General features: G+C 39.6%; 2 protein-coding genes across 3 annotated transcripts; one reads left to right on the forward strand and one right to left on the reverse strand.

Annotated features, from left to right (window-relative positions):
- Positions 1 to 8,850: 8,850 nt before the first annotated feature.
- PLK2 (polo like kinase 2) lies at positions 8,851 to 14,926 on the reverse strand. The gene is made up of 14 exons (XM_045493823.1): positions 14,502 to 14,926; positions 13,801 to 13,908; positions 13,540 to 13,656; positions 13,216 to 13,345; positions 12,890 to 12,977; positions 12,322 to 12,417; positions 12,012 to 12,210; positions 11,775 to 11,922; positions 11,329 to 11,426; positions 10,887 to 11,016; positions 10,404 to 10,644; positions 10,152 to 10,281; positions 9,773 to 9,883; positions 8,851 to 9,637 (listed from the first exon to the last, which is right to left on the reverse strand). The coding sequence occupies exons 1-14, from the start codon at positions 14,769 to 14,771 to the stop codon at positions 9,446 to 9,448; spliced, it is 2,058 nt and encodes a 685-aa protein (XP_045349779.1). The 5' UTR covers positions 14,772 to 14,926; the 3' UTR covers positions 8,851 to 9,445.
- Positions 14,927 to 25,216: 10,290 nt separating this feature from the next.
- On the forward strand, positions 25,217 to 58,082 carry GAPT (GRB2 binding adaptor protein, transmembrane). 2 transcript variants are annotated; one of them, XM_045493846.1, is made up of 3 exons: positions 25,217 to 25,360; positions 33,993 to 34,228; positions 57,152 to 58,082. In XM_045493846.1, the coding sequence occupies exon 3, from the start codon at positions 57,160 to 57,162 to the stop codon at positions 58,015 to 58,017; it is 858 nt and encodes a 285-aa protein (XP_045349802.1). In that variant the 5' UTR covers positions 25,217 to 25,360; positions 33,993 to 34,228; positions 57,152 to 57,159; the 3' UTR covers positions 58,018 to 58,082. The 2 variants fall into 2 exon arrangements, with proteins under 2 accessions (XP_045349802.1, XP_045349792.1); XM_045493836.1 differs by lacking the exons at positions 25,217 to 25,360; positions 33,993 to 34,228 and adding an exon at positions 52,814 to 53,572.
- Positions 58,083 to 72,089: the final 14,007 nt, after the last annotated feature.

Here is a 72,089-nt window from a genome sequence, read left to right on the forward strand (position 1 = left end):
TTGTATATTTTAAACAAAAAAAATAACTTGCAGAAAAAAATATATATGTAACTTGCCTATTTTCTTTACAATTAACTAATTTTTCACACATGAGGACTTTGAAAATATATTAATTTATGTATTTAGGTTCAGATCACTTGGGTTTTCATTGCTATTTAGGAATGTGTGAGTTTTTGAATTACTGTATTGAAGTAAAAAAGATTACTGCTGACTACATTGTTTTAACTTGAGCAATTGTAAGGTGATTGTGTGTGTGTGTGTGTCTGTCTGTCTGTTTGTCTGTCTGTCTGTCTGTCTAATCCTGGGGAAGGGAAGGCCTGAGAGTAACATACAAGATTCCACCAAATACAAAAGTTATTCTGTTTTCTTTAATAGTCTAAGTAGAAAAGTAGAATTGGTGGAAAATGTAACTGTTTCAATGCAAAGTATATTAAATCTAGATAAAACCAAAAAGCTTGGTGTTTTTCTTAGGCCTATTTCGTCATATGCCCTTCGATGTGACTAATCTGTGTTGAGAACATTCTTTGAAGTTTAATCCTTTAGTTTTTCTGCAACAAAACTGCTAGGCATACCCATAGGGTAATGAATGGAAACATGGACGTAGTTCATTAGAGAATATAGGAGATCAAGGTCATGTGCTGCAGCTTCACCATCCATAGATTTTGTTTCACCTCTGATGATTATGTTTCACTAACAATATGCTATAAGGAATGGAAAGACCCCTACTCACCCACATAGTTCAGATATTTCAGAATCAGAAAGTCTGTCCATCTGCCTGAAGAAGGAAATGGGACTAGATTATTGTGACTGCTACTAAAATATGTATTTGAGAGGTGCCTGGGTGGCGCAGTCGGTTAAGCGTCCGACTTCAGCCAGGTCACGATCTCACCGTCTGTGAGTTCGAGCCCCGCGTCGGGCTCTGGGCTGATGGCTCAGAGCCTGGAGCCTGTTTCCGATTCTGTGTCTCCCTCTCTCTGCCCCTCCCCCATTTATGCTCTGTCTCTCTCTGTCCCAAAAATAAATAAACGTTGAAAAAAAATTTGTATTTGAACCAACAGTGTGATTAAGTGAGGGATGACCTCTTATTCCCAGTCTATTAAACTTCCAAATTCCCCTTAATCCCAATTTTCATCATGAATTAAGAAAGTGGTATGTGGGGCGCCTGGTTGGCGCAGTCGGTTAAGCGTCCGACTTCAGCCAGGTCACGATCTCGCGGTCCGTGAGTTCGAGCCCCGCGTCGGGCTCTGGGCTGATGGCTCAGAGCCTGGAGCCTGTTTCCGATTCTGTGTCTCCCTCTCTCTCTGCCCCTCCCCCGTTCATGCTCTGTCTCTCTCTGTCCCAAAAATAAAAAAATAAAAAAAACGTTGAAAAAAAAAAAAAAAAAAAAAAAAAAAAAAAGAAAGTGGTATGAGATGAGTTTAATCTCCTTATGTTGATCAGGTAGGAATCCATGAAGAAAAGAAGTCCCATATTCTGGTGGAAGCCTTACATTATGAAAACTTTGGTAGGTCTTCCTTTGCCTGTGTCAGAATTTACTCCTTCGCTTCTCTTCAGTTCTCTTGAACCCTTAACAAACACTGAAACCAGTAACACTTAAATATCTCAGAAGGGAGCTTTTGGTGAAGAACATACTTTCCCCCACATCATCCAAAATATATTTTATAGAAATGAAACCAGCTTTTGTAATCAGAATTTGAAAACAGATAAATCCCCTAAAAGGCTCACCTGACTGTGAGTAGGGCTTATATTCAAATGTCTACAGGAACCAAAGAAGTGATGTAGTCCTGTGAGGACCATGGAGGAAGCTTGCCTCCACCAGTTGCCTCCAGTCAGCTCCAGCTAATTGTTGATATGCAGAAATGCAAATCCAATATTGCCTGGTCTTGAAATTTTTCAAAAGCAGTTGGAAATTTTTGTTTTTATATGAAAGCTCCAACAATTATATGATGATAACTAGTTGAGAATGTTTTGAAAACCTTTTACTCCAACCAAACATCTATTCTCTGTCAATTTCCAATCTGGGCTCTTAAGATTTTCCTTATATATAGATTTTCTTATATATAGATTGTACCTTCTCCGTTCATTCCTACTAGCTCTTGGCCCAAGACATATCCTCAAAAGCATATTACTGGAGTGGAATTATATGTTTGTATTAGAACATATCGGTACTCATCCTGAAACATAAATTCCCAGGAAAACAGTTTGCCAATGAGATTTTTTTATTGAGGTTGACTTTTATATTCAGAACTACATTTGGTTTTAAAAATACTGAAATCCAATGTATTTAAACTTCTAGTTCTTTGCATTTTTAAGTTTAGATTAAAAATTGTTATACTTCAACAAAAGACTTTAAAGAGACATTAACATATCCAATTTTAAAAATTAATTAAATTCCTTTAAGTCTTTTATATTTCATTTATAATGTATTTGACTTCCTTTTAAAATATCTTATTGCAGTTGTCTGTTGTATAAGGTATTCCCATTTATGTAAACATTCTAATAAATTGAACAAAGTAAACTTAGAGATATGAGAAATTTAAGTTCTCATACATTATACTACTAAATATAAATGTCATAAGATTTCATCTTAAAATTCTAAATCCATATGTTACTAAAATTTCACTTTTCAATTTGGATTATAGTACTTACAATATATTTCTAGTACTAGCATACAGTTCTTTTTTTAAGTTTTTTTAAAATTTGGTTTATATTATTTAAGAGAGAGAGCATGTATGTGCATGAGCAGGGAATGGCCAGACAGAGAGGGAGAGAGAAAATCCCGAACAGGCTCCGCACTGTCAGTGTAGAGCCCGATGTGGAGTTTGATCCCACAAACCATGAGATCATGGCCTGTGTTGAAACCGACTGAACCACCCAGGTGCCCCTCATATATTAATTTCATGATTTTGATTGTCTTAAATATTTTTGTGGTTAATAGTTAACGTTATTGGAATTAAGAGAGACTTCACTACTAAAACTATTGTGTCATCTAAACAATTTTTGTTTGTAAGCTAAGCTGGCTGAGGTCTCATATACAACCAGAGCTATGAAGCAAGATACTGCACTACTGTTGGAGATGTCAAGGGAACGTATTAAGTCCTGTTAATTACCCAGAACATAGGAGTGATCCTCTCACTCTCAGAGCCCATATAGTCTACATCCCTACATTTGAATCATTACCATTGCTGTGCCACAGCTAGCCTATACACACAGACTCATGAGAACTGACAGTTAAAATTTCAGGAATTGTGCAGGCCAACTAGTTATTAAACACCGCCATTATTAAAATTAAATTATATAACCTTAGTATTATATAAAAATAAAGGCAATGACTACTCAAAATGCATCACTAATTATTTTACTACATCACTTAAATATTATCAGTTTCTTGAAGTTATTTACACTATTCTATCTGTATGGTGGAAATACTTTATAATGGGGTGTTACTGTGCACCTCTTCCCAACTCCACATTCAGTGACATCACACTGGTAGCTTGAAATCAGCCAAGGTGGAAATACCTATACCGCAGAAATTGGCAAACGTGATAAATCTGGGTTCTCCCAGACTCACAAAAAGTTGGTTATTAACCATTTCTCGGTACATTTCTAATGAAGTCATTATCTAATTCTCTGTCTGCACTCTCTCCAAGATGGCTGTATCACATGTTATGATTTTGCATTTCCTTAACTCTTGAGATATTTAAACATCTTCCATGTAGTTCTGAAGTTCTTTGAGATTCCCATAATCCTGAATGTTTGGTACTCTTTGTGTTTAGCAGGACTACACAAATCAGATAATAAATTGGTATCCCAGTTCTCTTCTTTTGGCATGTTTGATATGATCCTAGCTTTAAGTGTTATTCTGTTGCCATTGATTCCAGAGCAGTACAAAAGACAGGTATTGTGGATTTTGTTTCAGTTAGGCCTGTTGCCTGTTTTCTTCTAGTAATAATTTGCTATAGGCCTCAAAGAGATAATTTGTTGTAACCTGCATGGTTAGGTTAAAATATCTAATAATTCAGTATTTCATAGCAGAGATATCTCAGCAAATTTGTTATTTTTATTTTAATTTGGAAGTGAAGCTACTGTACGTCAATCATTAATATCAATTTCATTTCAGATATACCTGTATTATAAAGCTAATCCCAGGGGCAAAATCCATATATCCTATTCAGTTGAATTCCAAACATTGATGAACCATGATACTAGATTCCAACACTGCATATGGGAGTGTGACTTTTTAACTTGAATTTTTTAATATAACTAAATTGTGGTAATTCAAACAAATAGATGCTTTCATTACTAAAGTTAATAAGGCATAAAGAAGTGCTAGAACAAAGCACGAATCTAAGCATATATAGACTAGAATGTCTTGCAAGTCAAGGAGAAAGAAAATGGAATCTACAGGTTTCTGTTTATAGAAGAGCTTATTCCAAGCCTTAGACATATACCAACTCTGTCACGCATGGAATTACTATAAAACAGCAACATTGATTTCTTTGTGTACTTTATGAAAAAATTTATTTTATTCATTTTCAGTCACCTTCATGTTCATCAGCCTAAAATCTCTGTAATGCAAAAAAGGCCTGATGATGTTTCAAATCCCAGAGACCCAAAGCAAGAATGATTCTGGCCTTAATGCCCCTTACCCTGTTCTTTTTCCTCCTCTAAGCTTCTACTGCCTGTCATCCTTCTGCGTAGGGGCCTACAGATCTTAGCATTTTTGTCACTTTGGGATTAAAGAGGAAGGGAAGGTAGAGATGGGCATGGAATGAATGGAAGATAAAAGAAGGAAGGTGGGTCATTGTTTTCCTGTTAAGGCTAAGATTCATCCCTGCCCTTTCCTCGCTTTGTTACACACTGTTAAGAATCATCTCTGCAACCACACTTCTTGGGTTCCTTTACGACTGGCTCCCAGTTCATTTGGCCATTGGAAGACTGGAGGGCAAAAGGAAGGAAGGATCCAGAATATTTTGTCCCATTCTTTCTCAGCCACATAGGTACAGGAATCATCTCAAGCAGTGGCTACATCTGCTTCATGATTTCGAACTGGTAGGAGTGACTGTGATTCTGCTTTCTGCCAGAGACTCCCAGTTCTGAAGTCGAGTATTCCTGCTTTCTCTCTGGGTCTCTCCAGCCATAGGTACAGTAGTGGCTTACTGCTGCTGTTAATATCTTGACTGCCTCACCACCTCCTGTTTGGCTCTTCCATCGTCTTCATAACCAGTGACTTCAATTAAATTCCTTCTCTTTGAAAGTGCTAAAATGATTTTTGTATTCCTGACAGGACATGACTGACACAGAGCGATCGGAAGGGGGAGAATGAGTCAGATATTTTCTTTTCTAGGTATCCATGGTTACTGTTATTATGGGTGTGGAAGGAGGCAGAGGTTGAGCACCTTGGGTATGCAACTGCTTTATTGTCATCTTATCTTCACAGATGAGGAAACTGAAGCTGATAGACATTAGGTGTTTACTGTGATCATATTGTTAATACATGGTTGAACAGGAATTTGAATGCAGAACTGATTCCAAAGCTTTTCCACTGGAGTATACTTTTCCCTAGCAAACATAGGGCTACTTTCGGAAATAGTTCTTGAAGGGCTGAGGGGACTAAGATATAAAGCAGTAAATGTCAGATAACCCATGATCTGGGTTCCTGTCATGGCCACACCAAAGTTAGCTGAAGGTAGCTATTACTATGCTTCAAAACTAGTATATCTTTAAACACTGCCTTTTATCTCAGCCTGTACTCTGCCAGGATTTGGGGTGGCTGAGAAACATTCTTGAGGTTCGAAGGTGTTCATTAAGAGCATCTGCTATTTTGGAGTTGTTTTTATGGAATTCAGGGCCTTTTGTTTAGGAGACTATAATTTATTTGGGAATTTCTTATCTTCCTTCCCTCACTGCAAAGGTTTATCTACACCATTAGGTTTTATATACCTGGCCTCAGTACCAAAAACAAACAAAACAAAACAAAACAAAACAAAACAATCCTGGGTAGAAGGGATGAAAGAGATTTATCCTTATGTGCTCAAATCTACTCCTATTATGTTGCTTCAAGCCTGGCTACTTCCAAATATTGTTTTGGAATATTTGGAATGTTTGCTTTCTCCTGAGATGTAGACATGTATGTCTACCTGTTTTCTGGGCCTCTTTTGGTATCCTCACACAAGTATGATTGAGCGTGTCCTGCACTCACCGTATTTTCCTATGTGGTTCTTCCTTTTATATTCCTGATTGATTTCAGTTGATGGCCCCACAGTAAAACACATTTCCCCCATTGACTGCTTGGCCAATCATCCCAACCCTCACCCTCTCCCTCAGACTCCACATTCAGTCAGGTGCCAAATCCTATTGTGATCAGCTTTCTAAGTCATTCCCAAATCTATCTTCATTTATTCATTCATTCAGTATTTCACTGCTATATGGCTGGCCTGGTGTCCAGTGCTGGGAATACTGAAGTAAACCAGAAAGGCCAAAAGATATATTCCTGTCTAATTCTATGTATGCTTTTTTTCAGTTAGTCCTTTCTCAGTCTGAATCCCACCATCAATCTCTTTACTGTTTGGGTTGTCTTTCTTCATATTCTCCCCTACCCATTTTGGCTATGCCCCTAGAATGAATTTTATAAAACTAAAATAGTAGGTCACTTTCTTCCTTAAAATCTTTCAGTAACTACACATAGCCTTCAATGCAGCCTATATGACTTGGGATGGCATATTGGTCAGGACACATCATGTCTATTTCTTTCAGCTTTTACCTATGATGCTTCAGACCTACACACTCACTTTTCCTGCAAACTCTTTGACCCTCTAGCATCTGCACATGTTATTTCCACTGCTTATAACACCTTTTCCTATCTTAAATTTCTGTTTACCCCCCCCCCCCTTTTCCAAACCCAATAAAAAAGAATTTTATTCTCTGAATCAGTTCTCTAAGTCCACCCCACACCTGGGGCTCCTTCCTTATGATTCCCGTTCTTGGTTCCCACAACACCCAGTGCATACCTTTATCATAATATCACAGCACACTTATCAGATTAATAGGTAAATGAACTGTCTCCTCCACTCTGCTGTGACTTCCTTGAGGGAAAGGACAGGCTCAGGTTCATTCTGCATCTCCAACGCTGGGCCCTGATCTATACACAGTAGATCCTCAAGAGTGGATAAGTGCATATTTTAAAAATGTGAAGCAATGTACACTGTGAAACTCAAAATGAAAGACCACTTCTTACTATTTGCAAACTCCCATTATTTTCTCTGCTCATAAAGATAAAAATAGGTTCTGCTTTTGCACACCCAGCTATTAGTGTAATTACCTAGTTTTCTTCAGCTATTACTATAAGACATTTAACCAAGACTAAAGTTGTGTTTGTGGCCAAAGAATTCCAACCAGCCCAAGTTGTTCTAGAACCTATGAAACATCCCTAACAAATTCCCCAGCTCTGACTTTTATTACTAAAGTCTAACTGGTACCGTGTAATAATTTTAGAAAAATGTAAAAGTACCACCACCGTTTCTACACTACACTGTTCAGGATTGCATCGTAGAGATGGCCTGATACAGGAGAGTGCTCTTTTCTCCGGACAGTGTTTTCCTCAATGGGATTACAAATGAACAAATACGTATGTGCATCTTATACAGGTCACTGTAAGTTCAGAGTAACAGAACAAGCAGTTTTTTACACCCGCCAAAGAGCAAATCCCACGGAAAGACAAAACATTCTCAGATTTGCCTCTTGGATCATTTGATGGTATAAAAAAGATGGGCTTAAAACCACAGGTTGGTTCCCATACCATCCCTCATCCACCATGCACCAAAAGGAAAATATAATGACTTATTGACCAAGTACTTCCCCACTACTGGAATTGTGTACTAGTAGTGCCAGCGGCACTGGGAGTGTTTAGGCAGGTTTAAGCTGAGTAATACATTCAGGCGGTGCACATACTTTACAAAGCATAGCGTTTTGCCCATATTAAGATAAACTTCCTGTACCTATTGACACATAACAGAGGTCTGTTTACACAGGACTACTCTGGCTTTCAGCTCCAAGCTAAATGAGTGGGTTTTTTTTTTAATTAAAAAAAAATTTTTTTAATGTTTATTTGAGAGACGGGGGCGGGGGGAGGGGAGGGAGAGTGCATGCACGCAAGTGGGGGAGGAGCAGAGAGAAAGGAGAGAGAGAATCCCAGGCAGGCTCCACCCTGTCAGCACAGAGCCCGATGCAGGGCTTGAACTCACCAAACTGTGAGATCATGGCCTGAGCCGAGACCAGGAGTGGTAGCTTAACTGACTGAGCCACCCAGGCGCCACCCCTTTTTTAATTAAATGTTTTTAGTTTTGAGCAATAGAGTGTGAACAAGGTAGGGGCAGAGAGAGAGAGGGAGGGAAGGAAGGAGACATAAAATCTGAAGGAGTCTCCAGGCTCTGAGCGGTCAGCACAGAGCCCAATGGGGGGCTCGAACCCATGGATTGCAGGATGATGACCTGAGCCAAAGTCGGACGCCTAATCTACTAAGTTGCCTAGGCACCCCCAAGCTGAAAATGAGTTTTAAGGTAATACTCCTGAGAGAAACTGGTTGTGGATTTAGTAGGAGGACCTATTTTGGTTGTAACAAGAATAGTATTTTTGTTATAATCTTCTCTTCTCAAGCGAGATCTACCCAGAAAATGTGATTGCACTTTACCTGTTAAGGATTTACTTTCTACAAAGTACTATCAACGAAGCCAAAGAGCTAACTTTCTGGCATGCTTCTATACTCCATGTCACACCCAAGCGTGCCAAAGAATCCGCGATCAAAGCATGTGTCATGCGGTGATGTACCATACAAAAGACAGTGGACCACAATTTCTGCTTTTTCATACTCTTTATTGCCAACAGTTTAAAATGGTCAACATAAAAAAAAAGAAACATTTTGATAATAAATACTGCTCTTTGGGCTGTAATAAATAAAAAGTTTATTAACAAGGAATGCACTTTTCCAGCCACAAGTGTCTTCAAAAATAACAAAAAAAAATTATATATGGCCATAGTTCACAGTTGAGCAGCCAAAAGCTGCTCTGATTACAGCCTTTAAACAACATGGGAGCTTCCTCCCTTCTCCCTCCCCTTCGGGAAGTATATTCACAGTTCCAAGTCCTTTGTCTGAAATGCTCTCAACAGAGAGAAGAGTCAATGCACCTTCCTGCGAAATTTTCTGAAAAACCTTTTAATACAGGTACATCAAGGAAAACTGCATTCTGGTTCACTTTCAGACTGTCCAAAGTTAAGAAGTGTATGCATCAGCCTGGTCTGGTTCCGCCCAGTCCAGCAGGCCCCAGAGGAATTGTTTTCGTACCACCACCTGTCCGTCTTTTTCAACATGCTATAGATCATCTGACTGCTTCCCTGTAGATCTCACAGTGGAAAAGAGGAGTCCCATAGGGTCCATTAAAGAAGTCGTTTAATTACATCTCTGTAAGAGCATGTTCAGAGCATATTCCATTCGATTTTTTAATTCTGATGAACAGCCAGACATCAGCAGAGTTGTTAGTCTGAATGTTGTAGATATCCTGTCCTCGTTGATGTAAGTCAGCAGGTATTCTTCATTTTGGCTACAGATGATTATTTTCGTATGATCATGGTAGAAATTCACCTTTCAAAAGGAAACATAAATATTAGATCTCTACAGATATTCAAGAATTAGTAAAGTGTGTCCAATCATTAAATGGCTACCTGAAAATCACTTTTTGTGACCTAAACACACACTTTCCTGAAGGGTTTCGCTTACCTGAAAGGTGCCATCATTGAAGAGCATCATTAAGGCCTTATCAGATTTGAGCCACTGAAGGAGGTAGAGCCGAGGTCTTCGAATATCAGTAACACTAGGCAGATCACCACCCTAAAAGCAAGTGGGAGAGTTAGTGCCCATAACAATTTTGCAGTTTGCACTCCATTCTTCTAGGCAAATGCCTCTCCAAGTTGAGCAAGCATCAGAATGTCCTGGAGATTCTTGGCCCCACCCCCCAGAGATTCTGATTCAGTAGAGAGCTAAGGTAGGACAAAAGCATCTGCACCTCTAAAAAGCTTTAGAGCTGTGCAGATGCCACTGGTCTGTGGACTACACTTCAAATATTACCGCTCAAACGCCACATCCAGGAGGTACTTACATCCATGAGGTTCTCCTCCATGTAATGAGAGAAGTATTTGAGCACCGTCACTTGACTAATGAATTGTTCAGGGGCATCTGTTGCTGGGAAAACAGAGCACTGGCCAAGCTCTGCGTAATAGTGAACTGTTCTGAAAAACAGGAACCATAGGGAGAGAGAAGAAACAAAATAGAGGCCATTAGTCACTGGTTTTAGATTTCTTGAGTGCAAGAATACAGAAGTGACAGAATCTCGTTAGTTGGACATACTTACTTTTTGTCTGGAAGGAGGCTCATGTGAGCACCATTGTTGAAAAGGACACCTACAGTGTGGTCTGAGAGCTGGTACCCAAAGCCGTATTTGTTAGAGTAATCGACCCATTTGGTGACCCACTGAAAGGAAGTGCTCAGCTGCTCTTTGGGAATGCAGTCAGCTTCCGGCATGTTTTCTAGACATCCTCGAAGGACTCTTGCCACTGTGTCCGCAACACTTCCCATGGTACTGTCCTCGAGGCCTAGAAAGTCAGAGAAAGTTGTAAACTAATTAACAATAAAATCTTAGGCATTGGTAGCGTCTAACTTTCCCTCCACTACTTCTAAGGACATGAGGGACTCAAAATTGTTGCTCGGCTTTTTCCGATTCCTCCAATTTTGCTGGTACTGTGTAATTAGGCCGCAAAACAAACTGACTCCAGTTACTTAGTATTAAGCACTGTCATTTATAGTCTCATTTAAAATGCCAATGACGGCAACTTACATTCGCTGCTACTGCTGCAGCTGCCAAGAGTGCCTCTGACTATCATGCGAATAGCATCTCCAATCTGCTGCTTATTTTCTACTGCAGGTGTTCCCGATCTGGCGACTGTAGTGGTAGGTGGCTGGAGCTCCTAGAAAAGAGAAGAGTCAGACAAGGAGTCAAACATCTAAAATTCATTTGAGGTTGAGAATTCTCGGTTAAGCTGAGATTGTGGCAACTGGTGGGAAAGCTTATCAAAAAGCAGTGGACACAAAAGATAGTTCAGTGACTCGAGTGCATGCCTCGCTAAACTAAAAAACAAAATCTCTTAAAAGGTTCGAAGAAAAGCTTGAATCATGATCATCACATGCTTGAATCGTGATCACCATAACCCATGTGATAATTAACAAAGAACAGAAATGATATGAAGTGTTTGTATCTATTTTATTCTTTTCCAGCATACCTCATCTGTCCTGTGTTTGCTGGGCTGCTGAGTTATTGAAGTCTTTTTCAAATCATGCCTAAGCTTGTAAATTTCTTCATCTTCTTTAGACACTCTATCTGTAAATCAAAGACAAGAATTATGAGCATTAGTCTGCTAACAAGGTAGGAACAGAGCTAGCCACATTTCCTCCTTTTGTGTTAGCAATCAGCTTATGAGCATTCAAGGCTAAACGAGCATTTTATCATTACCATCAGCTGCAATTAAGCAAGGAGCACACTTTAATGTGTATGGGGAAAAAAAAAAGCTATCCATCACATTTTTCAGTAGAGTTTTATCATATTATAAAAAGTTCAACAGTATTCAAACATAGTGGCTGTTATGCTAACATAAAAACATTCTTTTAACTAACTTATCAGATTTAAACATACTGGATCCAGAAGAGCAGAAGAAGTCTTATAACTTACTATGTGTGTCAATGTATCTTGCTTTGTCTTTTTTGCCACCAAAAAGAGCAGCAGCTGCTTTCTTAAAGAAATTCTTAGCTGGGCTTGACAAGTGGAAATCTGGAACTGTATGACAGCAGCTGGAAGAGAGTCTGTCTGGAGTGAAGCCCTGAGTAGTGTCAGAAAAGACTTTTCAGTAACGAGTTGGGTAACTGTGATCAAAAGCATGCAATAAAAAGACACAAGAAACATGCCAACCTGCAAAAAAAATTCATGTCGAATGATGTCATCCAAACTGGGACGATCCTCAGGATTTTTGGACAACATGCTAGCTATTAAGTGCTTAGCGGGAGCCAGCAACGACGATGGCATTGTATACCTGGCTTCTCTTATGCACCTGTAAGTTTCTTTCAGATTTGTCGTTTCAAAGGGGGGTCTTCCTAGTAACATTGTATACCTGTGTGCAAGATAACACTTCTTTAGGAATGGTCATAAAGTAACTCTTTTCGAATGTGAAAAAAATCTAAACCCAAATTTGCATTTTTATCATTTTGGTGCATTTACTTACATTACACAACCTAAGGCCCAAATGTCTGATTCACAGCCGTGTCCTTGTTTGTTGAGGACTTCAGGGGAGAGATAATTTGGGGTACCACATATTGTTCTGGAAAAGCAAAATATGAAGGTCTCATTAAGAACTGTTCTACTGTTTACACTTAGTTCTCTGGATAAAACCTTAAGAGTGTTATGTTGAATTTCTATTTAGAAAAATTTGACTTTTGATTTTTGCCATCTCAACAGTTAACAGTTGACCAAGTGGCTTAATTATTTTTAATGCATGTACAATTGTTTTCAGCCACGTGACAGTGTTTTTAAACCAACTGAGACCATGTACAGCAGAGCGTTTGTGTAACATTTCAGGCAAATATGAGACAGATTTGTTTCATAATCAACTTATAGGTATAAGGTCCTCTGCCTCGTCCACAGTGGGCACTTAGTGTTTCCATGGATTAACATCATTGTGGTCTGTGAATTTTAAAATCAGCTGACCCTTCTCCAACACATTAACTGGAAAATAATAAGAGCATACTTGGTCTCCGTAAAACCCTGTCAGGATGTATCTTTCTGACTCTTACCTCCTTCTGTGCTCCAAGGGTTCCAGCCTGGCGGCCAAGCCGAAGTCCCCGACTTTTAATTCCATGGCTTCGTTGATAAAGAAGTTCCCTAGATGGTAAAGAAAACAAAACCTCAATCCCCTTGAAAAGATGTTCTCACCAAACACACACACACACATCCTCTTTGGAGGCAGGCAGCCAGTTGTTGACTAGTAAAGTCACAGATTCAAAAGCAAGACGGCACAGGCTACATCCCAACTAGAAACAGTAATACACAACGAGGGAGACAGGGAAGAAAAGAACACCTCTCCCTAACACGAAATCAGTGTTTGGAACAAAGGGCTTACCTAGTTTGAGATCTCTGTGTAGGATTTCTTGTTCATGAAGGTACTTCAGTCCAGACACAATCTGCCTGAGGTAGTATCGGACTTCTGGCTCCGTCAACACCTTCCTTGCTTTCAAGATATGAGCCATGGACTAGGAAGAGGGGAAGGAAAAAAGACAGTGTGTCAGAGTTATGGGCATCAGTAGTTGTCCTGCACAAGGTGCGTGATGAAAGTTAACACTGCAGTAAAGTAACTGCCACCAGAGCAAAAGCCCCGATACAAGGCGATGTAAATGCCACACCAGCCGGGGGGCGCAGGTGGACTGGGACAGGGGTCAACGCTCACCCTTCGACTGCAGTACTCCAAGAGAATGTAAATGTTCTCTTTGTCCTCAAAGTAGTGGTAAAACTGCACTACATGCTTATGATGAAGGATTCTGTGAAGCTCTATCTCTTTGTCAATCTGAAAGAAAAAGCAGAACCAGGCTTATGAGCCTTCTGTCACCGCTTCCAAGCCAGCTGCTTACACACGCAGAAGACATTTTCTTAGCAGGGAAGGGCCATTCCTGCACACAAAGAAAATACTTTACTCAACAGTCATACACACCTTTTCCCTTTGATGAGGTTTGGCTACTCTGCTGTGAGGAATTATTTTTGCAGCATAGACTTTGTTGTTGGTCAGATCTGTCATCTCGTAACATTTTGCAAAGCCACCCTGAAAACAAAGCCGAGAGAGCACTGAGTGTGGGAGAAAAACGGACAGTAGATGTTTTTAAAAATGAATAAAAATTAGAAAGGAGCGCAACATTACGGGTGGGAGTGAGGGTGGAAAGACGTGTGCACTGTACTTTTTAAAAGCTCCTTCGCGAAGCCAAAAGCATTCCTGAAAACAGTGAACCGATTCCCCTTCTCCCTTTACAAAGAGGGGCTTTATGGAGGGGGTTGGGAACAGAGAGATGAAAAATAATGTCTGAAGAGACCTGTCAAGAAAATTCCCTGGGGGGCAGGCGGAGGAAGCTAGGGGCGCGAGCAGAAAGCCCTCGCTTCTGGCCTCCAGATCAATTTCTTGGGGCTGCGGGAGGCACTGAGAGCTGAGGCTAAGGATATAAAGCCAACCCGGCGCTGTCAGCGCACAAAAGCCAGAGCAGGGCAGGTGAATACCCACGACCCGCCGGGATCGGAGCCCCCGAGAAGCCAAAATGCGGGGACTCAGGGTCCGGCCGGCTGGGGGGTGGGGGTGGGGGTGGGGGATGCCCGGGCAGACCTCCCAACCGCCCGTCCGGCAGCCAGGCGCCCGCCGCTCGTCACCTTTCCCAGCACTTTGCCCCGGCAGTAGCGCTTCCCCGTCGTGGGGTCGACGATAATCCGCGAGATCTCGGCCCCCGAGTGCGAGTGGTGATGATGGTGGTGCGGGGCCGCCGGCTGCCCCTGCGCCTGGGGCTGAGGCGGCTGCGGCTCCTCAGGGGGCTGCTGCGGCCGCTTCTTCTTAGAGTCCCCGCCGCAAGCCTTGCCCAGCGCCTGCTCACACATCTTGGTGCTGGCGGCCGGCTGGTAGGTGATAGTCCGCAAGAGCTCCATCGTCGCCTCACCGCCCGGCACTGCCAGCTGTCACCTCCAAGGCGCGGACACACGTCCGAGCCGGCCCTCACCCTCGAGCCCCCGCCGCCACCTCCTACAACCCACGCCCGACGTCCGCTTCCACTTGTGAGAGTGCGAACGCCCGGAGAAGTCTTATATACGGGCCGAGAAGGGGGGCGGAGAATCGAAACGGGATGCGACGTCACGGACGACGCCCCGCCCACCGGCCGCCCGAGAGCGCGGGTCCGACGCCACGTCTGGACCGGCCGCTGGCGTTCTTCTTGCGAGCGGCAGGCAGACAGGGGTCGTGTAGCTCGTGCGCAGGTCTCGGGGAAGGATCGCCGCAACGGGCAGGGCGACAAAGAAGTCCGGCAATTCCGGGACCGTCACCCTATTCTTCGAATGCTCTCAGGTTCTGGGTTTGAAATGGAAACCCGAGGGCTTGGCGCCAGGCCCCATTCCCCTCCCTCAGCCCCGCCCTCGCCCCGCCCCACTCGCCGGGTGTCCCGGCGGCTAGGCGTGCGAGCCCGGCAGGGCGCTGTGCCAACGCGGGTACCCTCCCCCGCGCAGTCCTACTTGACCGCCTCGCAACCTGACGCCTCCAGTCAGGTGTGACTGTGTCCAGAGTCCACTGCACAGGCACGTGAGGCCTCGCCCTGACCATCTGGAGGACCTCGGTGCTGCCGTTCGCCGGCCCTGCCACCACCCAGCACGGCCGCCCGCATTATTACCCCATCGGCTCGCTTCTCGATGGGGCACTGGGGGTGGTAGTGCCAGCGAAAGGCGAGGATTCCTAGAGCAAGGCGTACCGAGCTCAACGCCGCTTCTCAGGCGGGCCCAGGCCGGGGCCCGTAGGCTGACCAAGCCAAGTCCCATTTAGGCCTTCCTGGCCTCTGCCCACCGCGCAGAGCGGGTCTTTGTAGGAGGTCAGGTCCTTAACCTTGGAGAGGGAGACAGCCCCAAGCGAAAGGCTTCATCTTCTGGCTGCTCTCAGACTGGGGAGCAAGGGCGTCATCTCCTGGGAAGTATTAGAAGCGCAGGCACGGATTCGAATGGGGAGCGGTTTACAACGTGGGCCTTACTTGATAGTAAGTGGTGTTAAAAGGGCTCCTGGTGCTAATTATGGTTTACCATCGAAGTCATCTATCACTTCTTTTTCGGAAGGGCTTAGGCACAATGCGTCCTTTAAATGGCTCATTAAGTCACAGGGCTGCCCTGGTGCTGGGAGAGAATGCAAGGCCTTTTCCCCCTGCAGGGGGACTGGTAGGATGAAGGGAGGGACATAGGCTAATGAGCTTCAACATGGCTTAGATTCCTGTTCCCGGATTTTGCTATTCGCTTTTGCTGACCGAGGAACACCTGTTTCCCTTGCTGTGCTGGCAACAGTGGAACATTTATTAAGAACAAGGCACCGTGTATAGTGTTTTGAAATGCCTTATGTAATCCTACAACAATTGGGAGTGGGAAATACTGTTCTTCCCATTTTACAGATAAGGAAACTGGCGTTTAGTTAACTGTTCTATGTATATGTTAGTAGACCACCCAAGTTATGTTGATGAGCAGTAGGCAAATCTTTTAATCTAAGGTTAACAAGATGCGGTAAACCGTTTTTTGATACTAAATGCCAGGGGCTCTTTCCAGTACCAGATTGATGAACCTCTGGCAGGTACTTAGGAAAAGGGTTTGCTCCAGTCCACTCTCAAGTTTAGGTATGCATGGTGTCAGTTAGACAAGCATTTCCACAGGCCTTCTGTGTCAAACACTTCCCACCTAATGTAGAAGGAGACTTCACTGGCATTACAGAGTAGGAAGGGAACGTCTTTCTGGTTCTTTACACAGTTCAGGGCAAGCACAGGCATGTCTCCCATAAGTGAAAGTAGACTTTACTCCCAAGATGATCAGGGCTGGAGTGGGGTGGGGTGGAAATGAAGAATTACGTAATCTTCCCCTTCATTCATAAGCCTAGGGTGACTTTTGGTCCCCAGATTTATGCAAACCTATTCACTAGCCTATTCACAGCAGGCTTGCTGGTTAGAAAAGACCACCGTAACTTCCAGAGCTAATCCCACACCATATCTTTATTTTACTGGTTGACAATGAACTTTTTATCTCTAATTGTTTATGGCCTTCTAAGAGAAAAGGACTGTGAAGAACAGGAGGTCAGGGTATCTTTCATTATTATTTCAACTCTTTGGTTATCCTACACTATTGTATATATTTTTAGCAAATGTACTTAATTAAGCATTCGACAAACCACTTAACATTCCATATGAAGTTCAGATCTACCCTTCAAAACATTCTAGTATTTACTAAAAGATTAACACTGTGTGTGTTCTGAGATTTCCTGGCCAACTGTGAAAATCTGATTTTTCAGTTTGTGGTGCCATCACATGGGCAGAACTAGAACTGCAGTTCATCGAACATAAAGAGGAAGTAAGTGGTACCTTCCGATGGAGATCATTCTTTAATTACAAAGTTTATTTCTCTGTAGTTCTACAGATTTAATGCAAATACAATCAAAATCCCAATATAATTTCTAACGACACTTGGCAGGCTGATTCTAACCTTCATAGCAACGTGTAGGTGATCAAAAATAGCCAAGTCCCTTTAAAGAAGAAGAAAAGGGGCAAGGCCTTTCTCTACCATCTATCATCACTTATAATGAAGCCGTAGTAAGTAAGAAAGCACAGTCTTCTCACAGGGATAGACTGATCAATGGAATAAAGTGCCTGGAAATAGCTCCACATTTATTAACTTATTATTTAACTTTGGTAGATGACCAAAGAGTCATGATAGATCAGTGAGGAAGCGAGGGACTGTTCAGTAAATGGAACTAGAAGCCAATGGTTTTTCCATATTAAAACAGAGTAAACTCCATACCTCACACTGGATTCGTTTTCCAGGGCCGCCACTGCAAATACCACAGACTGGGCAGCTTAAATGACAGAAAGTTTTCTCAGATCTGGAGTCTGGAAGTCTAAGATCAAGGTGTGGGCAGGCTTGCTTTCTCCTGAGACCTCTTGGCTTGCGGATGAGTGCCTTCTCGCCGTGTCCTCACATGGTTGTTCCTCTGCGCACAAGCATCCTTGGTGTCCCCTTGTGTGTCCAAACTTCCTGCAATAAGGACAGAACTTAGAATGGAGTAGGGCTCAGGCATGTTCTCATTTAAATGTTAAATGTCCTCATTTAACCTGAATTACCTCTTTAAAGTTAGTTTATTTATTTATTTACTTTGAGATTGGGAGGGAGAGAGTAGAGAGAGAGAGAGGGAGAAAGAGAGAATCCCAATAGGCTCTGCACTGTCAGTGCAGAGCATGACGTGGGGCTGGAACCCAGGAACCATGAGATTATGATGTGAGCTGAAATCGCGAAATAGTCGCTTTACAGACTAAGCCCCTCAGGCGCCCACTGAATTGCCTCTTTAATGGCCCTATCTCCAAATACAGTCGTCTTCTGAGGAGTCAGGGGCTTCAATACATGGATGTTGAGGAAACACAGTTCAGCCTATAAACACCATATGCAAAAAAAAAAAAAAAAAAAAAAAAAAAAATGTCCAGATAGAGTAAGGACTTAAATTCAAGAACAAAGAAAATAATAGTAGCAAGTATAAGCAATCAACTTTCTGAGCATAGGGTATGGAAAGAGTTTTGTTTTGTTTTTTAGTTGAAATCTAATTGACATGTAACAGTGTATTAGTTTTAGGTATACAACGCATTGATTTGATATAGGTAAATATTGTGAAATGGTTAACACAGTAAATTTCCGTCATTGCAAATAGTTAGATTTTTTTTTTCTTGTTGATGAGAAATTTTAAGATCTACTTCGTTAGCCACATTCACATATAAGAACAATATTGTTAACTATAGTCATCTTGCTATATGTTACGCCCCCAAGACATACTAGTCTTATTACAGGATGTTTGTACCTTTTGACCCCCTTCACCTGTTTTGCATCCTGACCCTAACATCTGGTAGCCACCAATCTGTTCTCTGCCAGGAGTTCGTTTTTTTTTAGTTTCTAGATAGAGTGAGAACACACAGTATTTGTCCTTCTCTTTGTGACTTAATTCACTTGGCATAATGCCCTGAGGCATTTCGTTGTTACAAATAGCAGGATAGCCTTCTTTTTTGAATCACTGAATAATATTCTATTATATATATATATATATATATATATATATATATGTGTGCAAATTACATTTTCTTTATTCATCTGTTGATGGACATTTAAGTTGTTTCTATACCTTGGCTATCATTACTGATGCTTCGGGGAGCATGGGCATATTGTTATCTATTTGAAATTATGATTTTGTTTCCTTTGGAGATATACCTAGAAGTGGAATTGCTGGTCATAATGTGTTTCAGTTTTTAATTTCTTGAGGAAACTCCATACTGTTTTATACATTGTACCAGTTTACATTTCCATCAAGAGTCTACAAGGGTTCCCTTTTCTCCATATCCTTGCATGCATTTGGTATCTTTTGTCTTTCTGAAAACAGACATCCTAAAAGGTACTGCATGGTGTCTCGTTGTGGTTTTGGTTTTACATTATATTTGATATTGAGGATTTTTTCGTGTACCTGTTGGCCATTTGTACATCTTCCTTGGAAAAATGTCTATTCAAGATCTTTGCTCAGTTTTAATTGTGTGTTTTGTTTTTTACTATTATATGGGTTCCTGGTATATTTTGGATAATTACTCCTTATCAGATGAGTGGTTGGCAAATATTTTCTTCCATTTCATAGGTTGCCTATTCTTTTGTTGATAGTTTTCTTTGCTGTGCAGAAACTTTTTAGTTTGATGTAGGCTGATGACATTATGTGCATCTTCTTTGATTTTTTTTAACCTCTTATTTTGAAATAAAATTTCTTTATCCCTTGCCCATTGTTAAAAAATTGAAGAATATAGAAACACTAAAGGACGCAGGTATTGGTAAAATTCACTGTAAGAATTCAGAGTGCCTAGGTGGCTCACTCGGTTAAACATCTGACTTTGGCTCAGGTCATGATCTCACAGGTCATGTCTGGCTCTGTGCTGACAGCTCAGAGCCTGGAGCCTGCTTCGGATTCTGTGTCTCCCTCTCTCTGCCTCTCCCCCACTCATGCTTTCTCTCTCTCTCTCTCTCTCTCTCTCTCTCTGTCTCTCAAAAATGAATAAATGTTTAAAAAAATTTTTTTAATTCATATAAGATGCAATGAGAAATAATCCTGTCATCCAGGTAGTGATTTCATTCCTCTGCTCTCCATCCAGATGGCAGTTGTCAGTAGGATTCACTGACAATATCTCGAGGATTCCAATATCTCGAATTGCTCTTTCAGCTAAGTCATTTTAACCCTGGTGATCTGGCTCAATAGTATTGTAAATGGTACTCTATTTTTTCTTTCATCATCACTGCCCTATGTTTTGAATGTTCTAAACAGACTGTTAATTCTATCACACCTGCAGAAACTGCATTCACAAAGATTTCTATTTTTAAAAATCTTTTTTTTAGTGTTTGTTTATTTTTGAGAGAGACAGTGAGAGGAGGAGCAGAGAGAGAGAGAGAGAGAGAGAGAGAGAGAGAGAATCTGAAGCAGGCTCCAGGCTCTGAGCTTTCAGCACAGAGCCCAACGCGGGATGCAAACTCTCAAACCATGAGACTATGACGTGAGCTGAAGTTGGACGCTTAACCGACTCAGCCACCCAGGCTCCCCCACAAAGATTTCTATTTAGTTACTATTCTCCTTGACCTTTCTGCAACATTTGGCACTTTTCATGCTCCCTCTTATTTGCCATCATGCTTGACTCCTAGAGTCTCTTCTGCCTTCTCTTCTAGTTCTCTCCCTATGACTTGGATCTTTCTGATCCTTTTCTCTCTCTTCAGTTCCTCCTATTCACAGGACTTCAGATTTTGGTCCCCATACTCACTAATAAATCCAAGAATTATGAACCCCCTCACACATTTTTAAGTTGATTCATAAATTTCTTTAACTTTATTTATTCATTTTGAGAGAGAGAGAGAGAGAGAGCAAGCAGGGGAAGGGCAAAGAGCGAACGAGTCAGAGGATCCCAAGCAGGCTACACGCTGTCAGTGCAAAGCCAGGTGTGGGGCTCAAACTCACCAACCATGAGATCATGACCTGAGCCAAAATCAAGAGTTCGACGCTTAACCGACAGAGCCACCCAGGTGTCCCAATATATAAATTTTTAAAAGATTGAGAGTTATAAATCATATCATATCTGAAACCATGAATGTTATGTGTGTGTCTTCACTACGGTTTTGCCACAACTGTAGAGCCACATGTTCAGTTTATGGCGAACTTCCATGGTATAATTTAATGGCCAAACACAGTCTTCACCGTCAAACTAATCAGTCAGAAAATTGACTTTGTGTTCATACTGAAATAAATGTGTTAATACTTGTCTTTGTGGTAACCATATTGCTTCTAAATTCTTGTGGAGCACGGGGAGGAGGAATAAAACAGAAAGAAGGGAAGGGGAAGAGGAAGAGACAGGGCTAGGGGAAAGGGAAGGGGAAGGGAAGATGAACCCTAAGATCTTGCTACAGGTTTGCCACTCGAAGGAAGCTTCTTACTGAAGATCTGCAGTCTTATATTTTCCCTGTGTTTGGGGGGCTCCAGAGGTATTTACCCTTGGTAGAAATGAACAAGAGTAAAATTCTGGATAAATGGGTGCATGGATGAAAGATGGACAGATGAGAGATTGGCTCTCCTATTGTAAAATGGGAGACGAGCAATTGTGAAAGCAAATTTGGGATAGGAGAACCGGCAGAATTGGGTTTCTCAGGCACATCAGTTTTAGGGAAGAGTTCTTATAATAGCTGGTATTTGTAAATTGATTCTCTTCAAACTGTCCATCTGCCCCATTGCTCCTTGAAACATCTTCAGGTATATACATATCTTCTTCATTGAATTGACTATTCTTAAAAAAAATACTTATTTTCTATTTCACTCCTGCATAATTTACTCCTTTTCACCAATCCAGTTATCACTTAGTTGGATTAAGGGTAGATGCTCAGAAACCTGTTGATCTCTTGTTTACAAGCATCAGCCAGATGTTTCTATTTGAAGATCTCACATTAAACTGGAGATATTCACTTCATCGTCATCATGACAGTAAAATCTATAAATTTTTGTGTACAGTTGTTTCTTAAAGTTCCCACAGCTTAAGATAAAATCCAGCTATATCAGCAATAACCTTATTGTCTCTGACTTGAACTTGCCCTGGATAAAGGCAAAACCTCAGTCTTCTAGCAGGCCCTTCTTTCTCATGCAGATTCCAAGTGAAGATTAGGTGTGCTGCCTTTAGTGCAAGAAAGGAAGAGAAATAAAAGTGTATAGATATAAGTATATATGTATTAATAGATAAGTAGGTAGATGGGTATAGATAGACATATCTGCTGATATTTGCAGAAAGGAACTGCAAGGTAAACCAGATACTGGTGAAAATACTGGTCGGGGCGGTGGGGGGAGGTGTAGAGGCATAAACAGTGTAAAATGAGCAGAAATTTAAGCAAGACTTCTTGGAGTATACTTTCCAATGGAAGTCATGTAATTCATGTAAATCATGAATCATGTAAATGTTTTACATATTCAGAAAAAAATGTTCCCTAAAATTGAAAATATCTTAAAAGGAAAGATACTAACTGTATATCAAAATTTAACAAAACCATTCAAAGGAAAGAATTACTCTAGATATCTGAAATATTGTATTCTTGCTGAAAACCCTTGGAAGGATATATTATAAGGGGAAAAAGAGCTTGAAATTCAGTGGTTTTATTATTAATGGTAATATTGGTATTGTTATTTGGAAATCATTCATATTACAGACCTAAAGTAAATAAATGATTACGTTACTATTATTTTAAAATAAAATTTTCATGTTAGGAAATGACTATAAAATTAAAATAATTAAGTAAAACCCTATAAGCCAAATTTAAATTGACAAATGTCTATTTAAACTCTTTTTGAAATCATTTGAAATCAAATGTATCTCCTACCTGTATTGTCTGAATGGACCTGCATTTAAAAAAATAGTGTATACAATGGAGTACTATGTGGCAGTGCGAAAGAATGAAATATGGCCCTTTGAGGCAAGGTGGATGGAACTGGAGAGTGTTATGCTAAGTGAAATAAGCCATACAGAGAAAGACAGATACCATATGTTTTCACTCTTATGTGGATCCTGAGAAACTTAACAGAAACCCATGGGGGAGGGGAAGGAAAAAAAAAAAAAAAAAGAGGTTAGAGTGGGAGAGAGCCAAAGCATAAGAGACTCTTAAAAACGGAGAACAAACTGAGAGTTGATGGGGGGTGGGAGGGAGGGGAGGGTGGGTGATGGGTATTGAGGAGGCACCTTTTGGGATGAGCACTGGGTGTTGTATGGAAACCAATTTGACAATAAATTTCATATATTGAAAAAAAATAAAATATTTATCAAAAAAATAGTGTATATAACTGATTAATACATTTGCAACATAAAAATTCATGAGACTGCAGTGATACTTTTTGAAAGTTAAATTTGCTTACACCAAATCCTAATTCTGAAAATTGGTAATTATAGGGAATATATTAATTTATTCTTGTAGTTGAAGGTAACAAAATAACCCTGGTTAATGACATTTTTTCCAGTGTTTTTAAAGATATAATTGACATACAGCAGTGTAAGTTTAAGATGTACAGTAGGATGATTTGATGTACAAATATCATGCAGTGATTATCACAATAAATAAGTTCAGTTAACATCCATCATCTCATGTAGATGCAAAATAAGAGAAAAAGAAAAAACACTTTTTTTCCTTGTGATGAGAACTCTTAGGATCTATTTTCTTAACTTTCATATGTAGGTGATCTTTGAACAACATGGGTTTGAAATGCATAGATCTACTTACATGCAGGGTTTCTTTTAATGTATATATAAGTATAGTACAGTACTGTTAATGTATTTTCTCTCCCTTATGGTTTTCTTAATGACATTGTCTTATCTCTAATTACTTCAATATAAGAAAGTAGTGTATAATACATATAATGTACAGAATATGTGTTAATGACTATGTTATCAATAAGACTTGCAGTCAACAATAGGCTATTAGCAGTTAAGTTTTGGGGGAGTTTAAAGTTGTACACAATATTTCAACTGCACAGGTTAGGGGTCAGTACCTCTAAACCCTGCAATGTGCATGGGTCAACTGTAGGTCATAGAGCAGTGTTAAATATAGTCATCAAGTTGTCCATTACATTTCTGTATTATTTATCTTATAAGTAGAAGTTTGGACCTTTGACTAGCTTCATCCAATTTCTCCTCCCTCCCAACCCCTACCCACTGCCTCTGGTGATGAGGAAATATTTTTACAGGAGAATACTAACTAATAAATACACAAAGAATGGATAGTACCAGAAAATTACCATTCTGCAACTACATATGGAATAACTGGCTCTTATTAAGAATCATCGATATGGATGAAATCATTAGATGAATGGCTGATGGACAGATTTTCCCATGGGTTACCCCACCGATGACCTGCCAATAATATGTGGGGGCAGAAGGGTGCACCTGTATGATGATGAGATCTGGCTGACACCATCACAGAGACCGAACTATCAGGAATGGTGGGACACCATGTGCCTGCTGGTGGCATGCAGGAGGAATTGCAGTCTTTTCTGTGAAGTATTCTTACTAAGAAATATTCAATTAAAACCTTAGTCTGTATTTCTAACTTCAAGTTCAAAGGAAATTAGGGAACAAAGGAATAAAATGAAACCACCAGGAAAAAATAAAATTCAGAAAATGGACATTTTATAAGACATCTAGCCTGGTCTCTTCAAAAAGTCAAAGGGAGTAAGTAGTGATTCTTGCAGCTTAGGTGAATAGGAGTCCTAATGGAATGTCGCCTGTTGTCTTCAGTTGGTTCTTCGTTTGAACAAATGAACTATATAGTGCATTTGGGGAACAAGTGGGAAATGTGAATGTGAACTAGGTATTAAGGAATTCTTGTTTTCCAAAGTGTGGCTGCAATACCACTCTATGTAAGATAGCATGTTATTATCATGTTTGGAACATACTTTTAACTGGCAAGAGAGGGGAATATGTGTAAACAGTTGTTTGATTTGGTGGTGGGCATATGGGTATTCACTGTACCCTTCTTTCCACAATTATGCATATTTTAACTTTTTTTCACAATTAGTGTTTAACAAAAACAGGCTCCAAGCTTCCAACCAGTCACTGCTGCTCCACAGTGAGGAGCCGGCAGCCCTAAGTCTCGGTCTCCTCCAGGGCTTTGCACCGTCTCCAGTGGCTGGAGACCCAGGGTTGTGGGCACCACGCTGAGCCTCCGGAGCCAGGCGTGCCGTTTGCATTCCCAACTTCCCGCAAACTGAGTTAGATACGGATGTGGAAGTGGGGGTGGTTGGAGGGGAGTGGGAGTGTGAAGTATTGTTTGGGCAGAGTGGGTTTGGGACTTCACAAGTGCAGCAGGTCACTTTCCCCCCACACCGCCTCTCACAGACTGTTTTTCAGGACAGGCCTCCTGGAGCAGAGCCTAGGAAGCCCTTTCCTCTGTGGCGTTACCTACCTCTCCCCAGCCCTCAGTAGGTAAGCTGCTGCTTCCCGCAGGGTCCATGTCCTGAGCTGGGGCATTTTCTCCATGGGCTGGTGGTGATAACCTCCTAGATGCCTCTCCTATCTCTTCCTCTTGCTTCCCATTTCCCCAAGTCAAAAACAAACCAGAACAGCAAACAAAACAAAACAGTGCCTCTTGCTCACTCTTCCTCCTTGGTAGTTCCATTCATTTTTGTTCAATTCCTTTTAATAAACCAGATGCTGGAGAGAGGATCTCTCCATTGAGCCTTGGATTGAACTCCTACGCATTCCTCTTGCCCTTGCTAGTTCTTTGTGTTGCCCCTTCCTTTCTTCTGAGTATTAAATAGTAACTAATAGTATTGATCACTTAACCGTGTGTCAGATGCTGCTTTAAGCACATTCTACGCATTGGCTTCTTTGATCACAACAATGTAATAAAATATAACCTTCATGGTACAGAAGAGGAAACTGAGGCACAGAGAGGGTCAGTAACTTATGCAAGATTGAATCTAGGATGTGTGTACTCTTCTCAATAGTTCTATATTTATACATGTGTTTATCAGGAAGTAACTGGGTTCCTACTCTTTGCCATGTATTACTGTAGACATGGGGAACATAGTACTGAAGAAAGCCATGTACTTGTCTTCATGGAGCTTTCATACCTGTACAGAAGAAAAATAACCAAAATGGAATAAATAAATCAAGGTATGCATCAGAAATCTTAATCAGATGATAGGAACAGAAGGAGGGCAGTCCAGGAAGGCCTCTTTCAGGAGCTGATCTTTGTCATTTAAAAAAAAAAAATTATAGGGCACCTGGGTGGCTCAGTTGCTTCAGCATTTGACTTTGGCTCAGGTCATCATCTCATGCCTTGTGAGTTCAAGTCCCACGTTGGGCTCTGTGCCGATAGCTTGGAGCCTGGAGTCTGCTTCCGATTCTGTGTCTCCCTCTCTCTCTGCCCCACCCCTGCTCATGCTCTGTCTCTGTCTCTCTCTCTCTCTCTACATAAATAAACATTAAAAATTTTTTTAATTAAAAAGATTATATGTAGTTTTCAATAGGTCATCTATTCTCTTGGTTCAAACATTAAAATGTATAAAAAGTGATCAGCTTTTCCTTCTAGAAATTTTATGCTTTATGTGTACTTAAGACTGTCAAATTATTTTTTTCCTTCCTGTTTGTCTCCAAGGAAACATGTTTTACTATACCATATGCTGTCCTCCTTGCTTTTCACAATATTTATTTTGGACATCTTACCATATCAATACTTAAAAAGCCTCATTTTGCTTTTACAGTTGCCTACATTTTCATACTATGAATTACAATCATTTATTTAATCAGTCTCCTATTGAAGGTGCTTAGGTTTTTTTCTAGTCTTTAATTGTTACAAACAATGCTTCAGTAAATAATCCTATACATCAGGAGTTGGCAAACCATTTCTGTAAAGGGCCAGATAGTAAATATTTTAGGCTTTGTAGGCCATATGGTCTCTGTCACAACTATTCAACTCTGCTGTTGTAGCATAAAAGCGGCCGTAGACCATGTATAAGCAAACAGGCGTGGCTGTTTTACAATAAAACCTTATTTGAAAGAGCAGATGCCGAACTAAATTCGGCCAGTGGGTTGCTTTATTTGCTGATGCCTGTTATTCATCATTTTATATACTGGATCATCTCCACAGGATAAATTCCCAGAAGAGAGTACATGAATTTCTAATTTTGATAGTTTCTACCAAATTGCCTTTCACTGAGATTGTACCAATTTGCTTTCCCACCAGCAGTGTATTTGTCTCTTCAACACTTTGCCGATATAGTATGTTCACACAAAGTGAGGATTTTGCCAATTTCATAGGTAGAAAATGGGATTTCAGTATGGTTTTAACTTTCGTTTCTCTTTTTATGAGTCCAGATGATCCAGTAGAATAATTTGTTTTACTGGCTAATGGGTGTTTTAAAAATCAACTGTATAAGCTCTTTAATTTTAATAAGAAGATAAACCCCTTATCTGTGATAATGCTGGGGATACTTTTTCCAGTTATTTATCTTTTGATTTGACCTAATTTTTTAAAATGTTTATTTATTTTTGAGACAGAGACAAAGCATAAGCATGGGAGGGGCAGAGAGAGAGCGAGACACAGAACCTGAAGCAGGCTCCAGGCTCTGAGCTGTCAGCATAGAGCCCGACATGGGGCTGGAACTCACGAACCACGAAATCATGACCTAAGCCGAAGTCAGAAGCTTAACGGACTGAGCCACCGTGGCACCCCTGACCTAATTTTTTTTAATGAAGAGGTTTTATTTGTGTATAGTTGCGTTAATGGATCTTTTATTTTATAGATTCTGCATTTTGTATAATAGTTAAAAAATATACCACATTCCAAGGTTATAAATGAATTCTCCCACATTGCCATATGATTTCACATTTTATATTTCAAACTTTAATCTAGTTGGAATTAAGCCAGGTATAAATTATGGATCTGTTTTACTTTCTTTCTGAACATTAACAAGTTGCCCCTGTGACATTTAGTAAATACCATACCAAAATAGTGGTTTAAACCTGATTTCATTTGACACCTTCATAAAATATTAAGATGCTCTGTATGTTGGGTCTTTTTCTGCACTTTATGTTCCCCTGGTTTAGTTTACTATTCACGTACCAGTATCACGTTATTTTAATTACTCAAGTTTTATGGTACACTTTGGTACCTAATATAGGCTAACCCCCCCAACACTTCTACAACTTCTCTTTATTTTAGGATTTTCCTTGATATTCTTGCCATTTTTTAAACATGATCTTTAGAATCCTACTGCGTAGATTAAAAAAAAAAAAAACTTCATTTGGATTGAGTTTAATTTTTTAATCTGAGGAGAATTGACAGATTTAAGATAAATTATATTTCCCTGTCCAAGAACATGGTACAACTTTCCATTTTTCCAAGTCTTGTTTATCTTTTCAAGAGTTTTCTTCATATAGGTCTTGCACATTTCTTATTTATTCTCAATTATGTTAACTTTTTGTTATTGTTGCTTTGGTAAGTAAGCTCTTTTCTTGTGTATACTGACTGCTGTCAATTTCTGCGTATCAATTTCTATACTGTTACTGAATCCCGCTCTTCATAAGTGATTCTTTTAAAATTTATTTTCTGGGGTTTTCCGGGAATACAGTCACATCATATGTAGATAGTAATAGTTTTAGTTCCTTTCCATTTTAATACCTGTAATCTCCCTTCTTTCATTACAAGGTTCACTCTTTCTGGTAGAGTAATAATAGTGGTAAAGATGACCATCCCTGCTATTTCTTACCTGGAGTTCTAGAGCTTCTAGTATTTCCCCGTGAAGCATGATGCTAGCTTTTAAGTTGAGAGCTGTATTTTTTCATTGTAGGTAAACAGCTATCGATTCTTAATTTGAGTGTTTTTATTAAAAAATAGATGCTGGGGCGCCTGGGTGGCGCAGTCGGTTAAGCGTCCGACTTCAGCCAGGTCACGATCTCGCGGTCCGTGAGTTCGAGCCCCGCGTCAGGCTCTGGGCTGATGGCTCAGAGCCTGGAGCCTGTTTCCGATTCTGTGTCTCCCTCTCTCTCTGCCCCTCCCCCGTTCATGCTCTGTCTCTCTCTGTCCTAAAAATAAATAAACGTTGAAAAAAAAAATTTAAAAAAAAAAAATAGATGCTGACTTTGTGAAATGCCTTTTCAGTACTTATGAAAGTGACTATTTGATTTTCTCTTTATGTCTTCTAATATAAATAATCATTAATATTGCATCATGTTTGTTGCTCAGTAATATTGATTTCTCATTATTGAAGCATCCTTGCATTCTTGGGATAAACACTACTTCATCTTGATGTAATATTCTGTTACTATGCTGCTAGGTTTTATTTTCTAATTTCTTATTTTATTTCATTCTAATTTTTTTAAAGTTTATTTATTTTGAAAGAGAGAGAGAGAGAGAGAGAGAGAGATGAGGGGCAGAGAGAGAGAGAGAGAGGGAGAGAGAGAATCCCCCATACTCATGTGAAGCCTGACATGAGGCTCAATCCCATGACCCTGAGATCACGACCTGAGCCGATACCAAGAATTGGAGGCTTAACCGACTGAGCCACCCAGGCGCCCCTCCTAATGTCCGTAAGTATTCTAAAATGTCCATAACTATTCATGATATTATCTGTACTTTTTTATTTGTTTTGCATAACCTTTGTCAGGTCTTGATGTCAGTGTTATGGTTGCTTCATAAAAATAAAGTCTGAGTTCTAAAAATAAAATTCTATAATCTGAAGCATCCTAAATAGCCCTGGAATTATCTTAACTTTGATAGCTTCACAGAATTGCCCTGTGAAACCATCTAGGACTGATGTCTTTTTAGGGGTAGTTTTTGACAATTTCCTACATTTCTGTAGAAATTGGTCTACTTAAACTTCTGAATTTTTCTGGGGATCTGATCTTAGAAAAGTATCCATCGTATCTTACTCATGTGGAATAAAGTAGTCTCCAATTATTCGTTGAATTTCCGCTGTGGTTATTTTGTTTAAGGTTTTCTGTCTTTTGGCCTCTTTTTCTGAGGGAAAGAGTAGTGTGTAAGCTAGTTAACAGTTAATCTGTTTTATTTTTTAATAGATTTACTTTCATTCTTCTTCACTTATTGACATAAACATTTAAGAGTATGAATTTGCCTCTGGGTATTTTAGTTCAGAGTTTCCCAAGCTCAAAACTATTCACATTTGGGACCAGGTACTTCTTGTGGTGGGGGGCTTTCTCATTCATCCTGGATGTTTAGCAGCATCCCTGATCTCTGTCTACTGGAGGCCAGTAGCATCCCTAGCCTCAGCTGTGACAATCAAAAACATTTTTTGGATATTGACAAAGGTCTCCTTGGGCGGAGGGAGGCAAAATTGTCCCAGGAGAAAACCACTGCTTTAGCTGTGTATACCCTAAGCCATGGTGGCGAAGGTTTTCTCTATTTTTCGCTATGTGCAAAAATTTAGATTTGCATTTTCATGTGATCCAATTGTTATTTGAGATAATTTTTCAAATATAAATTCTGGGGGCACCTGGGTGGGTCAACTGGTTAAGTGTCTGACTCTTGATTTCAGCTTAGGTCATGATCTCAGGGTTCATTGGATCAAGCCCCACATTGGTCTCTGCACTGACAGTGTGGAGCTTACTTGGGATTCCCTCTCTCCCTCTCTCTCTGCCCAGCTTGCACTCTCTCTGTCTCTCTCTCTCTCTAAATAAATAAACATTAAGAAGTAAAATAAATAAATTTAAAAACAAAATATAAATTCTGAACAACTATGGTTGTTTTTTACAGACCTTACAAATATTCTGAAGTCTTTATCCCTACTTTTACTGAAAGTGAAGCAAAAGTTTGTCATTTTATTATCCATTTTCCTTTCAGATGATTTGCTGGATTATAGAGAAGTGCTAAATTGATATAGTCATTGCCATAGAAGTTCCTCATCGTTAATATTTACTCAACACAATGTATTCTAACCACTTTCAAAGCCTGTTACATAGACTATGTCATTTAATTCTTGCAGCAATCCTATTTGGTAGGTATTATCTCCAGTTTCTAGATGGGGAAAGTCTCAAAATAACTTGCCAAAGATTTCACAGCTAGAAAGTGAAGTATAAATATGCCTTTAAAGGGCCTTTAGTTAATGAAAACAGCTTTGTTTTGCAGGGGCAGTGGGAAGAACAAAGTAAAGTCGTTCTTGGGTGGGCAAGGAAAGCATAAGGTGAAACCCTGTGCTAACTGGTTGTTCAGAGGGGTGTGTGCCTGAAGCATCGTGACAAACTTGAGTGGTAATCCTTCCTGCCTCCTGTGGAAGAGCCTTTGCTGGACAGGACAGAAAAAGTGCCAAGGAGTAGGATATTTGAAACAAAGAACAGCTTTACCCTTGTATTTATGTGTCTTTCTTTGTGGTGACACTGGACCCCCACAGAGGAAGACGTCCCTGGGGTTTCAGCAGCTACCAAGGCAGACAGTCACTAGGGTGGACTAGTTACCACATTCATTGAAAGAGATCAAGTGCATTTTGTCTTTGTGTGCTAAATACCCTTTGTTTATCACACTTGAATTTGATAAATACATTTGGGAGTTCATTAACTTTAACTCTTTCTAGTGTATTAAGAACCACGTTTTGGAATAGCTAATAATCTTTACTTGTGTCTTTGTGTTGTATTAAAGGCTTTGGTGGGAAGCTAAAACTAAATCTAGGCAGATTTCTTTTTCCTGGCTTTTAATTTTCCACTTGAAATACCGTTAGGTTTCCCAATAAAATAATTTTTCAAGGTTAATGGATAGTAACTGACTGTTTTTTTTTTTTCAAATAGTCTTAAAAAATGGCAAAATGTGATCTCATAAAATGTCAGTATTAAAATAGAATGACAAAAGAGGATTCTGGAAAGAAAATGTTTTTAAATGTTTTCAAAGGGTTTGTGTTGATCCACGCATTAAATTCCAATTGAATGGGATTTCATATTGAGTTGGTGATGAACACTTTCAAAAGTGTACATGTTACCCAACAACCCAAGTTCTGCTGCCCGTTGCTCAAAAAGCCAATAGTCAAAAGACAAGTTTTGAGTGGAAAGGAACATGAACTTTATTCAGGAGGCTGGCCCCCTGGGGAGAAGGCAGACTCTTGTCCAAAAACCAACTTGGAGGTTTCTGCCTGGCGCAAAGATTTTTAAGGAAACTTTAGGGAAGTTAATCAGTAAAAGGGGAGCACAGTGGTCTGTAACCTTCTTGACTGGGTGCAGACTCAATAGTGCCAGCTACAGACTTTATCATGGTGCTCAGAGGCTGTGGTGCCCCATGGCTGGTTGTGCAAGAGAGTTTGGTTCCAAGTCTATCTAGGAAACAGTGCATGATATCTAGGTATATAAAGAAAGGTTTAGTTAGTTAGCCACACAGGCTAAAGGTGTTTGCTAAAACTTGAGGGCTACTGGGGCGCGTGGGTGGCTCAGTTGGTTAAGCGTCTGACTTCGGCTCAAGTCATGATCTCGAAGTTCATGAGTTCGAGCCCCACATCAGGCTCTCTGCTGACAGCTCAGAGCCTGGAGACTGCTTTGGCCTCTGTGTCTCCCTCTCTCTCTGCCCCTCTCCCACTCCTGCTCTGTCTCTCAAAAATAAATAAATGTTTAAAAAAAGAAAAATTTAAACTTGAGGACTACTAAGTTGTCCTGAGAGGCCGATGCAGTGGCTTCATAAACCAAAAAGGTCTATAATGTGAGGGAAAATTTTCTCCACTATTCTTATTTTTCAAGCATGCATTTGAAGAAATGGTCTTAAATGTACATGTATGAAGGATAAGCAAACTGCAAGAATTCCAAAGGGGAAGAGAGGAAAAGATTCTTCCAAAAAAACTCTTTTGGAGAGGTCACTGAGACAGGTTTTTCCACTTCCAAGAAGCTTGTTTTTATTTATGTTACTTTTACTTAATCATATTTTTATTTACAAATTTTTAGATAAATTGACCTTAGGAAATAATTGTGCTCTTTAAGATAGATTCAAAAGTGAGATTACTCCTTAATGTTGATGCTGCACATCACAGTGAGAGGGTGGGTAGGCCTTAAAGGAACACCTGCATTTGAAACAGCCTTAAAACCTTGACAGCATTGATCAGCACTATCATTCTATGCCAGTAGAGGGAGATGTAAGTCCACTACAGTAAATTAACAGACGTCCTTTGTGCACCAGCGAGGTGGGGGGGGGGTGGAGTGGGGTGGGTAGGGCGGGGGTTGCTCTCAAACCAGGTCCAGGTCCAGAAAATAGAGATAGAGAAATAGATAGAGAAATGAATGAATAAAAGTTTTGGTCAAATATTTTGAGAAACACAAAGTATACATCTTTATCAAACACTACTGGCAGGATTTGCCAGTTTTACTCATTTTTTAAACGGCAAAATGCCAAAATGAATGTAACATAAAAGTCTTGATTTGCATTTCCCTGATTATTAATGATTTTAAAATCTCATCTTGTTTATTGGATATAAGTACAGATAAAAGATATTTAACATACTTAATGTTTAAATTTAAATCCTAAAATTAATCTTTTATATTCATTAAGTTATTTTTCAAAGAGTTAAATATTAAATTTAAATTTCTAATTGATTAAATATCTCAGTAAAAAAATCATTCCCTAAACTGTGCTCACAAAATTTGTTGCTCATCATTTCTATTAATATTTTGTTTGGTTCTTAAATTTAAGTCTTTATACCATCTGGTGTAGGCTTTCTGTATACAATGTGTGTTATGGGCAGAACTGTATCCTCCCAAAATTCATATTGAGGTCATAACCCTCAATATATAAGAATATGACTATATTTAGAGACAGGGCCATTAAAGAGGCAATTCAGTGGGTGCCTGAGGGGCTTAGTCGGTAAAGTGACTAACTCGTGATTTCAGCTCAGGTCATAATCTCATGGTTCCTGGGTTCCAGCCCCACGTCATGCTCTGCACTGACAGTGCAGAGCCTGTTGGGATTCTCTCTTTCTCCCTCTCTCTCTCCCCTCTGCCTCCCAATCTCAAAATAAATAAATAAGTAAACTAACTTTAAAGAGGTAATTCAGGTTAAATGAGGACATTTAACATTTAAATGAGAACATGCCTGAGCCCTACTCCATTCTAAGTTCTGTCCTTATTGCAGGAAGTTTGGACACACAAGGGGACACCAAGGATGCTTGTGCACAGAGGAACAACCATGTGAGGACACGGCGAGAAGGCACTCATCCGCAAGCCAAGAGGTCTCAGGAGAAAGCAAGCCTGCCCACACCTTGATCTTGGACTTCCAGACTCCAGAACTGTGAGAAAAATTTCTGTCATTTAAACTGCCCAGTCTGTGGTATTTGCAGTGGCAGCCCTGGAAAACGAATCCAGTGTGAGGTATGGAGTTTACTTTGTTTTAATATGGAAAAACCATTGGCTTCTAGTTCCATTTACTGAACAGTCCCTCGCTTCCTCACTGATCTATCATGACTCTTTGGTCATCTACCAAAGTTCCATATAAATGTGGAGCTATTTCTAGGCACTTTATTCCATTGATCAGTCTATCCCTGTGAGAGGACTGTGCTTCATTATAAGTGATGATAGCTGGTAGAGAAAGGCCTTGCCCCTTTTCTTCTTCTTTAAAGGGACTTGGCTATTTTTGATCACCTACATGTTGCTATGAAGGTTAGAATCAGCCTGCCAAGTGTCGTTAGAAATTATATTGGGATTTTGATTGTATTTGCATTAAATCTGTAGAACTACAGAGAAATAAACTTTGTAATTAAAGAATGATCTCCATCGGAAGGTACCACTTACTTCCTCTTTATGTTCGATGAACTGCAGTTCTAGTTCTGCCCATGTGATGACACCACAAACTGAAAAATCAGATTTTCACAGTTGGCCAGGAAATCTCAGAACACACACAGTGTTAATCTTTTAGTAAATACTAGAATGTTTTGAAGGGTAGATCTGAACTTCATATGGAATGTTAAGTGGTTTGTCGAATGCTTAATTAAGTACATTTGCTAAAAATATATACAATAGTGTAGGATAACCAAAGAGTTGAAATAATAATGAAAGATACCCTGACCTCCTGTTCTTCACAGTCCTTTTCTCTTAGAAGGCCATAAACAATTAGAGATAAAAAGTTCATTGTCAACCAGTAAAATAAAGATATGGTGTGGGATTAGCTCTGGAAGTTACGGTGGTCTTTTCTAACCAGCAAGCCTGCTGTGAATAGGCTAGTGAATAGGTTTGCATAAATCTGGGGACCAAAAGTCACCCTAGGCTTATGAATGAAGGGGAAGATTACGTAATTCTTCATTTCCACCCCACCCCACTCCAGCCCTGATCATCTTGGGAGTAAAGTCTACTTTCACTTATGGGAGACATGCCTGTGCTTGCCCTGAACTGTGTAAAGAACCAGAAAGACGTTCCCTTCCTACTCTGTAATGCCAGTGAAGTCTCCTTCTACATTAGGTGGGAAGTGTTTGACACAGAAGGCCTGTGGAAATGCTTGTCTAACTGACACCATGCATACCTAAACTTGAGAGTGGACTGGAGCAAACCCTTTTTCTAAGTACCTGCCAGAGGTTCATCAATCTGGTACTGGAAAGAGCCCCTGGCATTTAGTATCAAAAAACGGTTTACCGCATCTTGTTAACCTTAGATTAAAAGATTTGCCTACTGCTCATCAACATAACTTGGGTGGTCTACTAACATATACATAGAACAGTTAACTAAACGCCAGTTTCCTTATCTGTAAAATGGGAAGAACAGTATTTCCCACTCCCAATTGTTGTAGGATTACATAAGGCATTTCAAAACACTATACACGGTGCCTTGTTCTTAATAAATGTTCCACTGTTGCCAGCACAGCAAGGGAAACAGGTGTTCCTCGGTCAGCAAAAGCGAATAGCAAAATCCTGGAACAGGAATCTAAGCCATGTTGAAGCTCATTAGCCTATGTCCCTCCCTTCATCCTACCAGTCCCCCTGCAGGGGGAAAAGGCCTTGCATTCTCTCCCAGCACCAGGGCAGCCCTGTGACTTAATGAGCCATTTAAAGGACGCATTGTGTCTAAGCCCTTCCGAAAAAGAAGTGATAAAGAAGTGATAGATGACTTCGATTGTAAGCCATGATTAGCACCACCACATGTGCTTATAACACCACTAAGTGCAGTGTTATTCTTGACAGCCAAGGTATGGAAACAATCTGTGTCCCTCAACAGATGAATAAAAAAAAAAAAATATGTGTATGGAATAGAATAATATTCAGCCCTAAAAACAAAGGAAATTCTCTCATTTTGCAGCCATGTTGATGAAACCGGAGGTTATTATGCTAATTGAATAGGCCAGAGAGAGAAGACCAATACTGCATGGTATCACTTAGGTGGAATCTAAGAAAAATTATAACTCAGAAACAGAGAGTGAAATCATGGTTGTCTGGGACTTGGTGAGGCAGGGGAAATGGGGGTAGGTTGGTAAAAGAGTACAAAATTTCAGTTATCAGATGAATAAGGTCTGAGGTTCTAATGTAATAAGGTGACTATAGTTGACAGTACTGTATTGTATAATTGAAATTTGCTAAGAGAGTAAATCTTGAGTTTTTCCAAAAAAGAAAGTGAATATCTGAGGTGGTAGATTTGTTCCTCACTTTTAAACATGTTGCAGTTTGTCAGGTATACCTCAGTGAAGCTTAAAAAATGTAGAAAACAATGTCATCCCCAAATACTCTTGCTCCTATAATACTGTCATGCAAGGACGAGTTATTGCATTTATGTGGAGTCACTCAATGGGTTCTGAGTTTGTTCTGTCAGTCCAGGGTGGTTTATAATGATGTCTTAAACAAGAGAGAAATACTTCAGGCCGTCTACCCATCACTGAGCAGACCAGCCAGAATGGTAAGCCATATTACCTGCTCAGATTTTGCTGGTCCTTGAGTGTAATGATTTCTCATGATCAGTTGCACAGAAGTCTTGTTTATAACGATGAAAGTGATACCTTGACACGTATATAAGAATGGGTGTGAGAAATAAAAAGGCACATGGCCAAACCACATAAATGTCAGTCTTCTCTAGAGTTTTAGTTCTAAACATCTTCTCCTAGAGCATACCAGCCCTTAACCTCTGCCTTTCTTTTCTTCCGTACTGGGGCTACACATGTGAAACATAAGCAAAGCCAGAAACCAGGTCAAATTTTAAGTACAGATTATAGTCGTTTACTTTCGGAGCTGGAATAGGAGTTCAGTGTGAAATGAACTCAATTTCGATTTACAAAGGTGGTCAGGTTTAAAAGGAGAATGAGAATGGAGTCCAGAATGATATGTGCAGGCTCAGTAGAGTAAGAAAAGTAAAAACCTAGAAACAGCAGAAAGGTTTGGGGAGGGGAGGTTGGTCTATGTGAAATCATCTGTTTTTATTAAATGGCCTTCACTGAAGTTAGGCTCTTACCTTCTCACAGAGACTAGGGTACAGACTCTATCTTCAGGGGTTGGCTGGAGCAAATAATACGTTTTTGGGGCAGCACTGAGTTTTCTCAGGCAGGTCTTTGTTGGGTGGAGGGTAGTGGGAGTATTGGCCTAAAGGGCAAGTCTTGAGCTATTTGAAACTGTGTTAGGGTTTGTCCAGGTCTTTATAGACCAAGTTTGAGGCCTAGTTGAGAAAGGACTCAGAAAAGCCTGGCTAGAGTTTGATCAAGAATAAAATATTTGTCATATTAATACTAGTGTTATTGATGGAAAATCTAATTCCATTACCTCCTTCTACCAACAGGACAATGTTGGTACTTCTTGATAACTTAAAATAATTTGGCTTTGGAGCTGCCTTAGGATCTCAAAAGAATTTGGGAGACAACTGGAGAAATATCTATCTCTGTCCTGAGGGAACTGTTTGTCTTGTCTTTGTCCTTTTTCCATTAAATATACTTCAAGAACATAAATGGTCCATTGTGTTTCTCCTGCACAGCATCCATCGCCCTTCTCCATGTCAAAACCTCACAGTATTGTCTGGAAACCATGCATCAGTATGGGAAGAGAAGGGATTAGCCTCATTCATTAGCTCTAGGAGGTGGGAGGCAAAGGAGCCTGGCCTGACCCACCAGAACAGCACACACCTCTAGCCAAACAGTTGTTCCAAGATTGACTTGAAACCTCACTCTGGCAGGCCAGTGGTTAATTCTGGGACTTGTGGCAATATGGAGAGGGAAGCACTGTTGCCAGTATCCTGCCAGCTATAAATCTAGCAAGGCTGGATCCACAGGGATCCCACGTGGACAGGCCCTATAGAGGAAAGGGAGCCAGGCAGGGAACAGAGAGGACAATACCAATAACATTTCTTAAGCCACTACATCCAGCCCCTTTGCATTTGATTTAGCTTTGTTTCAGTCGGTCTTGAAGTATTTCAGATATTAAAGAAAGTGTGCAAATTATTATAATGAGCATCCATGGACCCACAGGCAGTTTAAGATGTAAAATGTTATTTTTTTTTTCTATCTCCTCACATTTTTTTGGACTTTTTTTGATTTTTGTTTTTTTAAATATAATTTGTTGTCAGATTGGTACAACACCCAGTGCTCATCCCAACAAGAGCCCTCCTCAATGCCCATCACCCACTTTCCCCTCTCTCCCACCCCCATCAACCCTCAGTTTGTTCTTAGCATTTAAGAGTCTTATGGTTTGCCTCCCTCCCTCTCTGTAACTTTTTTTTTCCCCCTTGCCTTCCCCCATGGTCTTCTGTTAAGTTTCTCAAGATCCACATGAGTGAAAACATATGGTATCTGTCTTTCTCTGACTTACTTCACTTAGCATAATACTCTCCACTCCATCCATGTTGCTGCAAATGGCCAGATTTCATTTTTTCTCATTGCCAACTGGTATTCCATTGTATATATAAACCACATCTTCTTTATCTTTTCATCAGTTGATGCACATTTTGGCTCTTTCCATAATTTGCCTATTGTTGACAGTGCTATTGTAAACATGGAGTACATATGCCCCTATGCATCAGCACTCCTGTATCCCTTAGGTAAATCCTAGCAGTACTATTGCTGGGTCATAGGGTAGTGCTATTTTTAATTTTTTGAGGAACCTCCACATTGTTTTCCAGAGCAGCTGGACCAGTTTGTATTCCCACCAACAGTGCAAGAGGGTTCCCATTTCTCCACATCCTCTCCAGCATCTATAGTCTCCTGATTTGTTCATTTTAGCCACTCAGACTGGTGTGAGGTGGTATCTCAGTGTGGTTTTGATTTGTACTTCCCTGATGATGAGTGATGTTGAGCATCTTTTCATAAATCCATTGGCCATCTGGATGTCTTCTTTGGAGAAGTATCTATTCATGTCTTCTGCCCATTTTTTCACTGGATTATTTGTTTCTTTGGTGTGGAGTTTGGTGAGCTCTTTATAGATTTTGGATACTAGCCCTTTGTCCGATATGTCATTTGCAAATATCTTTTCCCATTCCGTCGGTTGCCTTTTGCTTTTGTTTCCTTTGCAGTGCAGAGCTTTTTATCTTTGTGAGGTCCCAGTAGTTCATTTTTGCTTTTAATTCCCTTGCCTTTGGAGATGTGTCAGTTAAGAAATTGCTGCAGCTGAGGTCAAAGAGGTTTTTTCCTGCTTTCTCCTCTATGGTTTTGATGGTTTCCTGTCTCACATTCAGGTCCTTCATCCGATTTTAGTTTATTTTTGTGTATGGTGTAAGAAAATGGTCTAGTTTTATTCTTCTGCATGTTGCTGTCCAGTTCCCTCAGCCCCATTTGTTAAAGAGACTGTCTTTTTCCATTGGATACTCTTTCCTGCTTTGTCAAAGATTAGTTGGCCATACATTTTTGGGGCCAGTTCTGGGTTCTCTATTCTATTCTATTGGTCTATGTGTCTGTTTTTGTGCCAATACCATAATGTCTTGATTATTACAGCTTTGTAGTAGAGGCTGAAGTCTGGGATTGTGATGCCTCCCTCTTTGGTTTTCTTCTTTAATATTACTTTGGCTATTTGGGGTCTTTTGTGGCTCCATACAAATTTTAAGAGTGTTCTAGCTTTGAGAAGAATGCTGGTGCAATTTTGATTGGGATTGCATTGAATGTGTAAATTGCTTTGGGTAGTATTGACATTTTAACAATATTTATTCTTCCAATCTACGAGCATGAAATGTTTTTCCCTTTCTTTGTGTCTTCTTCAGTTCCCTTCATAAGCTTTCTTTAGTTTTCAGCATACACATCTTTTAAATCTTTGGTTAGGTTTATTCCTAGGTCTTTTATGGTTCTTGGTGCAATTGTGAATGGGATCAGTTTCTTTATTTTTCTTTCTGTTGCTTCATTATTGGTGTATAAAAATGCAACCAATTTCTGTATGTTGATTTTGTACCCTGAAACTTTGCTGAATTCATGTACCAGTTCTAGCAGATAGATGGTAGCAGTTCTAGCAGATAGATCCACTTTTGGTGGAGTCTGTTGGGTTTTCCACGTAGAGTATCATGTCTGTGAAAAGTGAAAGTTTAACTTCATCTTTGCCAATTTGAATGCCTTTGATTTCATTTTGTTGTCTAATTGCTGATGCTAGGACTTCCAACACTATGTTAAACAACAGTGGTGAGAGTGTACATCCCTGTCGTGTTCCTGATCTCAGGGGGCAAGCTCTCAGTTTTTCCCCATTGAGGATGATATTAGTTGTGGGCTTTTCATAAATAGCTTTTATGATGTTTAAGTATGTTCCTTCTATCCCAACTTTCTTGAGGGTTTTTATTAAGAAAGCATCCTGTGTTTTGTCAAATGCTTTTTCTACATTGATTTACAGGATCATCTGGTTCTTACCTTTTATTAAGGTGATGTATCATGTTGATTGATTTGCGAATATTGAACCAGCCCTGCAGCCCAGGGATGAATCCCACTTGATCATGGTGAATAATTCTTTTTATATGCTGTTGAATTCGACTTGTTAGTGTCTTGTTGAGAATTTTTGCATCCATATTTATTAGGGATATTGGCTTGTAGTTCTCTTTTTTTGCTGGGTCTCTGTCTGGTTTGGGAATCAAAGTAATGCTGGCTTCTTAGAAAGAGTCTGGAAGTTTTCCTTCCCTTTCTATTTTTTGGAACAGCTTGAGAAGAATAGGTATGATTTCTGCTTTAAATGTCTGGTAGAATTCCCCAGGGAAGCCATCTGGTCCAGGACTCTTATTTGTTGGGAGATTTTTGATAACTGATTCAATTTCTTTACTAGTTATGGGTCTGTTCAAATTTTCTATTTCTTCCCATTTCAGTTTTGGTAATGTGTGGGTGTTTAGGAATTTGTCCATTTCCTCTAGGTTGTCCAGTTTATTTGGCATATAATTTTTCATGTATTTCTCAGGGATTGGTTGTAATAATTCCATGTTCATTTGTGATTTTATCTATTTGGGTCATCTCCCTTTTCTTTTTGAGAAGCCTGGCTAGAGGGTTATCAATTTTGTTTATTTTTAAAAAAAACCAACTCTTAGTTTCATTGATCTGTTCTACTGGTTTTTTGTTTGGTTGGTTGGTTGGTTTTTTTTTTTTTTTGGATTCTATATTATTTCTGGTCTTTATTATTTCTCTTCTTCATCAGGGTTTGGGATGTGTTTGCTATTCTGCTTCTAGTTCCTTTAGGTGTGCTGTTAGATTTTATGTTTGGGATTTTTCTTGTTTCTTGATAGGTAGCCCTGGATTGCAATGTATTTTCCTCTTAAGACTGCCATTGCTGCATCCCAAAGGGTTTGGATTGTTGTTTTTTCATTTTCATTTGTTTCCATATATTTTTTAATTTCTTCTCTAATTGCCTGGTTGACCCATTCATTCTTTAGTAGGATGTTCTTTAACTTCCATGGTTTTGGAGGTTTTCCAGACTTTTTCCTGTGGTTGATTTCAAGTTTCAAAGCATTGTGATCTGAAAGTGTGCATGGTATGATCTCAATTCTTTTATATTTTTTCAGGGCTGTTTTGTGACCCAGTATGTGATCTATCTTGGAGAATGTTTCACGTGCACTTGAGAAGAAAGAATATTCTGTTGTTTTGGGATGAAGAGTTCTAAATACATCTAAATATATCTGTCAAGTCCATCACATCCAATATATCACTCAGGGTTCTTGTTTCTTTATTTATTCTCTATCTATATATTCTATCCATTGTTGTAACTAGAGTATGAAAGTCACCTGTAATTACCACATTCTTATCAATAAGGTTACTTATGTTTGTGATTAAGTGTTTTATATATTTGGGGGTTCCTGAATTTGGTGCAAAAACATTTATAATTGTTAGCTCTTCCTAATGGATAGACCCTGTAATTAGTATATAAGCCCTTCTTCATCTCTTGTTACAACCTTTAATTTAAAGTCTAGTTTGTCTGATATAAGTATGGCTGCTCCAGCTTTTTTTTTTTTTTTTTTTTTTTTTTTTTTTTTTTTTTTTTTTACTTCCAGTAGCATGATAGATAGTTCTCCATCTGCTCACTTTCAATCTGAAGGTGTCCTCAGGTCCAAAATGAGTCTCTTGTAGACAGCAAATAGATGGGTCTTGTTTTTTTTATCCATTCTGATACCCTATGTCTTTTGGTTGGAGCATTTAGTCCATTTACATTCAGTGTTATTATAGAAAGATATGGGTTTAGAGTCATTGTGATGTCTGTAGGTTTCATGCTTGTAATGATGTCTCTGGTACTTTGTGGTCCTTGCAACATTTTACTCGCAGAGTCCTCCTTAGGATCTCTTGTAGGGCTGGTTTAGTGATGATGAATTCCTTCAGTTTTTATTTGGGAAAACCTTTATCTCTCTAATTCTGAATGACAGGCTTGCTATATAAAAGATTCTTGGCTGCGTATTTTTCCTGGTCATCACATTGAATATTTCCTACCATTCCTTTTTAGCCTGCCAAGTTTTAGTAGATAGGTCTGCTAGTACCCTTATGTATCTACCTTTGTATGTTAAGGCCCATTTATACCTGCTTTCAGAATTCTCTCTTTATCCTTGCATTTTGCCAGTTGCACTATGATATATTGTGCAGAAGATTGATTCAAGTTATGTCTAAAGGGAGTTCTTTGTGCCTCTTGGATTTCAATGCCTGTTTCCTTCTCCAGATCAGCAAAGTTCTCAGCTATGATCTGTTCAAGCACACCTTCAGCCCTTTCTCTCCCTTCTTCTTCTTCTGGAATTCCTGTGATACAGATATTGTTCCATATGATTGAATCACTTAGCTCTCTAATTCTCCCCTTGTAATCCTAGATTTTTTTATCTCTCTTTTCTCAGCTTCCTCTTTTTCCATAATTTTATCTTCTAATTCACCTTTTCTCCCTTCTGCCTCTTCAGTCAGCACTGTGGCCACCTCCATTTTATTTCGCACCTCATTTATAGCATTTTTTAATTCATCATGACTATTTTATAGTCCCTTGATCTCTGTAGCAATAGATTCTCTGCTGTCCTCTATGCTTTTTTCAAGCCCAGTGATTAATTTTATGACTATTATTCTAAATTCTTGTTCAGTTATATTTCTTAAATCTGTTTTGATCAATTCTTTAGCTGTCACTTCTTCCTGGAATTTCTTTTGAGGAGAATTCTTCCATTTCATCATTTCGGCTAGTTTTCTGTCCCTTACGCATTTTAAAAGCTTGCTGTGTGCTCTGCACCTGTGAGCACTGCTATATTAAAAGGGGGGTCATACACTCTCAAGGGCCTGGCCCTTCAGGAGGTATTATTTGGAGTGTTACTTGCTCTCTCTTGTTGTGACTTTGGTTATTTTATTTCCCTACTCGTAGTGGTGTTTTGGACCCTCCACCGGGTGTGCTTTGATTTGTTCCTTGAAGTAGCCCTGTAAAGGAAAACAGCCAGACAGGAGACAAAAACACACAAATACACAAACAAATAAAACAAACAAAAAACTAAAAACTAGAAACAATCCAAAAGCAGAAAACCAGAAACACCAGCTACAGGGTGGAGGCGGTGCTGATGGAAAAGCATATACAAGAAGAGAAATGACAGGGGAGGGGGAAAAAGAAAAAATAAACATTGACCAGGCAGAGAGACTAAAAGGCTTCATCCAGAGAGAGAGAAAGGAAATTAAGGAAGGAGGTGGGGAAAAAGAAATGAAGATAAAGTTACTGAGGCAGAGAAACTATACAGCTTGATTATTCCAGAGAGAGAAAAAGGAAAGAAGGAGGTGTAGAACATGTATCAAGAGAATGGATTAAATATGTCTGTTTAAACAAACCAATAACCAGAGTAACCAGCCTAGAGGAGGGAAGAGATAAGAAGGAGAAATGGAGGGGAGAATATATCTACATAACAAGAATTGTCCTAGAATTAATCCAATCAATGCAGCTGCGCTGGTCTGGAGGAGGGGTCCGTCTGGTTCCACAGCAACTACTACTGCTCCAGCAGATATGCAGTTACCCAGTGTGGAGGGGCGGAGGGGCGTGGTTTGGTGTAGGTGGGTCCTGTCTCCACTGTGAGCCCTGGGGCCTCATCCCTGAGGCCCCACCTTGGTGGCCTTGGTGGTGATGGGGAGAAAAATGGTGACCACCCCCCCCCCCCCAGTCTCTTCTCTACAACCTGGTGTCCCACATCACTCCTTTGGAGCCGTCCTCACTATTCCATGGACGCAGATGAGGTTGTCTCACTCTGCCGACTCCCCTGACCCCGTGCTTGGCTAGGATTTAAACTCCCCCTCCCTGCGCACCAGCACTGGGGAAGCTCCTCCCAGTGCCTCCAGATATGTGGTCCCAGCTGGTTTTGTCGTGTGCCGCAGCACTTCAGGAGAGGGTAACAGTTTCTCCAGTTGCGGACTGTGCCCCTGACCTACCACTGAACACAGATGTGGCTCCCCTCCTCCCCAGGTGCAGGAACAGGGCAGGCAGCCCCAGTCCAAAGAAAGCCCCACAGTTAGAGATGGGATCCCTCTCCATCCCAGTCCAAGATTTTTTCTCTTGTCAAGATACAGTCCTACACTGCCCCAGCTGCTCTTTCTCTTCCCTTTGTCTCTCTGCAGAAGGGGATCCCTCCCCTCAGTGCCTACCTGACGCTTTTTATCTCCCCCAGTTGGTAGTCACCCACCTATGGTACATCAGGTTTCTCTCTGGCCCAGTGTCTCTCTAGTAGACTCAGTCTCTTTTCCTCCCAGACTCTTGGGTTCAAAGTCCTTTGGCTTCAGCCCTTCTTTGTTTGAGAGACACAGAAAGTACGGATCCCCCTACTTCTCTGCCCTGTTGGCCTCCCTCCAGATATAAAAGGTTATTAATGAAATTAAACTCCTTTCCAGTCCTGCCGATCCATACATCTGTTTTGTGTAAGCCAGTTTGAGTTGTGGCTGTATCCCTTATGGCAGAGGAGTTCCGACACATATTCCATAAAGCCTATCCTAAGACATTCTAAAAGCATAGTGCAAAAATAAAAATAGTAAATTAAATAAATATGATGTAAGAGTCACAGTTTTTGTCGCAAGCAAATGATGGATCCTATTGAAGCTTATGTTGCATCATTTTTTTTTTAATCAAGACGTCAGTTTTTTAGAGCAGTTTTAGGTTCACAGCAAAATTGAGGGGAAGGTACTAAGACTTCCCATATAATCCCTGCCCCCACACATGCAGGGCTGCCCCCATTATCAACACCCCCCCAGAAGAGTGCTGCACTTGTTACTGTTGATGAACCTCCACTGTCACATCATTATCACCCAGAGTCAATGTTTACATTATAGTTCACTTTTGGTGTAGTACATTCCATGAATTTGGACAAATATATGATGTCATTTATCCATCATTATGGGTACACAGTATCTTTTACTGCCCTGCAAAGGCTTCTGTGCTCTCCTTTTTCATAGCTTTCCCCTTCCCCAACCCCTAGCAACCACTGATCTTTTCATAGTTTTGCCTTTCCCAGAATGCAGGTAGCCTTTTTAGATTGGCTTCTCCTCACTAGTTAATGTGCATTTTAGGTTCCTCCATACATGTTTATGGCTTGATAGCTCATTTTTTATCAGCACTGAATAATATTTCATTGTCTGGATGTACCACAGTTTATCCTCAGCCACTAAAGGACAACTCGGTTGCTTCCAGGCTTTGGAAATTATTAATAAAGCTGCTTGGGCAAGTTTTTTGTGGACATAAGTTTTTGATTGTTTTGAGTAAATACCAAGGAACATGATTGCTGGATCAATGGTAAGAGTATGCTTAGTTCTGTAAGAAACTGCAAAGATTTTGCACCATTTGTAAGCCTAAGCACAGAAGGTTCCAGTGAGCCTGGCCCTCTTACACCTGTGCACTTGGCTTGTCTTGACAATATGCTTCCAGGATACTTGAAGGCCCTTTTTTACTCTCACAGAAATGTTCTTTGACCTACCCCTATAGGCCATGCTTAGAAGCAGAAAATACAAAGCACCCCCTGGCTTTCACCTTATCTCTCCTGGACATCCATGTCTGATCCATGTTAGGGCCCCACCAGCTACCTAACAATGAGCTATCTATTCTCATGGCACTTTTTTAGATGGTTGTCCCACTGACACTCCAGCCTACCAGAAGGGGCTTTGTTTGCAGTCAGGGATACTGGGACTTTCCAAAACTAAAGATACATACATAGGTGGTAAAACTATTCAAAAAAAAAAAAAAAGCAGACTAATTAACAGAAAAATGTGGATCATTTGTATTCTGGAGATGAGGGATAATATCACAGGGTAGGGCAAATTGGGGCTTCCAAAATAGTGGTGATTTTCAGTTTTTCTACCCAAGTGTTAATACATTGGTGCTTTTTAGAATATATGTATGTGTGTGTATAAACATATACATAAACATGTTTGTGTATAAATATGGAATATAGATATATATGTATATGCATATACATGTATGGTTTATTAACTCTGGTGTGTGTTTATGTTTAACACCAAAAACACTGTTGCTTTAGCTCAAAGGTTATTCTCTCAGATTCATCCCTATTGCTTTCATTTATTCACTCAGCCAACATTTATTGAACTTCTTCACATGACAGGATAGACACTGCTAAAAATAGAGCAGTGAATAAGACATGATCCCTGTTCTTATTAAATTAACACTCATAAGGTAAGGGAATAAAAGAATAAACAAATATATATAATATAATATAATATAATATAATATAATATAATATGTAATATATATATACATAATATATAAAAGTATTAGTACTATAGACTCTGATGAAAATAAATGATATGTTGCAAAAGCCAAAGAGAAGGAGGGGAGGGTGTGAGAGGGGATGAGAGACAGTGTAGTGATGGACTTTAGAGTGGGATGCTCCAACAAAGCATCCCTGAGGAGGTGACATTTGAGAGGAAGCCGGAAGGAGGGGTGTGCAGGCGTAGGAAGATCTGGGAGAATACGATCGAATTAAAAGGAGCAACTAATGCAGGGCCTTTGGCAGAAAGGAACTAGAAGAGTTGGAGGGTTAGAGAGAAGACAGTGTCTCGGGCTGCGTGAGAGTGAGGAGAGAGGAGACAACAACAGGCAGGGGCTAGACCTTGAAAAGCCTTACCGCCTGTGGTAGGGGGTGGGATTTAACTCCCAGACTATAAGGAACCACTCAATGGTCTTATGCAGGGGGCTGATGTAGGATTTATACTTGAGATGTGACACTCTATCACTTTTCAGATACAGCACTGTAGGATGACCACATTAGGAGGAAGAAGACCAGTAAATTGCTCAGGCAAGAGATTAGGAGGTTTGGAATAAAGGTATATCCTTGCATATACAGAGCCCTGGGTAGACTCTATATGGAATAGCACTAAGTCCGGTCACAGCTAAACGTAAGACCATTTTTGTCATTCTCCGTGACAGTAACAAGGGCCACCATGCTCAGGCCCCATTGTGAGTATGTCACTTTCCTATGAAATGTACAGAAAAAAGATTCTTTTTTTTTAATTTTTTTTTGGTGGTTTGTTTGTTTTTGGTGTTTTTTGGTTTTTTGTTTGTTTGTTTGTTTGAGAGTGAGTAGGGGATTGGCAGAGAGAGAAGGAGACAGAATCCCAAGCAGCCTCCATGCTGTCAGCACAGAGCCTGTTGTGGGGTTCGAATCCACAAACCATGAGACCGTGACCTGAGCCAGAATCAAGAGTGGGATGCTTAACTGACTGAGCCACCCAGGTGCTCCCAGAAAAAAATATTCTTCGTCATGGGCTTTCTGATCTTGCATGTCAGTTCTCTCATTTTTATACCTCCTCCATTACTTTCTAAGAACTCTCATACTTCCTTAGAACCCAAGAAAAGCTCTCCTCCAGCCACCAAACTTATTTACCCCCACCAGCTGAGCCACCACCTGTAGCGCAGGTCAAATATTCTGAAAGAGAGAGGGATTCAACTGTGTACCATTTGGAATAAAGCAGGTTTTAATCTGGGACTTCTCAGGAATTTGGTTACATAATTAAGGAGGAAAAGGGCAGTTCATAATACTAATACTTTAGTGCTTTTAACCTCTGTTAAAAGCACCAGGTCTGGATTCAAGTCACATGGTCTGAGTTTGAATTCAGACTCTGGCTCAAGCTCTGTGATGGCCAATAGGTAATTCGGTCCCTAAATGCCTCAGTTTCCTCACTTCCTATCCAGTGCATAAAACTCATCTTTATGCTTTTTGTGAGAATTAAAAAAGAAAATTCATATAAGGGGCCCAGAGGGCACTGGGACACATGCTCAAGTGTGAAGTAGATGTGAACTATTAGTGCCATTGCAGCCAGCGTACAAATTCCTAGGTGTTTTTAATAACATGTATTTCTCCAATGAACCTTGAGCACTTTCCAGATTTTTTTTCTTGTAACATTATCTCTCAAGTACCATTTTTATAGTAAAGAAAATTAAAGGGGCACTTGGGTGGTTCAGTCACTTAAGCGTCCCGACGCTTGGTTTTGGCTCGGGTCATGATCTCTCAGTTTCGTTGAGTTCAAGCCCCACATCAGGCTCTACACTGACAGTGTGGAGCCTGCTTGAGATTCTCTCTCTCTCCTTCTCTCTGCTCTCCCTACCCTTGCACTGTGTCTGTCTTTCTTAGAAATAGATAAACTTTAAAAAGAAAGAAAACTCAAGAGTTGAGTGGTTGATTGGAGATCATACAGCGGAGTCCTAGGATTTTAGTTCATAAAAGACCTGAGTGCTCAATACTGCTGGGAACTTCCTACCTGAGGAGCTTTTTAAAAAACTACTGATGTTTCAGACACCTGGGTGGCTCAGTTGGTTGAGCGTCCAACTTTGGCTGAGATCATGATCTTGCAGTTCATGGGTTCAAGCCCCCGTCAGGCTCTGTGCTGACAGCTCAGAGTGGGGGAGCCTGCTTTGGATTCTGTATCTCCTTCTCTCTCTGTCCTGTCCCTGCTCATGCTCTGTCTCTCTCTGTCTCTCAAAGATGAATAAACATTTAAAAAATTTTAAAAAACCCGATTGATGTTTAGTTATACCCTTAGATATTTTTGCTTTACTTTTTGTGGACTGGAACCCAAGCATCAATATCTTTAAAAGCTCCTCAGGAGATTTTAGTGAACAACTATAGTTAAGACCAATGACCTCGGAGCGTCTGCATGGCTCAGTCAGTTAAGTGTCCAACTTTGGCTCAGGTCATGATCTCAGGGTTCGTGGGTTCAAGCCCTGTGTAGGGCTCTGGGCTGACAGCTCAGAGCCTGGAGCCTGCTCTGGATTCTGTGTCTCACTCTCTCTGCCCCTTCTCTCTCTGTCTTTCAAAAATAAATAAACATTAAAAAAAGAACCAATTACCCACTAAAATCCATTTTGCAGATGAGAAAATTGAGATTCTCTGTGATAGAATGACTGGCCCAAGCTAGTTAATAATGTCAGAGATAGGGATGGACTCTGAAGACGAAAAGGAGATAGTCTTAAAATTCTAGTAAATTAACCAATAAAAGGCATATATCACGGTGAGAGTTATGTCTCCTAAGAAAGAACAACATGACTTTAGCCTGTTCTATGATTAATGTACCTATAAGGAAGCACAGACAATGGGTTCAGAGAAACTCATGTGGGAGTACCTGACAGCTTACTTGAGGCCATTAACCACTTATGCCCCACGCACTTCAGCTGTTGCTTTCTGGGTGAATGTTCATTGGTCATCTGAAGCTGAATTGCCTTCTGAAGTCTTTCCTAGAGGGAGAAAAGGGGACCCTGCTTATCAGGGCCTTTTCAGACAGGTCCCTAGCCCCTACCCACTCTGGGAATATTTATTTTATTCACCTCCTACTAGTCCTCATGGGAAAAGAGTTACACAGGACATCATCTCAGGTAGGGAGGGTAAATCTATAGAAGTTACTATTCTCTGCTTCTCCTATTTTCTCACTCAGAATCAGTGTACGTTGGAGATTTTTCAGGGTCTTAATGCAAAGGATTTAGAGTTGTGCCTTCCTCTTTAAGCTAACCTACTGCCCCAGTGCCCCTCTCCTGCCAGGTGTGAAATGGTTACGCTGGTCTTCACTGTCCTGTATGTGGGAGAGAGTGTCTGCTAGGCTCCACTTCTCACATCCAGGCTGACTTTTGGGTGAAGTTTCAAACTATAGCCAGTTACTTAAAATTGGTGATCTGTTATGCCTCTCAACATTTACTGAAGAAGTTGGCAGAAGCTAACAATGATTTGGTATCTGCTGTTAACTCTAGTTTACAATGCCTTCCTCAACTGAACAGAAACTCTGTTGAAATAGTTAACAGTTACCTGACTTGTGAAATCATATCCACAGTCTAAGATGAATGGGGAGTCTTTTTACCATAGGAGTGCTAAATTATTCAGCTTTCAATTTTAGTCATGAAGAAGCAAAATGTTTTCAGTGTTTTTTTTTTCCTTAATGAATGATTTCTCAGTTTTCCCAATGTTTGTTTATTTCATTCTGAAGGACAAAAAGGGGAAAACACTGGGGGAGGGAGGGAGTGTTGTTCAACTGAAGCTGAAGCAAGCTTTAAGTCGTGTTATCTGATCTGTGTAGCAATTAGGAAAGACTCATGATGAAAAGAGGGAGTTGGACTAAAAGGAAGTGTATGCTACACTTGAAAACCAGTTTCAAAAATCCTCTTCTGAATGCAACGAACATTTATATTGTTCATTTGTACTTAGTAGAACTTGAAGGAAGCTAAGGGATCACCCAATCCATTGTTGTCTTATGGATGAAGAAAGCAAGACTGAGAAGTTCTGTTACTTGCCCAAGATGCCAGAATTATTTCTTTTAGGTAAAACTGCTTTGTACTTATCTATTTTTAAGTTGAACATGATTTTTCAGCACCTCATCTTTAAGTCAAGGTGTGCCAATGAAAGACCATTTATATAATCTCAGAAAGTAAAAATTCCCTACTTTAACTGGGCTGGAGCCCAAGATTCATTACTAACTCCCCTCTTTCTTACCACCAGCCTTACCGACCTCCAGACTCAAGAAACTCTAGATAAATTTGGAATTCAACCAGCTGAAAGTCTGCCTATAGTTGAACAAAGTGTTTCTCCATCCAAATGAGTAGACCAGACCAGTCTACCAAAGGAGATGGTAATCTGAATGAATAAAAAACATATCTTAGAGATATTAGATAGATTATCTCAACTTTTTGTGACTTTTTAAAGAATTGTCTTATCATACATTCCCAATTCCTTTTAATTAACATACAGTTTGCATAGAGTGCACAAATCATAAATAGAGAGCGTGATGAATGGTTATAAATAACCACCACAAAGATCGAGATATAGAACGTTTCTGGCATCTGAGAAGGCTCCCAGTCTATAGTAATCACCATTTTGCTGTCTTCTACCATCATCTGTTTGTAGATAAGCTTTCCATGGTTTAAGAATGGAATCTTACAGTCTGTACTCTTTTGTGCATAACTCTTTAAAGTCTATATTATATTTCTGAGATCCATCTATGTTGTTGTAATCTATTAGTAGTTCAAGTTTTTTATTGCTATATGCAGTATTCAGTTTCATGAATTTATCATGTTCTCTTTACCCACTGTATTGTTGAGGGACCTTTGAAATGTTTCTAAAGCTTTAGGATATTTTTGATTTAAAGCAGTTATAAACAGAAATGGCCCTCATTTCTGTTGAGTATATACCTAGGAGTGAAATTCCTAGGCCTTTTTGTTTTTTTGTTTTTCTTACATTATCAGTTTTGTTTATTTTTGTTTGGGTTTTGGTTTTGGTTTTGTTTTGTTTTAGCCCTGGACTGTAATCAGACTTTTCTAAGTTGGCCAATGAACCATAACAATGTACCTCTCTTTAGGCCTGACATGAGTTTCAGGGGGCAGATTTCACAGTTTAGAATGGAACACCAATAAGGTACTATCTTTCATAATTCATTCCCAACAGCCCTTCATAACCTCCTTCCCTCAGGGGTTTTTGCCTGGAACCCTTCTATTCTGCCTTGATTAACTCCCTTTTATTTTATGAGCCTTAGCTCAGGTCGTGCCTTCCCTGACCATTCTGAAATGGATGTCTCTTTTCCGTACTCCCCATTTATAATATTGCCCATTTATAAGCAGAGAGGACTCTGCTTAAGTGTGTCCTTCCTAGTCCTTATCACCTTGATCTGAAATGACCTGTGGATACAGCAGCCTCTTCCAGGAGGTTTCATTGCTACAAGGCAGTTCATTCATTATGGCATCCCCGCTGCTTAGCACAGGCACGATGCCTGGCACAATGTCAGTCCCCAATCTGTGTTGACAGTATTGCTCTTCTGATGTCTGGTTGGTGTTTCAGCAATGAAGTCTTCTTCTTTTAAATCCCCTGATACAAGGGAAATCCTCTGGAGTTGAGAAACTTCCAATGCAATTTAAAAGGCAAAATTTCCATTGCTTTATGATCTCGTCTTTTTAATTCAGCATTTTCCATTTTTATACTCTGTGGAGTTGGTCGCTGAGAAATGCTGCTAAATAAGAGATCTACGTGGGAAACCTGTTACTCATCCAAGCAAGCCAGCAAGTGTAGTGGTTTAGTACACAGGTGCGGGAGGCAGCCTGCCAGGCCACACTGGGTGGGTGATGATGTTACCACCCTGCTTCCATTTCCTCCTCTGTACCACAGGGTGAAGAGCAGCCCTATTCTCTGGAGTTGTTGTCAGAATTCACTGAGGAGTACACCAAACGTTTAGGAGACTTAGGAGTGTCCAGAATGTGCCGGTTACTATTATTAAGCAGTTTTTCTTTCTACCTACTAGAAAATCACAGAAATAGCACAACTCAGAATATACTTACTTGGGGAAATTCCTGTGTCATCAACTTAAAGAATATGAACACTTTCTGATCCAAAATTGGGACACTGGCTTGACAAGTGTAAATATAACTTGAGGCGCTGGGACATAATATTTCAAAGGAGGACTCTTTTAGCAATCCTGCAAGCAAACAAATCAACAAGACCTCTATGTAACTACATTTTAAAATCTCTGTTTTTAAAAAAATTAAGTGCAAGTACAAAAATGACTCTTATTGACTCTGAAGTGAGGACTGCAACTTTTATTTATATTGCCCAAAAAAAAAAGCATCTGGGCTTCATGCATCATTTTCTGATCATTTTCTGATTTAGTTGGAGAATTATTACTTGATAACAAGAAGGGCTGAGCTTCCTTTTTCAAAATCTCATGCCATTTATCTTAATTCTGGTGCATCTGATAAGAACTTCCTCTAGAGCCAGGAAACTTTGCAAGTATGAAATAATCTGAAAGGAGGACGTAAAGAAGGAAGTAACTGACCAAAGCAAAAAAGGGGAACATCAAAGCAGGTTTAACCAAAAGAACAGAAGGGAGCTTGGCACAGCAGTCTCAAGGTAAGAACCTGATTTAAGGTGTGTGGCTAGTGAACAACTGTAAGAAACAAATTCATTTTAAATAATCAGTGACTTTTTTTATGTTACCAGACACAGTTTTTAGATGGCCTTAGGTGGTGATAGGGGGAAATGTCAGTTTACAAACGGAGGGTGATGTTAGTGTCTTTACCAGTATATATGCTTACACGTGTAAGATTAGGTTTTTCCAAACACAAGGACAATATCTGCCTTTGAAAATTCCAGAAGTCTATCAACCACTTGTAATTTTAGGACAAGTAAATAATTGTTAGTCTGTTCATTTCAAGAATGAAAACAGTCTTCTGTAAGATTGGGCAAAGTTAGGCTTACTGGGATGTTAAGCTATCTTTGAAGGGCTCTTGTTTAACACATGGTTTTCATTCTAGTGGGTCTTTCCTTTTTGCCTCTCAGAGTTTTTCCTGTTAAGTTATTTTAGAGAAAGGAAAAGGATGCATTTTTTCTCCTGTAGGAAGTTTTCTTGTGTTTATTTCAGTAAGTACTTCTTTTGACAAACAGTTTTAATATTTGAAATGTTCTGGAGTGCCTACATAGAAGAAAATAGATGGTAAAAATAAATTCTCCTCTTGGAAATTGAGAGGGCAATTTATTACCTTATCCTCAGCAATAGTTAGCCTTCCCCACTTTTGTTGCAAGCCTAGCACCTTTTAATAAGGTGATTAATTTTAATCTATATTTGAAATTCTGTTCAAATGTGCTAACAAATTTTTACTTAAACGAGTAATCACTTTTAACATAAAATATCTTACATATGATTGGTTCTCATCTGCTTTAGAAAGGAAATGAGATCCTAATGGTTAAAGTCATTTGCCAAATATTTGCCTTGACATAAGCATTGTGTCTGACCTTATAAAGGAGAGAATTTACCACGATTATAAAGAGATTAAAAGATGTCTAGATCCGGGCTATCTGTCCATATATTTTTCTCAAATAAATTATATAAAAGGTAACTGCATCTCATATGTAATTTGGTATTTTGTGTGACATGCCAAACTGAAAATTTGCACATTGATGTATTCCAATGGTGAAAAAATTTAGAAAACTTTACTGTCTTGTGTGAATACTCACTGAAAGCAGGGCTCAGCTTTGTGGGGTTTCCTTTTACCTGTTTATTGTTACTGTTGTTATCCTAATGCAGTTTGCTCTATTCACTAACAAATATTTAAGAAAGTAGCTCTTCTGTGTCTAGTGCTGGATTTGGTAATGTAAAGATAAATAAGAACTCCAGCCCTCACGAATCTCAGAGCTAATCAAGCTTTAAAATTTTAGCGATAGATGTTTTTGATAGCCATTTATAGAAATGTGGGTAAGAAGAGTATTTGGAGGCAAACTTTGCTTGGATCCTGATTCAGTCACTTCTTAGTTATTCAAGAAGTTAAACTCTTTAATCCTCTCCTCGCTCTTCTGTAAAATGGACATAACAATAGTATCTACTTCATAAGGCAGCTGTGGGATCAAAGGAGATAATCCATCTATCTAAAAGTGTTTTAAAGCTGAAACGAGGGGCGCCTGGGTGGCGCAGTCGGTTAAGCGTCCGACTTCAGCCAGGTCACGATCTCGCGGTCCGTGAGTTCGAGCCCCGCGTCAGGCTCTGGGCTGATGGCTCAGAGCCTGGAGCCTGTTTCCGATTCTGTGTCTCCCTCTCTCTCTGCCCCTCCCCCGTTCATGCTCTGTCTCTCTCTGTCCCAAAAATAAATAAACGTTGAAAAAAAAAAAAATTTAAAAGCTGAAACGAAAGAAGCTCTTAACTAAATGTTATCAATACTGACATTCAATAGATAATAATCATCCCACAAACACTGTTCACAATATTGGATGACTATAGCTAACAATACTGTATTGTACATTTGAAAGTTGCTAAGAGGGTAGATCTTTTTTTTTTTTTTATTAAAATTTTTTTTTTTCAACGTTTATTTATTTTTGGGACAGAGAGAGACAGAGCATGAACGGGGGAGGGGCAGAGAGAGAAGGAGACACAGAATCAGAAACAGGCTCCAGGCTCTGAGCCATCAGCCCAGAGCCTGACGCGGGGCTCGAACTCAGGGACCGCAAGATCGTGACCTGGCTGAAGTCGGACGCTTAACCGACTGCGCCACCCAGGCGCCCCGAGGGTAGATCTTAAAAGTTATCATGACAGGAAAAAAAATGTAGCTATGTGAGGTGATGATCATCAGCTAAATTTAGTGCAGTGATCATTTCGCAATAATACATATGTCAAATCATCATGTTGTATATACCTTGAACAAATACAAAGTTGTATATCAATTATATCTCAATAAAACTGGAAACAATGAGGGGTGCCTGGATGGCTCAGTTGGTTGAGCGGCCGAACGGCCGACTTCGGCTCAGGTCATGATCTCGAGGTCTGTGAGTTCGAGCCCTGCGTCGGGCTCTGTGCTGACAGTTCGGAGCCTGGAACCTGTTTCAGATTCTGTGTCTCCCTCTCTCTGACCCTCACCCGTTCATGCTCTGTCTCTCTCTGTCTCAAAAATAAATAAACGTTAACAAAAAAATTTAAAACTGGAAACAATGAAAATGGTATTAGATGTAACTATTTCTGTGTCTAGGCTAAGAACATAGAGTCATACTATTTTGTTGATAAAATCATAATACAACAACTCAATCTGGCTATAAATGCTTTTCATTTCTCTCTTCATTGCTATTTTAAAGCATTGACAGAAAACATTCTAAAATTATCTTAATTGAAAATTTTTTTTTTGCTGGAAGTTGTGAGAGCACTAGTGATAGGAAGACTTTCAAAGTATTTTTAGATATTTTATGTAATATAAAAGAGCTATTGTCTTCTATTAAGTATAAACTATGCCCTTTAGAAGATGTATCTTAGTATATGTGCTGCCAAAGTGAGCGCTAGAAGATGTGTCTCAAGTTTTAAACTGTTGACTTAAGCAATTAGATGCTGACGTTAGGAGTCATTTGTTTCTTGACTCATTTATTTAATAAATATCAGTTGAACTCCTTTTCTGCACTAGCTGTTAATAGTGTTCTCTAGGAATATAAAGACGAAAAGACCCAACCCCCGCCCACCATTTAACCAGGTAGGAAGACACACAGTTCCCTGTAAGTTAGGCTATCATGCTCTACCCGGGAATGGATTCATTAATAGGGAAGTACAGAGGAAGGAGTGATTAAGGAAAAGACATCGTCCTGACTACGCCACAGGCATCACGGAGGAGGTGTTAAGCAATGGAAATTATTGCCCGTGTGTACTCGTATCGCTTCCACCTGTTGCATTCAAAGCATTGCGTTTCACTTGAAAATTATTAGCCTCATTGTCAAAAGTCATGTTGAAATCTAATTAATAAAATCACTCACACTTGGCCAGATAGAAGTTCTTCTCTTTTTCTCTCCTCACAACAGCTAGTACTCTTTTCTCTTTTGTAGCAGGAACTCACTAAGTGCTGGTGCTTAATATGGTGGTAGATATTGGCAGATTTTTTTATTATGCTATGTAATAAATATAAAACTAATATGTTTTGTTATGCTATGAAATAAACACTCAATTAATATGTTCTTAATTTATAGGTGTCTGGATGGCAGATCGTTCAACCTTCTCTTTCTTGAGTTGTCTACTCTGCCATTATCTTCCACTCATTTCTGCTTCATTTTGTGATTCATTTATAGAAAGGGAAGTGGAGTCGAGTAAAATCCCCCCCGACATCGTGCAAGTATACATTAATGATTGTACTGTAAAAAACATCACATACAACAAGAACGATCTTCAAAGACTCCGTTTACTCAACCTCTCCTCTAATTGTATCAGGACTTTGCCAAATGATGTTCTTTCACATGTGAAAAATAAATGCCTGAAAGAGCTTCCAAGATTGTTTCTTAACTCTACCCTACAAGGAATTACGCTGGTCTGCACCTGTGAATTCATTAAGGGCCACACCACACTACTAAACACTGCTTGTGCAGAAATGTTGAAAAGCTGTGGAAATACTTCAGTGGCCGTTTCTATAGGACTTTCCCTTCTTTTACTGTTGTTGATCTGTGGAATTGGGTGTGTTTGGCACTGGAAACACCATAACCCAGTGCAATTTACCTTACCAAGGTTTTTGCAGAGGAGAAGAAGCAGGAGAAAAGACTATGCTAAAACGCTCTCAGATCCCCTCACTGTCAACTCAAGGCATAAAATCTCAGTTCAGGCCCAAGACTATACATCTTCTGGAAGAGGGGTTAACATGTATGACAACTATGAAAATGTGGAAGTCGGTCCTCCCAGAGCTAAAGAAGAAACTGATAAGGAACTATATGAGAACACTCGGCCCACCAATTTCGAGGAGCATATCTATGGAAATGAGACATCATCTCAATATTACAACTTCCAGAAGCCTAGCACTTCTGAAGTCTCTCAAGATGAAGACATATATATTCTTCCAGATTCATAACTTTTCAAAACACTGGGTTCAGTTATTAGAGGATAAATATTCACTGGGACTTTTATTGTACTTATGCCATTGTTAATCCTGTTCTTCGAGTGAAACTCAATGATCTTTTCTCTGTCTCCACCCTTCTGAACCTTCTGTCTATGTATCACTGTGGGTTAATTCCAGGGATCCCCTTTACCCTCATTTTGCTAGATTAATTCTGCATTGTGTTATATTGATTCTTCCTTCTGTTACCTGTTATCTTTTTCTTTTATTTCTCTCTCTACCATCTTTTCTGGCTCAAGATTGCTGTCAGTCTCCTAACAAGTCTTTCTGGCTCTAGTGTCTACACATTCACCCATGATGTTGCCAGATTTATCTTCAGAAAATATTTCCAATGCTGCATCACTCCTTTGCTGAAACCTCTTAGTGTCTCCTCTTTGCAAACGACATACTCTTTATAATTTTTTTTTAATTTTTAAAATGTTTTTAATTTATTTTTGAAAGAGAGAGAGAGTACAAGTGGGAGGGGGGCAGAGAGAGAGGGAGACAGAATCCACAAAGCAGGCTCCAGGCTCTGAGCTGTCAGCACAAAGTCCGACACGGGGCTCAAACCCATGAACCACGAGATCATGACCTGAGCCAAAGTCAGATGCTCAACCAACTGAGCCACCGAGGTGCCCCAATGTACTATTTATAATCTAACTCTAGGACTTATGATTTCCCACAGTTGGTTCCAGTTTACTTTTCCAGTGACTCCTACTAATTTCTCACTTGTCTGCTTTCCTCATAATCATATGAGAATTGCCAGACCCATCCCTCCTCCATGGCTTTGTTGGTCTGCCCCCTTTCAAGCCTGCCTCGTATGGTAACTTCTTCCACATGTCTTCTGAGTTATTCCAAACCTGCCTTTTCCTTTTTCTTTTCTTATTTCCTATAGATTTTTCTGCCTGTTTAAGTCTCTGGGAATTCAAACATATGAATGTTTTCTATGGCATTTTACTATTTAATGTCATATGAGAATGTCTTAAATTCCTTGCTAAGTAATAAGGAAGTGCCTCATATTCATATTTTAACTCCAGTGCCTAGACCATTATATGAGGCAATCAATATTGTTCAATTGACAAGAATTAAGGTGTGTATTTTGCTCAGCAGTTTGGAGAAAAATTTAATAAATTCACTCATTCAAGAAATATTTTTCAAGTACCATCTATGTACTTTTACTCGGCACATGGAAGGGGTAAAACGTATAAAGAAAGACATGGGTCTTGAATGCATATTGTCTAGTAGGAAAGAAAAGACAATAAATAAACAAATATGCACTTCTTAAGCTGTAGTATCTTATCCCTGAAGTCTTCCTTTTATATGCTGTCCTGAATTGATCAGGCTGAGACTCTGCAAGCTGTATTTTTCCTTTGCCAAGTGGACCCATATAGGGCTCTGTTCAAAGGGAGCACCGTGGAAGACTGGTAGACGATTGGAACCAAAAGGGACTTACTCTTTCTCCTTGGGGCCCTGGCAGGTACCATTGCCATGTAATTTACTCCAGCATCACCAGTTCTTTGCATTTTCTAGTTTCTTCCGGCATTCCCAGAATCAGCTCAGTTACACACTGTCAGAGGTAACAAGCTCACCTTAGAATCTGAGAGGCAGCTCTTCAGAGCCTCCTCTGGAGGAGACAGATGAGACCCTCTGAGCTTCAAGTCCAAGCCCGAGGCATGGGTGCTCTCTCCTGCAGTCACTGTCTTTGTGGCACCTCAGTGTCCTCTTTATATCCTTCTAGTCAACTAATACCTTTTTGCTAATTCTCTGTATTAAATTCTCCCTCTTAAACCGGTAAGCTTTCTGTTTCCCAGGGTGGACCCCAGTATACAAATAAAAATGCTTTGAAGAAAAAAAAAAACTTTTGTTTTTGAGAGCAGTAGGGTTGGGTAGGGAAGAATTTTAATGGAATGGTCAAAAGAGGCCTCTCTGAAGACACACTTAAGATGGGACTTAAGGGTGAAAGGAGTTATCTGTGAAAGTGTGAGATGGGTAGGGGTGTGAAAAGCTTTTGCATTTAATTTAGACAGGGGTGGCTGCAGTGCAGATAAAGCCATTGACATAGCTACCTTAATCTTTGGAGGAACTGCCACAGGACTTACTGATGGACTCAGTATGTATGTTTGGTAGGGAAGGGTTAAGATTGGGGATTGTAACAGAGAAGTCTAGAAGAACCACCTTATTTCTGGCTGGAGCAGCAGGGGTGATTATAAAGCATTTCAGTGAGATGAGGAAGACTTACAGTGGAAACTGTTTTGGAGGCTGTGTCAGGAATGACTTGGGCTCCCAGTAACAGAAAAGCTGACTACATTGACTTAGGCATGTACACCTTCATTTATCTCAAATAATGTGGACACTGAAGTGAGGCACTTGAAGGCTAGCGTATTAGGGCAACAGTACCATTAGAAATCCATGTTCTTTCTCTATTTTCTCTCTGCCATCCTTAGTGCTGTAACTTTCATCCTCATTTGTATTAACTCATGATCACCAAATGATTGTGGAATGTGCAGGCCTTACATTTGTGTTCTGGTCCTGAAGGGTAAAAGGAAAAGACCACATCAGGAGATACCTATTTATATGTCATTGACCAGAATGGTGTTACATGCATACATGAATACCACCAGGTATGAGTGGAGGAGAAATTGAATTTTGACCTCTGATAGCCTCATAGGAAAGGAGCCAAGGGAAAAAGAAAGTTGTAAATAGAATTTAAGTCAGTTAACCTACTACCAAAGGGGAAAAATCAATTTTGGACCTCTTTATTCTGACATGTCCTGAGACCCAAGTAAAAATCCCCAATTTGCAGTTGTATATACACATTTGAATTTTGGAGGAGAGCTCCTAAGTGGATATGTACATTTGAGAGCCATCAGCAAGCATTTAGGTGGTATCTAGAGGAACAGGGATTTATGTGATGACCTGGAGCAAAGAGTAGAAACCAATAGAAAAAGGGATGCAATGCAGAAGTCCCCCTCAAACTGCAGTATTCTGATGTTAGGTCAATGAGGAGAATATAGCAAAGGAGCCTGAGAAAGAATGGCCAGTGAGGAGGGTAGTAAATTCTTAATGATTTTTAAAAAATTTTTTTAATGTTTATTTTTGAGACAGAGAGAGACAGAGCATGAACGGGGGAGGGGCAGAGAGAGAGGGAGACACAGAATCGGAAGCAGGTTCCAGGCTCGGAGCCATCAGCCCGGAGTCCGACGCGGGGCTCGAACTCAGGGACCGCGAGATCGTGACCTGAGTCGAAGTCCGACGCTTAACCGACTGAGCCACCCAGGGGCCCCTCTTAACGATTTTTAAGAATGGTGGTTGATACTGTGAAATATATATGTTGACACATCCATTACAGGTCATTTTCCAGAGATGGGATGAATATTTGATACTTGTTTATTCTCTTTGGCCAGAAAATATAGTAAAAGGACTGTGTAGAAGTATTTAGACCATAATCTTTCACCACTTCCTGTCTTGACTACTTTTTAAAAATTAATTTTAAGTTCTTTATCAATTGAAAATCTCTTCCTACTTTTCTTACTAGCAGGTTTTGGTGGGGGTGGGCAAAGGGAACAAAGGAGATTGTCATTCACCTTCTCTTTTTACAATACATACTCTTCTTCATCCCTTCTCTGGTTTCGAGTCCCTCTTCTCTTTTTCCTTCTTTCATTTCCCATTCCTCCCTCACTTCTCCACCTCACCCTCCCCCCCACACACCCTCTTTCTTCTCTCTCCGTCTCCCTCTCTGTGTCTGTCTCCTTCATATTTTTATCTGCTTCTTGCATCCTTTATTATAATATTTTTCCATCTTCCTAAAATCTGAAAAGTAAAAATGTCCTTGAGAGGTAAAGATAGTAAAATCTATCTGCATCTATTGAGAGCAGCAGTTTGTATTTGTGTTTTATTATTAGAAAAGTGACCACATGTACCACAATTAAAGGAGGAGAGATGTCAGGGGTGAGGGAAAGGAGACAGTAGCATCAAATATAATGAGTGTAGTTTTCCTGTATACTCCCAGAAATGCAGGCAAGTTCATATCCTGTGACATGCAGCTAATCTCTGTGAGACACCATGGCCAACATCCAGCAACAGTGAACACCTGGCTTCTTCAGATTGCTCTCAGCCTTCAGCTTGAAACATTCACCTAAGTCTGCATTATACATCAATATAAAAGTAATAAGAATATACCCCAATAATGAGGTAGAGTAATATACCCCAATCTATTATTGGTCTCCACAGCAAAGGGGCCATTACTTAACCCACTGAAAACCTTGCTTTACAACATCTCAAGCCTTGGCATACTTCATGAATTTTCATCATTGAGTGACAAGCTATTGAACAATATTAAAATGATATTTTGACTTATGTTTTGCTTTTTCTGTTTGGGGGACGATAAACATGTCAGAAAATCACTTTGGCTGTTTTTGTTACTGTTAAGAAATGAGTATCTCAGACCAGAACAAGGGGAAAAAAAAGAGATACCGCTTCTATTTTTGAAGTTTTGAGAGTCATTGACCATAGGTTGTTTTGTACTAGATTATAATCATCAACTTTCTTTGCTCTGGAGTCAAGAATGGGAAGCTTCCAGGTAGCAGGAGACTCCTAAAAGACATCAGAGGACTGTTGTTTGTATTTTAAGGATACTATTTAAGGAAACTAAGCTCTTCTGGTCAAGACGCGAGTGAAATATGGTCATTTAATCAGGTATTGGCGTCAAGAGTGATGCTCACCTCATAGAAATTTTTGGAAGAGTTTGAACAGAACTGCTATTTCTTCTCTAAGTGTTTGTATCAGCCAGACTATTTGAGCCTGGAATTTTCTATATGAGAATTTTCTAAATTCAACTTCTTTAATTGATATAGTAGTATTAAGTTATCCTTGAATGAACTCTGGTAGTTTGATCTTGTAAGTTGTTGAGTTTATTATTTTTAAGTTATTCATAACATTTCCTTATTATGTTTTTAATATCTACATATGACAATATCACCTCTCTCATTCTTGATATTGTGTCTTCTCTCTCTTTTCAAATGGTTTTATTGATTTTCTTTATTGTTTGTAGGTTTCCTATTTCATTGATTGCTGCTCTTTATTATATTTTTTTCTGCTTAATTAGCTTTACTTAACTTATCTCCTTCTAGTTTCTTAAAGTGGAAGCTGAGGTCATTGGTTTGAGTCCTTTCTTCCTTCTCTGTATAGATGTTTAAGACTACACATTTTTCTGAAAGTGCTGCTTTAGTTGCATCTTACACATTTTGACATGTTTGTATTTCTATTCAGACAAAATACTTTCTAATTTCCCTTTTTATTATTTTGAACCTTGGGTTATTTAGAAGTTTGTTATTTAATTTACAAATGTTTGAGAATTTTCCTTATTTTTTTACTGATTTATAATTTAAATTCACTGTGGTTAGAGAACATATTTAATATGTTTTAAATTCTTTTAGATTTGAAATTTGTTCTGTGGACTAAAATAGGGTTTATCTTGGTAAGTGTTTTATGTGAACTTGAAAACAGTGTATATTCTGCTATTGGGTGTAGTATGCTATAAATGGCATTTAGTGCCAATTAGTTCAAGGTGCTTGACAGTATGGTTCAAGTCCTTTACATTCTGTTTTTATTGAGATACAATTTACATGCCATAAATTTTATCTTTTTAAAGCACACAATTTAGTGGTTTTTAGTATATTCACAAAGTTGTGCAAATTCCGTCACTGTCTAATTCCAGAACATTTTCATCATTCCCCAAAGAAATTCCCTTGGCAGTCACTCCCCATTTTCATTTCTTTCATATCTTAGTTCAGCCTACTATTAACATAAATATCACAGATTGGTGATTAAAAAAAAACATTTATTTCTCACAGTTCTAAACTCTGGGAAGTCCCAAGATCAAGGTGTCACCAAATTCAGTGTCTGGTTAGAGCTCACTTCCTGGCTCTTAGATTGCCATGTTTTCATCATGTCCTTACATGGTGGCAGGTGGAGGGATCTCCCTGAGATCTCTTTTATAAGGGCACTAATCCTTTTTATGACGTAATTACCTCCCAAAGTCCTACTTCCAAATACCATTACATTAGGTGTTAGGTTTAAACATATGAATTGGGAAGGACACAAATATTCAGTCATAGCACCTGGCAACCACTATTCTTTGTGTCTGTATAGATTTGACTATTCTAGTCATATAAATAGAATCATATAATATGTGCTCTTTCATGACTGACATCTTTCACTTAATATAGTATTTTAGCATATATCAGTATTTCACTCCTCTTTATGGTTGAATAATATTACATTGTAGGTATGACCATGTTACATTTGTTTATCCAGTCATCAGTTGATGGGCATTTGTGTCAACTCCTCTACACTCTTACTGATTTTTTTTTTTTTTTTGTCTACTTACTAAGAGATGACAGTTAAATTTTCTGATTATAGTTGTGGATTTTATCTGTTTCTCCTTACACTTTTATCTTTTTTATAGCTTTTGCCTTACGTATTTTAAAGTTCTATTATTTGGTGAAGAAACATTAAGTATCATTATGTCCTCTTGATTATTTGACCCCTTTGTCATGATCCAATCACAGTCTTTATACTTGGCAATAATCTTTGCTCTGAAATATCCTTCATCCTATACTAGTATAGCCATTTCAGCTTTCTTTTAATTAGTGGTAGCATGGTATATCTTGTTCACCCATTTACTGTTAACCTGTTTGTGCCTTTATATTTATAGTGCAGGGGCGCCTGGGTGGCGCAGTCGGTTAAGCGTCCGACTTCAGCCAGGTCACGATCTCGCGGTCCGTGAGTTCGAGCCCCGCGTCGGGCTCTGGGCTGATGGCTCAGAGCCTGGAGACTGTTTCCGATTCTGTGTCTCCCTCTCTCTCTGCCCCTCCCCCATTCATGCTCTGTCTCTCTCTGTCCCAAAAATAAATAAACGTTGAAAAAAAAAATTTTTTTATATTTATAGTGCATTATTTTGTAGGCAGCATAGAGTTAGGTCTTGCTTTCATATCCAGTCTGACAATCTCTGCTTTCATTTGGGGTATTTGTACCACTTACATCTAATGTGATTATTATTATGGCTTTATGACATCTTACTGTTTACTTTCTATTTGTTCCAACTGTTTCTTATTTCCTCTCATTCTTCCTTCTTTTGGAATAATTGCTTATTAAAGCTAATTTCATTTTATTCCCTTTTTGGCTTATTAGTTCTAACCCTGTGGGGACATTAGTGGTTGCATTAGAATTTATATTATATGTTTAGCTGTAATAGTCCACATTCAAATTATATGTCACTTCATGTATAGTATAAGAACCTTACAAAAGTAAACTTCCATTGTTTTCCACTAAGCCTTTGTGCTGAATTTCTCATACATTTTACCTCTATATATGTTATAAACTTACATTTGTTATCAATACATTGATCTTATTTTTGTTTAAGCAGTCAATTATCTTTTTTTTTCAAATTTTTAAATATTTTTTAAATTTATTTTTTGAGAGAGAGACACACACAGAGTATGAGTGGGGGAGGGTCAGAGAGAGAGGGAGATACAGAATCTGAAGCGGGCTCCAGATTCTGAGCTGTTAGCACAGAATTTGACACAGGGCTTGAACTCACAAATGGTGAAATCAGACCTCAGCTGAAGTCAGATGCTTAACTACCTGAGCCACCCAGGTGCCCCCAGTCAATTATCTTTTAAATAAATTTAAATTATGAAAGTCTTTTCTATTTACCCACCTAGTTAACATTGTTGTCATTTCTTCTTCTAGATCATTATTTCCATACGATATCATTTTCCTTCTTTTTGAAGGACTTTTACCAATTCCCATACTTAAAGGCTGCTAGTGCTGAATTCTTTCATCATTTACATATCTGAAGAAATTTTGATTTCATCTCATTTTTGAAATATGTTTTTGCTGGGTATAGAATTCTAGGTTGACAGTAAAGATATTGTTTCATTGTCTTCTGGACTGTATTTTTGTCTAACAAGAAGTTCAGTTTTATTCTTATCACTGATCTTCTGTATATAATGTTTCCTTTTCTCCCTGCTGCTTCTAAAATTTTTGTCTTTCTCAGTGTTTTTCAGAAATTTTATTACAGTATACTTTGGTATGGCTTTTTTCATATTTTTGTGCTTGGGTTGTTCTGAAGCTTCTTAAATTTATGGTTTTATAGTTTTCATCAAATTTGAAAGTTTTTTTGTTATTATTTCTACTGTTTTTTGTTTTTTGTTTTTTTTTATCCCTACTCTCTCTCTCTCCATTGGAAAGTACACTATGTGTATACTAGGCTTTTTTGATAGGCTGAGAATGAAGTAACTGCAGAATATCCAGATTATAGGGTTTAGCAAATGGTTAGAAAGTAAGGATTATAGCTCAGAAATGAGATCAGGGATGAAACAAAGATTTGGGGTATATCTGAATAGAGGTGGTAGATGAAACTCCGAGTTTTTTGATTCCTTTGAATGATAATGATATAAAAAGTAGACAGAGTGGTCTGCCCTTATATCCTGGTTGTATGTAGATGATTGGCTACTAGTAAATACATTGATAATTGCACACACCCTCACTAGGGAAGTGTATTTATTTACATTATCAGTAGCCTCTTTGCCAGTCCTCAAACTGCCTAATTTGGGGATGCTATATTCTCTCATCCTTGACTGCTGTTCCCTAGATATTCATTTTGTGAACTTCTCATTTCATTTAGCTCTCTGATCAAATGACACCTACTGAGAGCTGACAAACCAATCTGAAGCAGCCCCCACTATTACTCTCTGAAACTTTTTAACCCTGTTTTACTTTCTGTCATAGCACTTATAACCACCTGGCAAATGTTAGTGGTATATTTTAATCTGGTCTCTCTACCTAGAATCTAAGCTCCATGAAAGCAGAAATATTTCTGTCTTCCTGCTTGATCACCAGTACTTTACTTATAGGATATGCTTCATCATGTGTACTAACCAAATTAATGATTTTTTTTCTTTATGACTAACACTTGTAGTGAAATTACTGAACTATTTTGGAAAATATCATAATGGGAAGAGTTACATATATTATTTTGAGCATTGCTAACATGCAAAGATATAGTAGGAAAGATGTTTATATAAATTAAATGCCATAGGATTTCTTTGACATTTTAATACAAGCAAGCTTTGTGATTCCCTCCAGTCATTGGAGCCAGGTGGTGCCACATCAGATAGAATGAGAACAGAGAAGACCAGGGCTTCGGCCATTGGTGAGGCTGGAACAATGGGCCTCATGAAGAAGTTGGGAAAGAAAGATATCAAGAAAAGGATCTTATGCTCGTTTCCACATTTTTAACTGCTATTCTAAGCCACAATAACTAGTTGGTTTTCAAAATTCAGAGAGTGGTAAGTCCAATATCCACTTTTTCATTCTTACCTTACATGATCACTTTGCAGCATGGTATTCTTACTCCTTATTCTTTTCTTAGTCTCCTTTGTAGTTTCCTTCTCTCTTGTATACTCAATGCAGTATGGTGATTCTCCATGATTCTTTCCTTGGCTCCCATCTTCTTTTCCTAACACTTTCTCTAAGGGATGTAGCTGTTTTATATATGAACTCTCTTGCCCTGATGCCTTTTGGAAGCATTTGAACCACATAGCGTACTACCTAATGCTTATTTCTGTCCATTGTCCTTCAGATGTCCAACATCTGAAATTTTGCATACACTAAACTGACAGTTGGGGTTAGGGCTTGGGTGTCACTCAGAAATAGAGACATAATTAGTGATGGAATAAAAGAAGGCTCAGGTGTGAAGGGGGGGTATCCGTTGCACAGGTTGCTTGCCAATAATTTCAAAAGCTGACAGTTGAAAATGTCCCAGTGTCAAAAAAAAAAATTAGCCTCAAAGTATCATGATATTAGTGTACCATGTACTGAGTATCTGCTTCTTCAATGCCTGGCTCAAATAATCCCCAGTTACTAAAGCCTAGTGGTGTAACATTTGGAAAACAGCATGCCTTGCCTTTGCCTTTGCCTTTGCCTTTGCCTTTGCCTTTGCCTTTGCCTTTGCCTTTGCCTTTGCCTTTGCCTTTTCCAAGTGATCAGCTCTGAAATAAAACACTGTGTGTATAGCAGCAAGAAGGGGTCCAGGCCTGCTTGGCATCATGCTAATGGACTGGTCTGATAACTGTAAGTTTCATGGCTCAGTAGTGCTACTTATTTAATTGACTTCCACATTTTTGTTTGTTATTTATTTTTAAGTCTTCTTAGATAGCTACTTTGAGCTGGACCTAAAAATCAGTGTTTAATGGACTAGATCATAAAAAAAAAAATACCCCATAGCCCAGAGATTTTAGAATTTGTCCACCTCGAGTGATCTATGTACTGATGTCCATGTGAAATATAAGAAGATTTCCAATATATCTTGAATAAAAGCACCTTCCAGTAGATGTTTGTAGTTGTATAGAAAGGAAGTTGTGGAACATCAAGGTCATGAAATAATTTATAACAAGTAACTTTAATGGTCTCAGTAGGGCAAAGTGATTTCAGACCTATAACAAATATTTATCAAGTATCCATGATGTATCAAAATCGGGGAGAGCCTTGGAAATTCAGCAGTGGCATTGGTGAATGGAGGGGGAGGGGCAGACATGCCTGTGCATTCAGTGGGCTTGCACAGTATAAGGCAGTTGCAAGCCAGTCACACTGGCTACTAAAATGTATGCTGACAGTGGTATGACAGGGAAGCACATTTAAGTGTAATGGAAGACTAACTAGGCTTAGGGTTAAGAAAGCTTTCTTTCAGAAAGTGACACCTAACCAGAGTCCTAAAGGACCAACGGGAGATAGTCAGGCAAAGAGGCTAAGGGAATGATGTTGCAAAAAAAGGGGACAGTATGTGAGGACCCGAAGCATAAGGTATGTTCAAGAACTTGAAAGAAGAAAAATACTGCTTAAGCAATTGTAAATGGGGAAGAGCAGGAAGATGTTAGTTCCTGTGAGCAAAGGTCAGAGGATACAGGGCTTTATGTGACAACTTGAAGACTGTGGACCTTATCCTAACAATACCCATAATAGGCCATTTTGGGAGGCAGAAATGCCATTGGTTTTCCCCCAAACCATTGAGTATGCCAAGAATTTCCAGGCTGCAGCAGAATATGGGAAGCACAGATTCTGAGGTTCAGAGTATAGGATTTGATTTCAAGTAGCACATGTCTATGACTTATAGAATTAGCAGTGCTCTCCATAGCACTTAAATTATGAAGGCTCCCCTACCTTTTAATTTAAATTCAGCTCCTGCCATTTTGCATTTTGTGATTCTCCCAATAGAGAAGGGAATTAAGCAAATGAGAGAGGCTCAAACAAAGGGAAGCACAGAAGATGGTAAATTGCCAGATGCAATCAAGGCTGGCGAAGGTGTGACTGCGGCTATTGACCTATGCCGTTGCCATGGAAACCAAAGCTCTGTGGTCCTGGAGTGCTTTTCCTTTCGAAGGACAGATCGGTTTTAGAGAATAGTTAAGACTGCAAATTACTGAAGTTGGATCGTCTACTGCCACGTGTATACTAAATTCTTTTCAGTGACAGAGAACGGCTAGCTGGGTCTGAGGCGAACTCCCCAAAAGCCTAGGGGCAAAGGTTAAAGCTCAGTGAAGGTCAGAGTTTCGCTGTTGCCTCAGGCCCACCCACCTAGCTCCATGCTCTGCTAGACTGACATATTAATTGCGATACTCAGAATTTAGGAGAAGGGTTTTACATATTATGATTTTTTTAAATAATCCTATTAGGAGATCTGAAACCCATCAAGCCAAATACATACAAATGTACTTTCTGCTTTTCTTCCTAGGTGTTTGTGAGGAGACTGTAGTCCTTTATAAGATTTTTTTTAATTGGGGCGCCTGGGTGGCTTAGTCAGTTAAGTGTCCGACTTCAGCTCAGGTCGTGATCTCACGGTTTGTGGGTTCGAGCCCTGCGTTGGGCTCTGTGCTGACAGCTCTGAGCCTAGAGCCTGCTTCGGATTCTGTGTCTCCCTCTCTCTCTGCTCCTACCCCACTCATGCTCTGTCTCTTTGTCTCTCTCTCTCTCAAAAATAAATGCACATTAAAAATTTTTTTAAAAAAGATTTTTTTTAATTAATGTGGGCTTTTTTTTGGGGGGGGGAAGGGGCAGAGAGAGGGAGAGAGAGAATCACAAGCAGGCTCTACACTGTCAGTGTAGAGCTGGATGTGGGGCTTGATCTCATGAACTGAGAGATCATGACCTGAGCTGAAAGCCAGAGTCAGATGCTTAACCAACTGAGCCACCCAAGTGCCGCAAGAGACTGTAGTCCTTCCTAAATTCTTGGCATTGGAGTGTCCTCTGAGCCTCAAACACCTTAATAACACTGTGTGTGAATTATGTTTAATTCACCAGTAATCCTATCACATAGATTCTGTTTTTATCCCCATTTTATAGAAGATTGAGATTTAGGGAAGTTAAATCTGATGAAATTTCTTAGTGTTAATTAAAAAAAAAAAAAATGGAGGCATTGTTTGAACCCTCCAGTCATTTGGATGCCAGAGACTTGCTCAGGTTTTGTTTTTTTTTTTTTTTTTTTTAATTATACTGTCTTTGATAAATCGTAGTATCCTCTGTCTTAGCATCATGGAATTTCAAATCTGGGAGATAACTTGGAAGTCATCTAAACTGACTTCCTCAGTTTGAAGGTGAGAACAGTGAGCCCCAGAAAGTTTCTGTGATTTCCCCACGTTTATACAGTGAATTAATGACTAGCCGGGACCAGAACTCTGGGCTTTTCAACATATCTTGCTGCCTTTCTTACTGACTGAAAATGTGAACTTTGTGGGGTTTTTTCTAAGTTTATTTATTAAGAGAGAGAGAGAGTGAGATAGAGGGCAGAGAGAGTGGAGAGAAAGAGAATTCTGCACCATTAATCAGAGCCTGATGCAAGGCTTTAACTCACAAACTGTGAGATCATGAACTGAGCTGAAATCACGAGTTGGACGTTTAACTGACTTGAGCCTCCCAGGCAACCCTTGTTTGTTTTTTAATCCAAGTCTTCCTCAAAGCAACCTTTTAAGTCTCCTTTCTTAAGACCTTTCCTTTTCTCTGTTCTATTTTAGCTGAGCATTCTCTTCTCTACATCTAGAAATGGTTCTGGTTTTTCCCAGTGTGAAACAAAGATGGTCCTAAAAGAGCAGAATAAACAGATTTCTTAATGTGTAGGGCTCTTGTGTCCGGAACTATATAAGGAGGGCTATCAGTCAGGAGCAGAGTGGTGCACAACATGTCGTCTTGTGGTCATTATTTCCTAAAATGTACTCTTTTGTTATCTTGTCTCATCTGGCAGAATTTGTCTAGACTATATACACGTTTAACTCAATTATCTGATAAGAGAAAAACATGACCAGCGGAAAAGAAGCATTCCTGGTCAGGGGAAGGGAAAGGGGGGGAAGTGGGGAAATGTCTGTGGCAATTGCACTGCAGCAGAATGGAGAGCATGTTTGAGGGAACAGCTAATGACAAAGTAAATATCCACTCTGGCCTGATATGGCCGTTTTCAGTCTCTTTGTTCCAGGAGACTTCAAGGACAATATTGCGACGTACCTGAGCAAGGGAAAAATCTGACATGGCATTTAGGGGCACATGTCCTTTTAAAATCAAAAGAGGCAAAAGCAAAGCAATTGCTACTTTTTAATTTGCTAGGTCAACTAATAAAGTCTTCGAACAAGAGTATGGGAGAAGCCTGGAAAAGAGGAGAGGGAAAATTTAGCAAAGGACTGAAGAGATGCGCAAGAAAGGGAAGGCTCAGTAGAGTTATATAATCCCCTTGGTGGTAATCAAAAGAAAGAAAGCTCTGTGCAAAGTTGAAACGCAGACATCTATAAAGGCAAGGCCGGGAACAGAGTTGTGGATTAGAGCTGCTGAGAGACAGCTGGGGGCTCAGTCCTGTTTGTTGAGCAAGAGAACCGGCAACTGGCTGCCTAAACTGCATTGCCATTTTGGACACTTTGCAGATGTTCCCCTTAGCTCTACATCATGATGCAGCTGTTGTTTCTATTATTTCTAACGCATCATGCAGGTCTGTAGAAGGATAAACA

Source organism: Leopardus geoffroyi, chromosome A1, assembly GCF_018350155.1.
Source record: "Leopardus geoffroyi isolate Oge1 chromosome A1, O.geoffroyi_Oge1_pat1.0, whole genome shotgun sequence".
Classification (NCBI taxonomy): domain Eukaryota; kingdom Metazoa; phylum Chordata; class Mammalia; order Carnivora; family Felidae; genus Leopardus; species Leopardus geoffroyi.

Coding starts and splice junctions, on each gene's coding strand:
- PLK2 (XM_045493823.1), bottom strand. CDS start 14,771: ATGGAGCTCTTGCGGACTATCACCTACCAGCCGGCCGCCAGCACCAAG. Junction 13,657..13,800: donor AACCTCATCAAAGGGAAAAG/GTGTGTATGACT, acceptor TTTTTCTTTCAG/ATTGACAAAGAGATAGAGCT. Junction 9,884..10,151: donor TGGAGGAGAACCTCATGGAT/GTAAGTACCTCC, acceptor ACTTGCTTTTAG/GGTGGTGATCTGCCTAGTGT.
- GAPT (XM_045493846.1), top strand. CDS start 57,160: ATGGCAGATCGTTCAACCTTCTCTTTCTTGAGTTGTCTACTCTGCCAT.